At 40.0% G+C, this 72,089-nt stretch overlaps 4 gene segments (V, D, J or C); all 4 read left to right on the top strand.

Annotated features, from left to right (window-relative positions):
* Positions 1–29,202: 29,202 nt before the first annotated feature.
* Positions 29,203–30,064, top strand: LOC128587400 (T cell receptor alpha variable 2-like). The segment is given in 2 exon segments: positions 29,203–29,368; positions 29,546–30,064. Coding segments are annotated over 2 exon segments (438 nt in total).
* Positions 30,065–36,640: 6,576 nt separating this feature from the next.
* LOC128588633 (T cell receptor alpha variable 8-1-like) lies at positions 36,641–37,180 on the top strand. The segment is given in 2 exon segments: positions 36,641–36,686; positions 36,813–37,180. Coding segments are annotated over 2 exon segments (408 nt in total).
* A 12,044-nt stretch (positions 37,181–49,224) lies between these two features.
* On the top strand, positions 49,225–49,896 carry LOC128588632 (T cell receptor alpha variable 8-1-like). The segment is given in 2 exon segments: positions 49,225–49,432; positions 49,559–49,896. Coding segments are annotated over 2 exon segments (384 nt in total).
* Positions 49,897–68,666: 18,770 nt separating this feature from the next.
* LOC128587406 (T cell receptor alpha variable 4-like) lies at positions 68,667–69,559 on the top strand. The segment is given in 2 exon segments: positions 68,667–68,753; positions 69,206–69,559. Coding segments are annotated over 2 exon segments (336 nt in total).
* Positions 69,560–72,089: the final 2,530 nt, after the last annotated feature.

Raw genomic sequence — 72,089 nt, 5'->3', positions numbered from 1 at the left:
CTTTCTCAGAAAAACTGGTGTGTACCTTTAAATAATTCCTACAGAAACAATAAGACAGAGCTCAACAACTCAGCAGAAAAATGGGGGCAGGATATGAACACGATGGTGATGTGAGGATGCTGAAGCAACCACTTATATGGTGCTTATTATGTTTTATGGATTGTTTTTGACATTTATACATATGATCTTTTCTTTAATCTTCACAACAGTCCCATGAAGAATCTGAGGTACAAATTTAGAAACTAAGGTAAGAAAGTTCAAATAGTTCATAAAAAGAAATAAAAAGTTCTTCAATATGTTAAAATATATGCACCTCATAGTAAGAGAAATGAAAAACTACACTGCAATACCATTTTTCACTTAAGAGATTTACCAAGATCTAAAACTTGGATAATATACTGTTTAGGAATGTGGAAAACAAGCACTCTTCTACAGTGCTCTTGGGAATGTAAAATTTTCTGTTGCCTTTGGAGGGCAATTTGTATCAACATTATAAATGTCTGCATCTTTTGAACAAGCAATCTCATTTATAATAATTTATTCTTTAGCTATTTGCACTCAGGTAGAAAATTATGTTTATACAAGGTTATTTATGGTGGAATATTTGTGGTAGTGAAGAATTGGAAATAATCAAAATGTCAGTAAAATACTGATTAAATAGATTATAGAACGTCCATACAGAAGAACACACCAGAGCCATAAAAATGAATGAGGAGATTGGTATGCACTGATTCTGAAGATGAAAATTGTGTGCTTAAGATGCAAGAATGGGAGGGAGACTCTCCTATCCTTTTATAATGTGGGGGTTTGGAACCATGTAAATATCACCTACTTTTTAAACTATGAATTTTTATTTTATCTTTTTTTCTAGTCTGTGTGTAGGTGAAAATGAAATTGGTGTCAGATGGACACGTAATTTGAAGCAAGCAGAAAAGCAGAAATCTCAGATGTCACATAAACAAATCAGACCTGAATAATGGGGACTGCTTTTTAAAAAAATGAAGTAGAATTTTATTTTTTTAACGAATAAAGTAAGCCTAGAGGATAGGCATTTCAGGAATGGTAGACTGACTCCCAAACTCCTAGGTGTTTGTTTCATCATTTCTACGTAGAGAACCTTGTCTGATGCCCCACGTGGCTGTCAGAGTCCCAACTATGACATCTACACTAGTTTTTATAATTTCATGTTTTAATGCTATGATATGGGCAATGAATGAAGTTATAATTTAGTGTTATTTTTCTTGTTAATTTATTTTATGCATGTTCTGTATTATTATTGAAAGCTTAATGTATAATTGAAGGTTGTTTGACATTGTATAGAATAATGAGAAGTATAGGACATAAACACATAAACATCATGACAAGTGTTCTTCAAAAGTAGAACTTCATGCTTTATGGTACACAGACTATTATTGCTCATCTATTATGATAGAAATGATGATTTATTAATTAGATGCTCACAAATTTCAGGCTAATTATATGTACAGGCTATATATGACATCCGACAATTAAGTTTGCAACCTATTCTAAAAAAAGTGCTATATACCTTATTGTTGAATATCACTGCAGTTACCTTCAAAGTACTCCCTTTGGGAAGCTATGCATTGGTGCCGGCACCTAGTCTACTAAAGCAATTTTTTTTTTTTTTGTAGAGACAGAGTCTCACTGTACCGCCCTCGGGTAGAGTGCCGTGGCGTCACACGGCTCACAGCAACCTCTAACTCTTGGACTTACGCGATTCTCTTGCCTCAGCCTCTCGAGCAGCCGGGACTACAGGCACCTGCCACAACACCCAGATATTTTTTTATTGCAGTTTGGCTGGGGCTGGGTTTGAACCCGCCACCCTTGGCATATGGGGCCGGCGCCCTACTCACTGAGCCACAGGCGCCGCCCTACTAAAGCAATTTTGAAACTCTTTTTCTGGAATGACAATCAGGGCTGTTGATGTATAGCACACAAAGACACGCAACAATAATGAATGCCACTCAGAAAGACAATGCCACACATCAATACGAACACAGCTGTGAGACACTGACATACCAAGGGTATGAAAACTTACTAGTTGTTTGTATAATGTTGCCAATGTAAGCACATAGTCTATTTCTCTCATTCATAGTGAGAAATAAGAATAAAATTCTAACCCTTCCCAAGTGACTGAATGGATCCCACCGGGATCGCAGAGAAAGCTTAAAAACTGAAATCCTGGCTATAATGGGATGAGAGGTTGGGCACACCTTGTTATAGTCCCTCCCCTGCTAATTACCCTTAAACTTTCTTCTTCTTCTTCTTCTTTTATATTTTTCCAGTTTTTTGCTGGGGCCAGGTTTGAACCCGCCACCTCAGGTATATGGGGCTGGCACCCTACTCCTTGAGCCACAGGCACTGCCTCTCTTAAGCTTTCTTTTTCTTTCTTTCTTTTTTTTTTTGTAGAGACAGAGTCTCATTTTATTGCCCTTGGTAGAGTGCTGTGGCGTCACAGCCTCCAAGTCTTGGGCACCCTACTCACTGAGCCACAGGCCCCACCCTTAAGATTTCTTCTTTAAGGGTTGAACAGAGTCAGCTCTTTGGAATGACTTGCTCCATTGCTGATTTCAACCAGCTGCTTACCGCTGCTCCTCTTTTTGGAGTTTAAACATTGAAACTTACCAGCATTAATAGACATCATGACACTGACACAGTCCAGGGATGTCTAACTTTTTTTCTTTTCTGCTGCACATTGGAAGAATAAAAGTTGTCCTAAGCCACACATTAAATACACAAAACCAACAAAAGTTGATGAGAAAAAGAAAAAAAAAAAAACTCCACGCATACTTTATGCCATATCTGATACCACATATGAGCAAAACAGTCCTCTAATAATCTACATGTGGTGAGGGGCATCCTTAAAACTTGGACTCAATCTGTATGAAGCAAGCTATGTAAACAACACTAGTGTATCCCCATAATATTCTGAAATTTAAAAACAGGATGAAGTGCTGCTAAAAGGCTGCCAAAAAAGCTAGTGGTGTCTGCACTGGTATTATTCACTACAACTTCATGAAACCTTGTCAGCAGATGTCTACTGCAATTGGATGAAATGATGAGGATGCTTGTGATTAAGCAGCTGAGATTGGTCAATAGAGACAGGCTAATCCTCTTGCAAGACAACACTTAACCACATGTTGCACAAACAATGCTCAAACCACGGAAGCTGAACTTGGAAACTCTCTTTCACCCACCGTACTCACCAGATTGCATAATCTGACTACCACTTATTCCAGGCTTTGGATCACTCCTTGCAAAGAAAACTATTTAATTCTCAACAAGCTGGGGAAAACAACTTTTGTGATTTCATTGCCACTTGCTCTCCAGGCTTCTTTGCTGCTGGTATAAACAAACTACTGGTAAGATGGAAAAACTGTGTTGATAGTTTAGGAACATACTTTGATTAATAGTATTGCTTTTTCTTTGAGATATGATAAACTAAACTTTTGTTTAGAAATTGGACATTTCATACTTGATGACCTTAATGTTAGCTGTCCTGTAAGGTATTTTCCATCCCTAACATTGTGTCTTTTTATGAAGGTGAGATGCCGAGCATAGAGCGAATTCGGTACCATTCAATTTGGCTGTCTTTTAACTCAAAAGCATTACCTGAAAGTCACATGCTGATCTTTCCATTATTCCATGAAATATTATTTTTCTCTTTCAGTTGTGTTGCTGTTACCTTTCAAGTTCTACAGGCATCTTGGTAATATTCCAGGAAGGGGAAAATATATCTAGATTTTTAGCAGCCACAGCTTCCTCATCCATGACACCATGATTTTTGATACCAGCAATGCAACAGAAGTCAGGAAACAGGGCCCCATTTCCTGGGAAATTAAGCTGATTGATATATAGTAGCCAGATTTTTTCTCATGAAAACTAAAATGTCGATCAATAATACAACATCCTTCCTTGAACATTCCTTCTCAGCCATGTAAAGATTTTTGAAAACTGGCTTCTTGGCTTTTATGTGGCCAGAAAATTTTACAAGAACTAACTATGGACAGTGCATGGGGGAGTGGAGCAAGATGGCGGCTGAGTAAAAGCTTCCCTGCAACTGGGCACAGTGAGTCTGGGGAGATAAGACTCTAGGCATCTCTGGCTGGTGGGATCTGCCTATAATCATCCCCTTGAGGATACAGGGAGTCAGCAAGGGACTTCTGGACTCCAAGAGGAGGACAAAAACAGTGGAAAACTGGCAAGTGGTTGCGTGTGTTTGATCGATCTAATCCCGCCGGCAGCCATAAGTACAAGCAGCAGTGACACTGCAAACTGGAAAGGCCTTACCTGTGAACTGTTTCGGTGTTTTTGGACTTGGCACACAGTTGAACTGCTTTGGGGAGAGCTTGAGCAGGAGTGTGGAGAACTTTGGGCATTGTCTAGGGCCCCAGACTGAGCCACTGAACTGGATAGAGCTAATAATGTTTGGCTGTGGGCTGCAGGGAGCCATTGTGAGAGAAGTGCCCCGGCAAGCTCCGCCCTCAGGGTCACAGAGCAAGGATCGGGTAGGAGCTAGTAACCTAGTGACTGAGCAGCCTAAAGGCAGGGACTGAGCTGCCTTACAGCCTTAACCCTCAGGGGCAGAGTGAGACAGGTTTTGGTACACTGGAGCCTCGGGCTATTGCCCTGGGTAGAATGCTGTGGCATCATAGCTTATAGCAACCTCAAACTCCTGGGCTTGGTGCTGCCCAGACCTCCATAAGAGCTGCACCGTGACCCCCGACCTGCGACCCATGCCTGCCAGGCCTCTGCATGCCCTGACCAGGAACTGCGGGAGTCGCACAACCTTGGGTCCTCCCTCCTGTACCCTCCCTGCCTCCACACCGGCCCACTTGTCTGGCCAGGAACTCTGGTAGCTGTGTGCCCTCTGGAGCCCTCCCTGCCTCTGTGCAGAGCTCCCCTGGCCAGAGACTGCTGGAGCCTTGGGCTCTCTGTGCCAAAGTCACTGGGCGCCAGGCACTCCCAGAACCATGTGCACCACTTCCCACCCTGTTGCTAGATCCAGGTGTGTCACACTCTGGAGCTGCTTCCACAACCATAACTCCCTGGCAGGGGCAGCCCCAGAGCAACTACACAGGGTCACTCCCTACAAAGATCCAGCAAAAATAGAGTGATCTTGCTGGGGTCTAATCTTGGAGAGACACCTCCCCAAATCTGAGGATAGCCAGAGGCAATGGTTAAAAACAATCATGAGGCAAAATCAACAGAAAAACTCTGGCAATATGAATAACAAGAGTAGATCAACTTCCCCAAGGATCAATGGGGCAGACACAGCACAAGATTCCATGCACAAACAAATAGCTGAGATGTCAGAAATCAAATTCAGAATCTGGATAGCAAATAAGATTGAATTAGAATTCCAAGCAGTAACCCAGAAGATATCTCAAGAATTCAATGAATTCAAAGAGCAAATGACCAAAGATTTTGACACATTGAGACAAGAAGTTGCAGCTCTCAAAGATCTGAGAAACACAGTAGAATCCCTCAGTAACAGAATGGACCAAGCAGAAGAAAGGATTTCTGACATTGAAGACAAAGCTTTCAAACACTCCCAAAATCTCAAGGAGGAAGAGAAATGGAGGGCAAAACAGATCACTCTCTCAGAGAGCTCTGGGATAATTCAAAGAAAACCAATATTTGTCTTATAGAGATCCCCAAAAGTGACGAAGTGGCTTCACAAGGCACAGAGTCTCTTCTCCATGAGATTATGAAGGAGAACTTTCCAGACATGCCAAGAGATTCTGAAATTTGGATAGCAGACAGTTTTGGAATGCCAGCATGACTCAACCCAAATGAGACATCCCCCAGACATATCATAATAAATTTCACTAAAGTTAATATGACGAAGAAAATTCTGAAAGCAGCCAGACGAAAGAAAACCATCACCTACAAGGGCAAGAATATTAGAATAACTGCAGATCTCTCTGCTAAAACCTTTCTAGCTAAAAAAGGATGGTCATCGAATTTTAATCTCCTAAAACAAAATAACTTTCAACCCAGGATCCTGTAGCCAGCTAAACTAAGTTACATTTATGACAGAGAAATTAAATACTTCAATGACATTCACATGTTGAAGAAATTTGCCATTACTAAACCAGCTCTCCAGCATATTCTCAGACCTATCCTCCATAAAGACCAGTGTAATCCTCCACCACAAAAATAAACCCACCCAGAGGAGGGTGGAGCAAGATGGCAGCCGAGTAACAGCTTCCTTGCATCTGGGCACCGTGAGTCTGGGGATATAGGACTCCAGGCATCTCTGGCTGGTGGGATCTGCCTATCATCACCCCTGAGAGGATACAGGGAGTCAGCGAGAGACTTCTGGACCCCAAGAGGAGGACTAAAACAGTGGAAAACCGGCAAGTGGTCGCGTGTGTTCAATCCGCCTAAACCCGCCCGCAACTGTAAGTTCAGTAGCAGCGAGACTGCAAACCAGAAAGGCCTTACCTGTGAACTGTTTTGGTGTCTTTGGACTTGGCACTCAGCTGAACTGCCTTGGGGAGAGCCTGAGCGGGAGTGCGGAGAACTTTGGCCTTTGTCTAGGGCCCCAGTCTGAGCCGCTGAGCCAGACGGAGCTAATAGAGTTTGGCTCTGGGTCACAGGCAGACATTGTGAGCGATCTGCCCTGGCAAGCTCCGCCCTCAGGGTCGCAGAGCTGGAATTGGGTGGGAGCTGGTAACCCAGCGACGAAGTAGCCTAAGGGCAGGGTCTGAGCCGCCTTGCAGCCCTAACCCTCGGGGGCAGAGGGAGACCAGTTTTGACACACAGGGTAAGTGGATAGCCACTTCAGCAGTGATTCCAGCAACAAGCACTTCCCTGAGAAAGCTTCTGCTCAGTAAGTGAACAAGTTCAAAGTGCCTTTTAAGTGGGCTGAAGAGAGATTTAGGGTGTCTACCTGCTGGGGTTCGAGAAACTAGCAGCCTCCAGTCGTATCAGAACTGTGATTAACATCTCATACCCCAGAAGACCACGTGTTGCCCAGACAATATTCAATTCCATATACATACTGCTTTGTTTTTGGTTGCGTGTGTGTTTTTTTTTGTTTGTTTGTTTGGTTTTTTTTTTTTTTGGTTTGGTTGTTTTTTTTTGTTTATTTTGACGTTCTAGATTGTTGTTTTGTTTTTTAAGTTCAACCTTTTCCATACAGATCCTTTTTCTTTCTCAATTTTTCTAGTTTAATTATAATTTCCCATTGCTGCCTATTTCAATAATCAGAACTTCATTTTTGTTAGTGTTTCTACCACTATTATTTGGTTTTTCCAGCCAATTTTATCCCGTAAGGTTTTCTGTTTGCTTGTTTTGGTTTGATCTATAGCATTTTTGTCTTTCCTCTCTACTTGGTGGAGGTGGGGTACTGTGTCTGATCAGGTTAGCAAAGAGCTGCTGACCTCAAGGGAACCACCCCACTTGGCACCCCCAGAAGGTGTTTTTTTTTTTTTTAAGGTTGTATCAAAGTACCCTACTGTACACCTATATTGCTCTGTCTCCCTCTTTCTGTGCCTCTCTTCTTTTTGTCAATATTCCTTTCACCCAACCACTCTCCTTTCTCTATTTTTCTTTTTTTTCATTTTTTTTTTTTTTCTTATCACTCGGTCCTCATTTCTTTCATCGATTTTTGCTCTTAAACCTTCTCACCCTTCTGGTCCTGTAACCCTTAGTCCACAGGCACAAGAACTTAAAGAGCAAGAGGAATTGAAAGGATAATTAGGGCAAGTAAACAGATAAAAGAAATCACCCATGAGGAAGAATCAGCAGAAAACTCCAGGCAACATGAAGAACCAGTCCAGAACTACCCCGCCAAGGGACCATGAGGTAGCTACTGCAGAGGATTCCACCTATACAGAAATGTTAGGAATGACAGAAAGGGAATTTAGAATACACATGTTGAAAACAATGAAGGAAATGATGGAAACAATGAAGGAAACTGTTAATAAAGTGGAAAATAACCAAAAGGAAATTCAAAAACAGAATCAAATAAGAGATGAACGATATGAAGAATATAAAAAGGATATAGCAGAGCTGAAGGAAATGAAACAGTCAATCAGGGAACTTAAAGATGCAATGGAAAGTATCAGCAACAGGTTAGACCATGCAGAAGAAAGAATTTCAGAGGTAGAAGACAAAGTTTTTGAGATAACTCAGATAGTAAAAGAGGCAGAAAAGAAGAGAGAGAAAGCAGAACGTTCACTGTCAGAATTATGGGACTTTATGAAGCGTTCCAACATACGAGTTATAGGAATTCCAGAAGGGGAAGAAGAATGCCCCAGAGGAATGGAAGCCATACTAGAGAATATTATAAAAGAAAATTTCCCAAATATCACCAAAGATTCTGAAACACTGCTTTCAGAGGGATATCGGACCCCAGGTCGCCTCAACTCTAACCGAGCTTCTCCAAGACACATTGTGATGAACCTGTCCAAAGTCAAGACCAAAGAAAAGATTCTGCAAGCTGCCAGGAGTAAGCGCCAGTTGACCTACAGGGGCAAATCCATCAGATTGACCGCAGACTTCTCTAATGAAACTTTCCAAGCAAGAAGACAATGGTCATCTACCTTTAATCTACTTAAACAGAACAATTTTCAGCCCAGAATTCTGTACCCTGCTAAGCTAAGCTTCAAAATTGACGGAGAAATCAAATCATTTACGGATATACAAACATTGAGGAAATTCGCCACAACAAGACCAGCTCTACAGGAAATACTTCAACCTGTTCTGCACACTGACCACCACAATGGATCAGCAGCAAAGTAAGAACTCAGAAATTAAAGGACAGAACCTAACCTCCACACTGATGCAAAAGATAAAACTAAGCAATGGACTCTCACAAAATAAGACGAATAGAATACTACCACACTTGTCAATTATCTCAATAAATGTTAATGGCTTGAATTCCCCACTGAAGAGACATAGATTGGTTGACTGGATTAAAAAACACAAGCCATCCATTTGCTGTCTGCAAGAAACACACCTGGCTTCAAAAGACAAATTAAAGCTCCGAGTCAAGGGTTGGAAGACAATTTTTCAGGCAAATGGAATTCAGAAGAAAAGAGGAGTTGCAATCTTATTTTCAGACACATGTGGATTTAAAGCAACTAAAGTCAAAAAAGACAAAGATGGTCACTTTATATTGGTCAAGGGAAAAATACAACAAGAAGACATTTCAATTCTAAATATTTATGCACCCAATTTAAATGCTCCCACATTCTTGAAGCAGACCTTACTCAGTCTGAGCAATATGATATCTGATAATACCATCATAACAGGGGACTTTAACACTCCTCTTACAGAGCTGGACAGATCCTCTAAACAGAAATTAAACAAGGATATAAGAGACTTAAATGAGACTCTAGAACAACTGTGCTTGATAGACGCATATAGAACACTCCACCCCAAAGATAAAGAATATACATTCTTCTCATCACCCCATGGAACATTCTCCAAAATTGATCATATCCTGGGACACAAAACAAATATCAACAGAATCAAAAGAATTGAAATTTTACCTTGTATCTTCTCAGACCATAAGGCACTAAAGGTGGAACTCAACTCTAACAAAAATGCTCGACCCCACCCAAAGGCATGGAAACTAAACAATCTTCTGTTGAATAACAGATGGGTGCAGGAAGAAATAAAACAGGAAATCATTAACTTCCTTGAGCATAACAACAATGAAGACACAAGCTACCAAAACCTGTGGGATACTGCAAAAGCAGTTTTGAGAGGAAAATTCATTGCTTTAGATGCCTACATTCGAAAAACTGAAAGAGAGCACATCAGCAATCTCACAAGAGATCTTATGGAATTGGAAAAAGAAGAACAATCTAAGCCTAAACTCAGTAGAAGAAAAGAAATATCCAAAATCAAATCAGAGATCAATGAAATTGAAAACAAAAGAATCATTCAGAAAATTAATGAAACAAGGAGTTGGTTTTTTGAAAAAATAAATAAAATAGATAAACCATTGGCCAGACTAACGAGGAATAGAAAAGTAAAATCTCTAGTAATCTCAATCAGAAATGATAAAGGGGAAATAACAACTGATCCCACAGAGATACAAGAGATCATCTCTGAATACTACCAGAAACTCTATGCCCAGAAATTTGACAATGTGAAAGAAATGGATCAATATTTGGAATCACACCCTCTCCCTAGACTCAGCCAGGAAGAAATAGAGCTCCTGAACAGACCAATTTCAAGCACTGAGATCAAAGAAACAATAAAAAAGCTTCCAACCAAAAAATGCCCTGGTCCAGATGGCTTCACTCCAGAATTCTATCAAACCTTCAAGGAAGAGCTTATTCCTGTACTGCAGAAATTATTCCAGAAAATTGAGGAAGAAGGAATCTTCCCCAACACATTCTATGAAGCAAACATCACCCTGATACCAAAACCAGGAAAAGACCCAAACAAAAAGGAGAATTTCAGACCAATCTCACTCATGAACATAGACGCAAAAATTCTCAACAAAATCCTAGCCAATAGATTACAGCTTATCATCAAAAAAGTCATTCATCATGATCAAGTAGGCTTCATCCCAGGGATGCAAGGCTGGTTTAACATACGCAAGTCTATAAACGTTATCCACCATATTAACAGAGGCAAAAATAAAGATCACATGATCCTCTCAATAGATGCAGAAAAAGCATTTGATAAAATCCAGCATCCTTTTCTAATTAGAACTCTGAAGAGTATAGGCATAGGTGGCACATTTCTAAAACTGATTGAAGCTATCTATGACAAACCCACAGCCAATATTTTACTGAATGGAGTAAAACTGAAAGCTTTTCCTCTTAGAACTGGAACCAGACAAGGTTGTCCTCTGTCACCTTTACTATTCAACATAGTGCTGGAAGTTCTAGCCAATACAATTAGGCAAGACAAGGAAATAAAGGGAATCCAAATGGGAGCAGAGGAGGTCAAACTCTCCCTCTTTGCTGACGACGTGATCTTATACTTAGAGAACCCCAAAGACTCAACCACAAGACTCCTAGAAGTCATCAAAAAATACAGTAATGTTTCAGGATATAAAATCAATGTCCACAAGTCAGTAGCCTTTGTGTACACCAATAACAGTCAAGATGAGAAGCTAATTAAGGACACAACTCCCTTCACCATAGTCTCAAAGAAAATCAAATACCTAGGAATATACCTAACGAAGGAGGTGAAGGACCTGTATAAAGAAAACTATGAAATCCTCAGAAAGGAAATAGCAGAGGATATTAACAAATGGAAGAACATACCATGCTCATGGATGGGAAGAATCAACATTGTTAAAATGTCCATACTTCCCAAAGCAATCTACCTATTCAATGCCATTCCTATCAAAATACCAACATCATACTTTCAAGATTTGGAAAAAATGATTCTGCGTTTTGTATGGAACTGGAAAAAACCCCGTATAGCTAAGGCAGTTCTCTGTAATAAAAATAAAGCTGGGGGCATCAGCATACCAGATTTTAGTCTGTACTACAAAGCCATAGTGCTCAAGACAGCATGGTACTGGCACAAAAACAGAGACATAGACACTTGGAATCGAATGGAAAACCAAGAAATGAAACTAACATCTTACAACCACCTAATCTTTGATAAACCAAACAAGAACATACCTTGGGGGAAAGACTCCCTATTCAATAAATGGTGTTGGGAGAACTGGATGTCTACATGTAAAAGACTGAAACTGGACCCACACCTTTCCCCACTCACAAAAATTGATTCAAGATGGATAAAGGACTTAAACTTAAGGCATGAAACAATAAAAACCCTCCAAGAAAGCATAGGAAAAACACTGGAAGATATTGGCCTGGGGAAAGACTTCATGAAGAAGACTGCCATGGCAATTGCAACAACAACAAAAATAAACAAATGGGACTTCATTAAACTGAAAAGCTTCTGTACAGCTAAGGAGACAATAACCAAAGCAAAGAGACAACCTACACAATGGGAAAGGATATTTGCATATTTTCAATCAGACAAAAGCTTGATAACTAGGATCTATAGAGAACTCAAATTAATCCACATGAAAAAAGCCAACAATCCCTTATATCAATGGGCAAGAGACATGAATAGAACTTTCTCTAAAGACGACAGACGAATGGCTAACAAACACATGAAAAAATGTTCATCATCTCTATATATTAGAGAAATGCAAATCAAAACAACCCTGAGATATCATCTAACCCCAGTGAGAATGTCCCACATCACAAAATCTCAAAACTGCAGATGCTGGCGTGGATGTGGAGAGAAGGGAACACTTTTACACTGCTGGTGGGACTGCAAACTAGTACAACCTTTCTGGAAGGAAGTATGGAGAATCCTCAAAGCACTCAAGCTAGACCTCCCATTTGATCCTGCAATCCCATTACTGGGCATCTACCCAGAAGGAAAGAAATCCTTTTATCATGAGGACACTTGTACTAGACTGTTTATTGCAGCTCAATTTACAGTCGCCAAAATGTGGAAACAGCCTAAATGCCCACCAACCCAGGAATGGATTAACAAGCTGTGGTATATGTATACCATGGAATACTATTCAGCCATTAAAAAAAATGGAGACTATACATCCTTCGTATTAACCTGGATGGACGTGGAAGATATTATTCTTAGTAAAGCATCACAAGAATGGAGAAGCATGAATCCTATGTACTCAATTTTGATATGAGGACAATTAATGACAATTATGGTTATGGGGGGGGAAACAGAAAAAGGGAAGGAGGGAGGTGGGTGGGGCCTTGGTGTGTGTCACACTTTATGGGGGCAAGACATGATTGCAAGAGGGACTTTACCTAACAATTGCAATCAGTGTAACCTGGCTTATTGTACCCTCAATGAATCCCCAACAATAAAAAAAAAAAAAAAAAAAAAAAAAAATAAACCCACCCAGAAAATTTTGATCAAATTCCAACTTCCACAGTCACAAAAGGATTAAAAATGTCCACCAGACTCTTGAAAGGCTTATCAATATTCTCAATTAATGTGAATGGTTTAAATTGTCCTCTAAAGAGGCACAGGTTGGCTGACTGGATACAAAAACTCAAGCCAGATATCTGCTGCATACAAGAATCTCATCTTACATTAAAAGACAAATATAGACTGAAGGTGAAGGGATGGTCATCTATTCTCCAGGCAAATGGAAAGCAGAAAAAAGCAGGCATTGCAATCCTATTCGCAGACACAATAGGCTTTAAACCAACCAAAATAAGGAAGGATAAGGATGGACACTTCATATTTGTTAAAGGTAATACTCGATATGATGAGATTTCAATTATTAATATTTATGCACCCAACCAGAACGCACCTCAATTTATAAGAGAAACTCTAACAGACATGAGCATCTTGATTTCCTTCAGTTCCATAGTAGTTGGAGACTTTAACACCCCTCTAGCAGTTCTGGATAGATCCTCCAAAAAGAAGCTAAGCAAAGAAATTTTAGATTTAAACTTAACCATTCAACATCAGGACTTAACAGACATCTACAGAACATTTCATCCCAACAATACTGAATACACATTCTTCTCATCAGCTCACGGAACATACTCCAAAATTGACCACATCCTAGGCCACAAATCCAACCTCAGCAAATTAAAAAAAAAATAGAAATTATTCCTTGCATCTTCTCAGACCATCATGGAATAAAAGTTGAACTCAATAACAACAGGAACCTGCATACCCATATAAAACCATGGAAGCTAAACAACCTTATGCTGAAGGATAGATGGGTATAGATGAGATTAAGAAGGAAATCACCAAACTAAAGAACAATCAAGACACAAATTACCAGAACCTCTGGGATACTGCAAAGGCAGTCCTAAGAGGGAAATTTATAGCACTGCAACCCTTCCTCAAGAAAACGGAAAGAGAAGAAGTTAATAACTTAATGGGACATCTCAAGTAACTGGAGAAGGAAGAACACTCCAACCCCAAACCTAGAGGAAGAAAAGAAATAACCAAAATCAGAGCAGAATTAAATGAAATTGAAAACAAAAGAATTATACAACAGATCAATAAATCCAAATGTTGGTTTTTTGAAAAGATCAATAAAATAGATAAACCTTTGGCCAACCTAACCAGGAAAAAAAGAGTAAAATCTCTAATTTCATCAATCAGAAATGGTAATGGTGAAATAACTACAGACCCCTTAGAAATTCAAAACACCCTTAATGAATACTACAAGAAACTCTACTCTCAGAAATATGAAAATCTGAAAGAAATCGACCAATACCTGGAAGTATGCCACCTACCAAGACTTAGCCAGAATGAAGTGGAAATGTTAAACAGGCCTATATCAAGTTCTGAAATAGCATAAATCAAAATCTCCCTAAAAAGAAAAGCCCAGGATCAGATGGCTGTACATCAGAATTCTACCAAACTTTTAAAGAAGAACTAGTACCTATATTACTAAACCTTTTCCAAAATATAAAAAAAGAAGGAATATTACCCAACACATTTGATCCCCAAATGAGGAAAAGACCCAACAAGAAAAGAAAATTATAGACCAATATCACTAATGAATATTGATGCTAAAATACTCAATAAGATCCTAACAAACAGAATCCAACAACACATCAAAAAAATTATACACCATGACCAAGTGGGATTTATCCCAGTGTCTCAAGGCTGGTTCAATATACGTAAATTTATAGATTTATAGATTTACGTATATTGAATGTAATTCAATTACGTTGAATTTATGTAATTCAGCACATAAACTAAAAACAAGGACAATATGATTCTTTTTTTTTTTTTTTTGTTGGGGATTCATTGAGGGTACAATAAACCAGTTACACTGATTGCAATTGTTAGGTAAAGTCCCTCTTGCAATCATGTCTTGCCCCCATAAAGTGTGACACACACTAAGGCCCCATCCTCCTCCCTCCATCCCTCTTAAGGTTATGGGGGACAATATGATTCTTTCAATTGATGCAGAAAAAGCTTTTGATAATGTCCAGCATCCCTTCATGATCAGAACACTTAAGAAAATCAGTATAGAAGGGACATTTCTTAAACTAATAGAGGCCATCTACAGCAAACCCACAGCCAATATTGTATTGAATGGAGTTAAATTGAAATCATTTCCACTTAGATCAGGAAACAGGCAAGGTTGCCCATTGTCTCCATTGCTCTTTAACATTGTAATGGAAGTTGTAGCCATTGCAATTAGGGAAGAAAAGGTGATCAAGGGTATGCATATAGGGTCAGAAGAGATCAAACTTTCACTCTTCGCAGATGATCTGATCGTATATCTGGAAAACACTAGGGATTCTACTACAAAACTTTTAGAAGTGATCAAGGAATACAGCGATGTCTCAAGCTACAAAATCAACACCCACAAATCTGTAGCCTTTATATATACCAACCATAACCAAGCCGAAAAAACAGTCAAGGACTCTATTCCTTTCACGGTAGTGCCAAAGAAGATGAAATATTTGGGAGTATACCTAACAAAGGATGTGAAAGATCTTTACAAAGAGTACTATGAAACTTTAAGAAAAGAAATGCTGAAGATGTTAACAAATGGAAAAACATACCATACTCATGGCTGGGAAGAATCAACATTGTTAAAATGTCTACACTACCCAAAGCAATATATAATTTTAATGCAATTCCTATTAAAGCTCCATTGTCATATTTTAAAGATCTTGAAAAAATCATACTTTGTTTTATACGGAATCAGAAAAAAACCTCGAATAGCCAAAACCTTACTCAGCAATAAAAACGCAGCAGGAGGAATCATGCTACCAGACCTGAGACTGTACTATAAATCAATAGTGATCAAAACAGCATGGTACTGGCACAAAAGCAGAGAAGTAGATGTCTGGAACAGAATAGAGAACCAAGAGATGAATCCAGCTACTTACCGTTATTTGATCTTTGACAAGCCAATTAAAAACATTCAGTGGGGAAAAGATTCCCTATTTAACAAATGGTGCTGGGTGAACTGGCTGGCAACCTGTAGAAGATTGAAACTGGACCCATACCTTTCACCATTAACTAAGATAGACTCTCACTGGATAAAAGATTTAAACTTAAGACATGAAACTATAAAAATACTTGAAGTGCAGGGAAAACTCTTGAAGGAATCGGCCTGGGTGAATATTTTATGAGGAGGACTCCCAAGGCAATTGAAGCAGTATCAAAAATACACTACTGGGACCTGATCAAACTAAAAAACTTCTGCACAGCCAAAAACATAGTATGTTAAGCAAGCAGACATCCCTCAGAATGGGAGAAAATATTTGCAGGTTATACCTCTGATAAAGTCTAATAACTAGAATCCACAGAGAACTCAAACTTATTAGCAAGCAAAGAACACCTGATCCCACCTCAGACTGGGCAAGGGACTTGAAGAGAAACTTCTCTAAAGAAGACAGTCTCATGATCTACAAACACATGAAAAAAAGCTCATCATCCTTAATCATCAGAGAAATACAAATCAAAACTACTTTGAGATATCACCTAACCCCAGTAAGGGTAGCCCACATAACAAAATTCCAAAACCAGAGGTGTTGGTGTGGATGTGGAGAAAAGGGCACACTTCTACATTGCTGGTGGGAATGCACACTAATACGTTCCTTCTGGAAGGATGTTTGGAGAATACTTAGAGACCTAAAAATAGACCTGCCATTTGATCCTATAACTTCTATACTAGGTTTATACCCAGAAGACCAAAAATCACAATATAAGAAAGACATCTGTACCAGAATGTTTATTGCAGCTCATTGCTAAGTCATGGAAGAAGCCCAAGTGCCCATCGACCCATGAATAGACTAGCAAATTGTGGTATATGTATACCATGGAATATTATGCAGCCTTAAAGAAAGATGGAGATTTTACCTCTTTCATGTTTATGTAGATGGAGCTGGAACATATTCTTTTTAGCAAAGTATCTCAGGAATGGCAGAAAAAGTATCCAATGTACTCAGCCCTACTATGAAGCTAATTTATAGCTTTCAGATGAAGGCTATAACCCAACTATAGCACAAGACTATGAGGAAAGGGCCAAGGAAGGGGAAGGGAGGCAGGAGGTTAGGGTGGAGGAAGGGTAATGGGTGGGGCCACACCTACAGTGCATCTTAGAATGGGTACAGGTGAAACTTACTAAAGGCAGAATACAAATGTCTACATACAATAACTAAGAAAATGCCATGAAGGCTACGTTGAATAGTTTGATGAGAATATTTCAGATTGTATATAAAACCTGCACATTGCACCCCTTGATTGCACTAATGTACACAGCTATGATTTAACAATTAAAATAAAAAACTAACTATGGTTCTAAGAAAAGAGTTTTCTGAGTGAAGTGAAACTCCTTCTATCACTGCCTGTAGACTGAAGACAATATCCTCTGTGCAGCCCCCAGAGAACACCAGGGAGCCCCATCTGAGCTCCAGGGGTACCTGTAGAGACATGGGTATGAAGAAGGCCTGGCCCAGGAATCCACAGCTTGGACAGAGACAGCAGCCAGCAGCCCTCCTGCAGCTGTCCCCTCTGCCCTGAAGTCCCCCCTTGTCTCCTACACACAGATACCCTGCTCAGCCTGCAGAGAAATGTGCCAAATGCTGCCTCCTCCAGTAAGCCTTCCATGGATACTATAGCCAGAAGACTACAGCCTCTCCCCACCCCATTGTAGCCCTATTCTACCCTGTAATATTATTCTATTTATTAGCATATTAGGACCCCCCATTAGACTGCAAACCCTTGAGGTCAGTGATTATATCTTAGCCTTTTTGCTCCCTCCACCCCATCTATTCACCTTCTCCTTCACCTTTCCCTTTCCCTCTGACTCCCCATTCCTCTCTGCCTCTTGAACTCTATCTCTGTTTCTTTCTCTCTTACACAACACTCACGCTCACCACAGTGCTGGTCCCCAGAACTTTTGTGAAAGAGCCTGTTGAGAAGCCCAGAGAATCTCTGCTCCACTTCCCCAAGGAAGAGGACTAATCCTCTCCAGTGCTCAGGGGAGAGAAGTGAGCATCCACGTCTCTCTGAAACATAGAGCTCAAGCCATAGCAGTCCAAACTCTTGTACAGCACAAGAAAAAATTCATCCCTTTGAAGCAGTTCCTGCATTTCCCAACTCACCTTTGAAATAAAATATTTGCATTGAAAAAAAAAAAAAAGAAAACGAAAATGTCCCTTAAGAGATTTAACCTTTGCTTGGAGGGGCAGAATGGTGTCAGATTGGTGCGTATTTCTGTGCCGCAAAAAATGCAACAAGAGGAGCTCAGAGACCAGTTCACACAATGACAATCTTTGCTTCACAGTCTACAGGGAAGGCAGTAAGGCAGGACTTAGACCACAGAGGTTCAACAGATTTTAAATTGAATTTATGATCCACGTTTGCCTGTGTTCAACAGCTTTAGTAAAATGGTGCTTTAAGGTGAAATTTGAAAAATGCAAAATGTGGGAAAACAGCCCAGAAGGTAAAATTTGTGTTAAAGACAACTGGGAAAATGCACGTGGATTTCAAAGTTGGTCAGGAGAGTTTTAGAGATAATTATGTCTCATATACTCTAGGTGTTCTCCTAAATTCTTTGGGGAGAGAATTCTGAATTCTTTTGGTTAATATCTTCCCTTCTTACTGGGGGGCCTATTGCCTCTCCCACTGGAATCTTCAATTCTGTTTTCACTGAATCAATCCTCTAGGACTATAAACATGCTTAGAGCATCTCTTTAGTTAAAAAATTTTTCTCTTGGGCCTATTGCCTGATTTCATTGCTATCTTTTTCTTCTTTACTTTACCAATAAGTCATTTTCTAATACCTACCATCCACTCACTCTTTACTTCCTGCAATTGGGTTTTTACACCTACTATCTGATGGAATCTGTTCCCTTGAAAGTCACAGTTACATCACAATGGTCAGCTCAGAAAGCCTTTTCTTTTTTCCATAATGGCCTTATTAAGGTATATAGTCATGCAACAAACTCAACATATTTAAAGTGTACAATTTGATGAATTAATGATAGATGTATATGCCACCACAAAGTAACATACCTATCAGTCCCCCCAATTTTCTTGTTCCTCCTTGTGGTCCCCATTTTACCCCCTTCTTCCTCTCCCAGGCAACCACTAATGTGATTTCTGTCACTGTAGATTACTTTGAATTTTTCAGACTTTCTAGAATTTTACGTAAATGAATAATGTACTTTTAAAAAATCTGGCTACTCTTACTCAGCATGATTATTTTGAGATTCTTTTATGTCATTACTGCATCAGTGGCCCATTCTTTTTTATTCTTAAGCAGTATTCCATTGTGTGGCTAAACCACAGTTTGCTTTTCCAACTTACCAGATGTGGTTATCAAAACAAGGTGGAACATATATAATTAACTGAAAGATGTGTGAAACAACAATAACAAAAACACAGAAATAAATGCTGCTGTATCTGAGAATCTAATATCTGAGAAAAGGACAGCATAAATCAACAAAATAGGCAAATTTAAACAAATTATTTTGGAATCATTGAATAGAAAAATGGGGCAAAAAAGATTGAATTAGACCCCCTCCCTCACTTAATACGGCATGGGTAAGTAAGAAGAGCAATGACATCATTAAGATTACAGTTTACATTCAAAAATTGGTTGTGACATGATCTATTTTTAGGAAGATTATTTAGAAATGGTGTGAAGGACAGGTTAGAAATAGGAATGGCTGAATTATAGTTGCCAAAGCAAGGAGGCTGTGGGAGTATTAGGAGCTGAGTTAATAAAAGCAAGGCAATGAGATGGGAGAGGGAAGGAAAACTATTAGGGGGCTTTCAAAATTTCAAAGAAAGAAATAATAGGGCATCATATTTTCCTGACTGCGATTCAATTAAAGTAATTTCTTAACTTTTTTCCAGACTTATCTTCAAATGACAGATACTATTACAATTCCTCTTGGACAAACATTGTACTAGGAAACTAGCATTCAACCTATAGATATTGTTCAACCATAAACTTTATGATCTTATACATACAAATTGTATAACCTTCTAGAGTATTTGCTTTCTATCCTGTAAAATGAATGGGCAACAGCAGATCAACTCTAAAAATTCTTTCAAAGCTTCAAATTTCTTAGGTAATAAGAACTTATTTTTGAACTGCATCCCTAAACGGGCCTAAGACAGCAGACCAATTCAGCTGGAAATGAAAATAATAAGAGAATTGTATGGGCTCACTATCCCCGTGAAGTAGTTGAGTAGAATCTAAGCAAAAAATCCTCTCTGAACACTGTGCTTTCTCTTAATGATGAAGGAAGTTATGCACAAAGGAATAGGGTTACAGGGTACTAATTTATTCCTGTTTTGCTGGGTCAAATGGCACTCGAGAGGTTAGCTGTTTGTAATCACAAACATGAAGTTCTGGGAAGGAAGAAGCCTAGAGTTTTGTTCCCTTAAAGTTACATTCTACCTCTTAAAATGACCCAGGGGAAAATGCAACTTTTTAATTAATCTTCTGTGTTTCTCCAGCATCACAGTTAAGACCAGAGGATGCCTCTAGTGATTCATTACAACTCGTACTCTCACTGATTATATTTTGGTCTCTAAATGCTTCTCTGGAGTAAGAAGAGTTATTAACAGAGGAGGCTGAGTTCTCCAGTGGGCCTTATTAAAACTCATGATTTTGAGGTGATTAACTTATGTAAATGAATTAATATGGTCAATAAACCAAGCTATGCACACAGTGCATTTCCAGGAGGCAGAGAATCATAAAGTTTAGTCATACTCAGGAGAAAACTGTTTAGGATTCAGAGGTGAACTCTTGAAGAGAGATCAGAAAGGACCCTAAGGATTGCTGCTTTGATTTCATAAACACTATAAACAAGAATTGATTGAAGATTAGAAGATCTTTTCAGAGTTTGTACATGTTGCTTTAGAATAGATAACTGGAGCAAAAGTAAAAATGCCTTACCATTAGGGAAGGGTGGTTGCCTCAAGAGGCTGTACTAAGTTACCTTTGTACACATGGTGGCACTGTGGTCAGCAGACATTACTAACTCAACTTCCTTATACATACATGTCATTTGTTGTATTTCAGGGGCAGATTAGTCTTACTGTACTGTATAGAATAAATTGGAGGGGGAGTAAGCTAGCCTAAGATTTCAAATCCAGGTGAATGGTGGAAACAAATACAGAATTGAAAGTCAGCAGGAGAGGCAGATTTTTGTGTGGAAGGGAGAAATCAGATGTCAATGTGTTTAATAATAAGGTGTCTTGAGTAAAGAGAATTGAATTTATCTCTGGGGAGGTCATTAGTCTAATGTGCAGTCCTAACTCACTAGAAATGTCAAAGTTAGGGTCATTTTGGCATTTCAATGCAAATTACAATTAGTTGTAACATGTTTGCAATTTACTGATTTTTGTGAGATAAAGTTGCTTTATGGATCTGTGATGTGTGAATAGTTCTCCTAGGATTGGCCATGCACACCTGAATGAATATTTGTAGAACCAGGTCAGGTTGGATATTTATTTAAACATACTTTTTCCCATTAATCTATTTCCTCTAAGTTTGTCTTTGAAAAAACTGTTAAACGTGTAGGTAGCGCTGACTGAGAAAGGGCAGAAAACAAAGGCCTGAAAATGAAGTTAGGGGATTCCTATAAGAAGGGAGAAAAGTCTGGAAAGAAGAATGAAAAGAAATAGTCTGAGAAGTATCAGGATAATAAGGCTAGAACAATATCATGAAGGTTTTCAGTGTTGTTGGGCCATTATAATTGCAAATGGAAATTATTCGCTTTTGTTTTATTTTTTGGGAGTTTATAAAGGATTGGGGTTAATTCTTTAAACATTTGATATAATGCACTAGTGAAGCCACCTGATCCTGGGCTTTTCTTTGTGGGATTTTGTTTACTTATTTGATCTCTTGTTATTAGGTCTATTCAGATTTTCTATTTCTTTCTGAGTCAGTTTTGGTAGTTTTTTTTTTTTTCAGGAATTTTTCCTTTTCATCTACGTTTATATAACTATTCATAGTATTTCTGTATATATTTTTTATTTCTGTAAGGTTGGTAGGAATCTTTTAGTAATTTCAGTGTTCTCTCTTTTTGTATTGGTCAACTTAGCTAAGGCTTTGTCAATTTTCTTATTCTTTAAAAAGAACAAAATTTTGGTTTTAATTGTTTTTCTCTATTTGTTTTAGAATCTCTATTTCACTTATTTCCACTCTTTATTATTTCATTTTTGGGGGCTTGTTTCATGTTGGCACAATAGGAGAAAATAGTATAATTTCAATCTTTTAAAATTTATTGATATTTCTTGGTTCTTTTGTTGTAATTTCTATCTCTTTATACTCTATATTTGGTAAGACATATGCTTATAGTTTCTTTTGGTTCCTTATTTATTTTTTCCTTGAGTTATTTGAGTATATTTAAAATGGCTGATTTAATATCTTTGTCTAATGTTGCCAATATCTAGCCTCTTAGGGCTCTCCCTTTTTTTTTGTTTCACTCTTGCTTTATATTGATCACATCTTCTTGTTTCCTCGCATGTGTTATCCTTTTTTTGGATGGGGAGAGGGTTTGAAGACTGGACATTTTATTTATTTTATTTTTGTATTGAAACATTTTATTTATCTTTAAAATTTTGTCATTTTTGGAGATATTTTAAGTAATGTAATGTAGCAATATTGAATATAAGATTACTCACTGTCTTGGGGTTTGTTGTTGCTATATGTTGTAGTGTTTTCTGTCAGTATGTTTTGTGACTTTCCTAAATTAATTTGCAAAGAGTGTACTTTTTGTGGCATGCATGGCATAAAGTTTCTGCTTGGTTAGCTTAATGGTCATCTACTGATGAGACAGAGATTTCCTTAAATGTCTGAAAGTAGTAGGTCTCTCATTCTTTGCAAATGGGCTTTGTGTGTGTATTTTGGGCACTCCTTCAATTTTTAGGGGGGGGTGCCTTAGCCTTCACTTCTTACTTCCACAGAGCTTCAATGTCAGTTTTAGATGACAAATTAGGACCTTTTTAGATCTTTCCTAGGCTTTCAAATGGCCTTTGGCATGGGTACAGTCTTCCATATGCTTATGCACAGCCACCTATATGTTGGAATTTTTCAGAGCCCCCTATAGACATTTCATTCTTCAGCTTTTCCTTTAAGTGTTATGGTTAGCTTCTTGTTTGTCCTACTGGTATTACCTTTGCAGACAGTAGCAACATCAAACGATTGGTGTTTCTTTTTTTCGATAAACAATGAGCAAGTTCCTAGTAAGGTCAAATAAAGGCAAGTTCTACCAGGGGAGGTTATACATAGCCAATTCTCTGAGAATAATAGTTTTGGGAGTTCCAAACCAGTTTTGGACCCTCAAAAGGCTGCAAGACTGTGTTTTTTGTTTTGTTTTGTTTTGCTTTTGTTTGTTTGTTTTTAACCATTATGGCAGTGTTGTTGACTTTTAAGGCTATTAGAGAGCTGGGGAGAGGAAGACGAGAACATGGCAAATTAAATACCACAAAGTTGCTCATTGTTCTTTCCTAGATTCAATTTTTCCTTCCTTCCTTCCTTCCTTCCTTCCTTCCTTCCTTCCTTCCTTCCTTCCTTCCTTCCTTCCTTCCTTCCTTCCTTCCTTCCTTCCTTCCTTCCTTCCTTCCTTCCTTCCTTCCTCCCTCCCTCCCTCCCTCCCTCCCTCCCTCCCTCCCTCCCTCCCTTCTTCCTTCCTTTGTTTTTTTACACAAAGTCCCACTCTCTTGCCCTGGTAGAGCACTGGGGAGTCATAGCTCACAGCAATCTCAAACTCTTGGGCTCAAGTAATCCTCTTGCCTCAGCCTTCCAAGTAGCTGGGACTACAGGCACCTGACACAATACCGGCTATTTTTTTTTTTTTCTGTAGAGACAGAGTCTCACATACCACCCTCAGGTAGAGTGCCGTGGCATCACACAGCTCACAGCAACCTCTAACTCTTGGGCTTACGCGATTCTCTTGCCTCAGCCTCCCGAGCAGCTGGGACTACAGGCGCCTGCCACAACACCTGGCTATTTTTTTGTTGCAATTTGGCCGGGGCTGGGTTTGAACCCGCCACCCTCGGCATATGGGGCCGGCGCCCTACTCACTGAGCCACAGGCGCCGCCCAATACCGGCTATTTTTAAAAAAAATTTTAATAGGGGCGGCGCCTGTGGCTCAGTGAGTAGGGTGCCGGTCCCATATGCCGAAGGTGGCGGGTTCAAACCCAGCCCCGGCCAAAACTGCAACAACAACAAAAAATAGCCAGGCGTTGTGGCGGGCGCCTGTAGTCCCAGCTGCTCTGGAGGCTGAGGCAAGAGAATTGCATAAGCCCAAGAGTTAGAGGTTGCTGTGAGCCATGTGACATCATGGCACTCTACCTGAGGGCGGTACAATGAGACTCTGTCTCTACCAAAAAAAAAAAAAAAAATTTTTTTTTTAATAGAGATAGGATCTCACTCACTCAGGCTGGTCTTGAACTCCTGAGCTGAGGCGATCCACCTGCCTAAGCCTCCCAGAGTGCTAGGATTACAGGTGGGAGCTACTTTACCCAGCTCAGACAATTTTCTTAAATAAATCCTCCCTGAATTTTTGTTGGAATTCTTTTGTTAATTTTCAGAGTTCAGAAAAAGTTGATTTTGACAAATTTTCTCTGGTATTGTAATTACTTTTTAAGAGATGGCTTTCTGGAGGTCTTTACACAGCCATTTCCATTGATCTCACTCATGGTATTCTGTTGAATTTCAATCAATCTGCATCATAGAGTACAGTTGCTTCATCATTTCCCACAAAAATCCTGGTGACAAAAAGTATATATTCCACCTTTTTTATGAACAATCTTTACAGTAGAAAGTAATTATCTTTAATAGACTTTATAAAAGTCTGTTTAAAGAATTCACAGATAAAGTCCTGTTATTTGTATGTAGCTTTTTGTAACCTGGGGGATGTCACTGTTATTTACCCCCTTTTCCCTTTAGCTCCCACTCCATCCCTCATGCAACATTAAACACAATTTTTCTCTTTTGAATCCTACTTGATGTTATTTTCTTCTCTAATCACTGTCCTAAACAAATTAAGTTCTCTTAGAACTTTGGAGGAATTCAAATTAATTAGAATTTTATTTTGTTATAAATATTATATTTGAGTCTCAGACAAGTTGCATGTAGGTCATTTCCAAATGTCTGTTTGAACTATACAAAGGCATTTTGGGAAGTTACTTCCTGTGACATCAACAGCATCTTCTTTCCTCTCATATCTTGTTTCTTCTCTCCACACCAGAATTAATTTTTCTCCTTTCATAAATATGGGACCAATTTTTGTAACTTGGAGAAGGGAGGAAAAACTTTTGGCAAGTAAAGCGGCTAAGGTAGAGAGAAGAGAAGAGTGGGGGTAGAAGGCATATCATCTGTTCTCCACTGGTCTCTTTGTATAGCTTTTGGGCTCCCTGGAGAGACAGAAGTGTAGAGGGAACAGCTGACTGAAATACCTTCAAAAGGAATTTTGTGAGAGGTACAGGGAGTACACATTCTTTTCAGGCACCTTTGAAACACTCTAAAAAATTGAGCATGTGTTAGGCTACAAAAAAAAAGCCTCCATGTTGGAGATGTTGTTGCTGTACTCTTTTTACAGCAAGAAATGAGACAGAAATAGCCACTGTCTCTCCTAATGGTCCTTATATTCTTCCAGTTGTAGGTAGTTATATCTTTTAGTTCTGTATTAGGGAGTGTGTCTTCCCATTTTCTGGGAAGCAATAGAAGAGCGGTGTGTATTGGTACTGCGTATACTTGTTGCTAGTTGAGTGAATTTGTGGTGTTCAGGTGAGTAGTGTGACATTTGACTGATTAAAGCATTCCATGTGTTGTGTTTGAGCATTGATTTCGGCTGTGTAACATCAAATCTTCACTGCCTACCTCTTCTGGGGAATCTGTGAGCTACTTAATATATCATAATATATTTGTTTTCTCTTTAAACTAGCCAGAGGGGATCTTATTAAATTGCATCTGAACATTTGATTGATAAAAAGGGCATCTTGCTAAAGTTAAGATACTAAAAATAGGGGCGGTGCCTGTGGTTCAGTGGGTAGGGCGCAAGCCCCATATACCGAGGGTGGCAGGTTCAAACCTGGCCCTGGCCAAACTGCAACAAAAAATGGGCTGGCATTGTGGTGGGCACCTGTGGTCTCAGCTACTGGGGAGGCTGAGGCAAGAGAATTGCCTAGGCCCAGGAGTTGGAGGTTGCTGTGAGCTGTGATATTACGGCACTCTACCAAGAGCGATAAAGTAAGACTCTGTCTCTCTAAAAAAAAAAAAAAAAAAAGATACTAAAAATGGTATGGTAATACTGTAGAAAAAAATAACTAGATCAATATAAAACTCAGGAAATTCATAGACAACTTTATATATGATAAAGATTATACCACAAATTTGTGGGGAAAGGTGAATTATTTGGTAGATAGTGTTAAGAACACCGTCATGCTCTATGGAGAAAAGTAAAGTTGGCTCTCTTCTTACACTAGATACATATGCAACTTTTAGATAATTAAAACCTAAATGTAGAAGAAAAATCTTATAGATATATAAAATACAATGTGAGAAAATACATTTGTGGCTTTGGGATGGAGAATAATTTCTAAATCAAGATCCCTAAAACTCAGTAAAATGAAAAAAATGTGATCACTTAGCTTCTTTCAAAGTTAAGGATTTCCACTGGGGGGATAAAGGACCCCATAGACAAAGTTAACAGGCTGGGATTATCTTTATTTATTTTTAATTATTTAATTAATTTTTTGAGACAGAGTCTCATTCTATTGCTCTGGGAAGAGTGCCCTGGTATCATATCTGACAGCAACCTCAAACTTCTGGGTTTAAGTGATCCTCTGGCCTCAGCCTCCTAAGTAGCTGGGACTACAGGTGCCTGCCACAGTGCCAGGCTAGTTTTTCTATTTTAGTAGAGACAGGGTTCACTCTTGTTCAAGTTGGTCTTGAGCTCCTGAGCTGAAGCAATCTATGGCCTCAGCCTCTCAAAGTGCTGGGATTATAGATATGAGGTTTCACACCCACCCAGACTGGGACTATCTTGGAAAAAGATATTTGGAATTTTGAACACATCAAGGAATCAATATATGAGGAACTCTTGTGATTTAGCGAGAAAAAACTAGAGACTTAATTTAGAAACAGGCAAATCACTTGTGTAGACAATATAGGAAAGGAAAATGCAAGTGGCTCAATTTCACTAATAGTCAGCAAGAGTAAGGCAAATTAAAGTGGGACACCAAGTTCAATATATTTGTAAAATTTGATAGTTTTATAATACTAAATATTGTAGGAGATATGGAGAGACTGGAATGCTCATGTACTGCTGGTGGAAGTCTAAATGTCTATAGATACTTGCAATCATTGAAAGTATTGAAATTAAGTATATGTAAATACTATGAGGGAATGGTCCTTGCTAGGTACACATCCCTAAGAAATTTCAACATAGTTATTAGAGGAAACATAAAAATATGTTCATAGTTGTGTTTGCTGGAGTTAGAGGCAGCCTATGAGTCCATAATTAAGGGATTGATTGTATAATAAATGTGGTGGATGTACATGCTGAAATACTGCACAATATTGAGATACTTTGAGCCAGATAACATAATCAGTAATATAAAAAGAGTTTTAAGCTATTTATATACTACTTGGCTTTAGTAAGAAGCTTCTTGAACACTTAATTAGCTTACTTATATAATTACATTCCTTTTGAGTTTCCTATTTTATTTTTTTGAAACAGAGTCTCACTATGTTGCCCTGGGTAGAGTGCCGTGGTGTCACACCTCACAGCAACCTCAGACTCTTGGGCTAAAGCGATTCTCTTGCCTCAGCTTCCCAAGTAGCTGGGGCTATAGGTACCTGCCACAATGCCCCGCTATTTTTTGTTGCAGTTGTACTTGTTTTTTAGCTAGCCTGGATCTGTTTCAAACCTACCAACCTTGGTGTTTGTGGCTGGCGCCGTAATCACTGTGCTATGGGCGCCCAGCCTCTCTTTATATTTTAGTTGTCAGAAATTTCAAAGCTCAAAGTAATCATAGTAGCTATATTATTTCTTCTATTAAATGTATCTGTGCCCACTTTCCTTTGGTTTTCCTAGCATAATTTTACAGCTATATAGGAATTATGTATTTTATTGGGAAGATTTTTGGAGTTGTAAATTTAAATAAAAGGTCTCTGTTGGACCTAAACAATCATCTTATTGTTATTAAAGGATCTCTCAGTAAGATAAGAGAAAGTCTAGGAAAGGAACTAATTTTCTCTGACCTGGGAGACTATTTTTGTTTTTTTTTTAAAAAGAAAGAGAATGCATTAAGCAACCATCTTATAAGATGGGAAAGAAATTTGTGTTACTCTGTGGAAGTATGTGTTTAATATCCTTTCATCAGAAAGAAAGTGTAGCCAGAAAGCTTCTTAAGAAGAAAGTTAGTTTCCTCTGTACAGTTTCCATATTCCTATAGAAATTAAACTAGAATAGGCATTTGAGCAAAACCAAAGGACATGAAATCTCTTGAAGATATGAGAAGCTGTGAAGACTTATCTTAGAGGCAAATTGGCTTTCATTAGTTCTCATTTAGTCCACTAGGTGGTGAGAGTTCTAGAAAAACTCTAATGTACAAACATTGAATTGCGGCCCACTGTGTTTTTCTTCTTTTTCAAATAAAATTCCAAGAAAATCTGTACAAAATAATGAAAGCCAAAGGGAGAACTTTGTAGTGTATCTTAGATTCATACCAAGGGTACAGTCTCAGGATGTAAAATGAGAATAGATACCATCCAAAAGAGATTATCTCTAAATGCAGCTTTTGTTTCTTTTGGTTACAGAAAAGGATAACTGAGTTTTTTTCCCCAGAGATCACTTTGGATGCAGGGAGTCAAATTTTGATTAATATATTTACATTGTACCTCACTTTTGTGCTTAAAAAACCCCATATCTCATCTACTGCAGTTACTAAGATTTCATGCTCATTATTTTTAACGCTCTAGCATGTCATCATATCACATGTGATAAGACTTAGGAAACATTTTGTTTATATCACTTCAATTTGAGCAATGAAGCAGTGCCATATCAAGTATGTAACTCCTAATTCCCTTAGAGGAAAGAAACTTCTTGAATACTAAATTTACACAATCACGGTGACCTCTGAAAGGTACATTCCCTTTTAAGAATAACTTTTCAGAACAAAGCATAGTTGGAGTCTTTATTAGGCAGCCTTGCAACTGTAGTCACTTCCTAAAGTCTGCAGATTCTGGCCGATGATGTCACTGACACAAAGATGAAAGTGCAAAACAGGTAGCCTTAAATCAGCTTCCTGGCAAGAACAGCTGCATGTTGGACATGGCTTTGCAGAGTACTCTGGAAGCAGCATGTCTGGGGCTTCTCATCAGCTCTCTCTGGAAAGGTAAGTAGGCTCCTTTGCCAGTTCATCTTTGGAAAATGTATGCAATTGTTTTAAAATTTGGACTTTTTAAAAATTTAGAGGTAAAAAGCCAGATTTATTAACAACTCACTGTATCTAGGGAGTGATCAGCAAGCTGAACAGCAGCGTGAAAGTGACAACTTCCTTTGTTTCTTGCAGTTGCAGAGAGCAAGGACCAAGTGTTTCAGCCTTCCACAGTGTCATCTTTGGAGGGAGCTGTCGCGGAAATCTCCTGTAACCACTCTGTGTCCAATGCTTACAGCTTCTTCTGGTACCTTCGATTCCCAGGAGGTGCCCCAAGACTTCTTGTTAAGGGCTCAAAGCCTTCTCGGCAGGGACGATACAACATGACGTATGAACGGTTCTCTTCATCACTGCTCATACACCAGGTGCAGGAGGCAGATGCGGCTGTTTACTACTGTGCTGTGGAGGACACAGAGGCAGGGAACCCATCTAGGGCTGAACAGAAACCGCCAGCCTTCGCAGGAGGCAGAAAGGAGAAGAGCAATATCTCTCCCATCTAGTTTGATGTTCTCTAAGACTTTTCATTTCACTGCTCTCAGAAAAAAAAAATTGAGTCCAGACAGTCTATCTATTAGCAAATGTCTATAAGAAAATATGCTTTTAAGGAGTAATTCATTGTCAATAGCAATGCTGTAAAGTCATATTTCAAATGGTCTTCTATTCATGCCTTCAACTCATAGTTTTGAACTTTGAACTTAGATTACTTTGTCTTTCCCTTATAAAACGGCTATTAATGAATTTGTGATAGGAATAAGAGGAATGTCAACTCTTCTATTTTGTTATTGCTTTCTGCACCTGCATTTTGAATATTTTCTGTTAGCTTCAGTGTCTTTGCAGGAATATTTTCAAGCCATGTGTCTGTTTTGTTCAGGGTGGTTTAGTTACCATTGGATAATATAGTAAGAAGGAGAAAGGGAATGAGTAAGTGGTTGCTACTAGTAGCCCTGCATTAGAAACCTCAGTCCTTGCTTTAGGACATTTTGATTATAATCTGACTACAGACCCGTTCAGGATGCCATTTAGTCAATATGTGAAATAATGGTAAAACGGAATTTATTTTTTATTTGTTTATTTTTTTATTGTTGGGGATTCATTGAGGGTAGATAGAAGCAGGTTACATTGATTGCTTTTGTAAAACGGAATCTTTTTCCTAATTTTAAAACTAAAATACAAAGGAAAGTATTTGTACTTATTATAATATATCCTTCCCATACTCCTGTTAATTATCTTGCTCCTCCCACCTCAGATGTGTCCCTTTCTCTTTGGAGACCAAAGACCTAGGGTAGACTGCTTGTTCTTAAGTCTTTTTATCTTCTGAGATCAGGAGTTTTATAAAAATTAGATTTTTTTTTGCTCTATTTTAGATCAGTTAAACCAGGGTTTGCAGGGGTAGGGCCCAGAAGTCTATATTTTCTACAAAGGTCTTGCTGGTGATTCTTCTGCTCGGCCTCATTTGATCTGGGAAATTCAGATCCTAGAGCACAGATCTACAGGCTTTAGCCACTATCTCCGCTTCTTTTCACTTAGAATTTTATTTTATTTTATTTTTTTATTAATTTTTTTATTGTTAAATCATAGCTGTGTACATTAACGCAATCAAGGGGTACAATGTGCGGGCTTCGTATACAATCTGAAATATTCTCATCAAACTGTTCAACATAGCCTTCATGGCATTTTCTTAGTTACTGTATGTAGGCATTTGTATTCTGCATTTAGTAAGTTTCGCCTGTACCCATTCTAAGATGCACCGTAGATGTGGCCCCACCCATTACCCTCCCTCCACCAAAACCTCCCGCCTCCCTTCCCCTTCCTTGGCCCTTTCCCCATAGTCTTGTGCTATAGTTGGGTTATAGCTTTCATGTGAAAGCTATAATTTAGCTTCATAGCAGATCTGAGTTCATAGGATACTTTTTCTTCCATTCCTGAGATACTTTGCTAAGAAGAATATGTTCCAGCTCCATCCATGTAAACATGAAAGAGGTAAAGTCTCCATCTTTCTTTAATGCTTCATAATATTCCATGGTATACATGTACCACAATTTGCTAGTCCATTCGTGGGTCGATGGACACTTGGGCTTCTTCCATGACTTAGCTATTATGAATTGGGCTGCAATAAACATTCTGGTAAGATGTCTTTGTTATATTGTGACTTTTGGTCTTTGGGGTATAAACCTAGTAAAGGAATTATAGGATCGAATGGCAGGTTCACTTAGAATTTTAGTAATAGAGAAGGGTTTTAGAAAGTGAGCCCTAACGTGCTTGAGCTTGCCTACATAGCAGATGTTTACATTTGGAATAAAAGTGAAGGGCAGGGGCTGCTCCTGTGGCTCAGTGGGTAGGGCACCAGCCCCATATACTAAGGTTGGCAGGTTTGAACCTGGCCCTGGCCAAACAGCAACAAAAAATAGCTGGGTGTTGTGGTGGGCACCTGTAGTCCCAGTTACTTGGGAGGCTGAGGCAAGAGAATTGCCTAAGTCCAGGAGTCGGAGGTTGCTGTGAGCTGTGATGCCACAGCACTCTACCAAGGGTGAAAAAGCGAGACTCTGTCTCAAAAAAAGAAAAATAAAGTGAAGGGCAGATTTGCTGACAACAGAAGAAAAGAGCATTTTAATAAGCTCAAATGTCATAAAGCTTTACCAAGATGTCTTAAGTAGACTGGTTGTTAACTCAAATTTTTAGCATCCAGTTATCGCCGTTGGATATACCCATATTTTGTCATGTGCGATACATACTTTTTGCCCAAAGTTTTGAGGGAAAAGTAAGGATGCACATTGTACATGGGTAGTACTAATTCCATATCTATATAACTGTTTTTAATTCTTTTATTTATGCTTATTTATTAAAAGTGTAACTCTAGAAAGCAATAATATCTGTTTTTTTTTTTCACAGTTTTTGGCCAGGGCTGGGCTTAAACCCGCCACCTCCAGCATATGGGGCCGGTGCCCTACTCCTTTGAGCCACAGGCACCGCCCAAGCAATAATATCTGTATGCAGAATAATACCCTGGAATATAGTAGTTGGTTTTGTTGAGCTTGTGACTAACTTGCAACAAAAGCATTTTCGGCCAACAAAGAGTGACATATTTCTCTTTGTACATTTTAGCTAGGAGCTAGAAATCTAGCTGTTATTTTTTTGTTGCATAAAATTTGTTGTATCATAATATGTTAAAAAATAAATGCTAAAATTCCTTTATATTATAAAACACAAATACCTAAATAACATCAAATAAAACTTTGAATTAAAACAAAAGTCTTTTTCCCTGAAAATCTGGGCCAAAAACTTGGGTGTCTATTTTACACAATAAAATACGGTAACTATAAATTGGTATGTTTATACCAGTTCTTTAAGCATGTTCTATTTTGGATTGTTGCTTTTGCTTAAAAGTGTGTTACTCTTCTTCTCATTTTTTAAATCAACTGAAATTCGAGAAGAGGACCCATGTGTTTTCCTTTAAAATTGTCCTACACAGCACTGTGTATACTGTAGTGGCTCAATAGTGAATCCGAGTGTGGCCCTCTCATTCCTCTGGCAAGCAGGACCAGAGACCTTTGGTCATAATAGGAAATTGTTTAGAGTTCACAGAGGAGTATGTGCCTGTGGTATATTGGACACCCTACTTTCTATTTTTACGCTGGTATTTTGATTCTATAGTTTGAATTGTCAACAGTCTTTCTACCATATATTTTTCAGCTCACAAGAAGAACACTAAAGGCATTATTGTCTAAAGAGGAAAGTAGAAATAGAGTGTTAAAAAAAGAGAAAAATGTAGTTGAGGCTTTTTCTTACAAAGAAGAGAGTGGCAGTGAAATTTCAGTCTACAGGTATAACTTTATGAAACTCCCAATTTAATGGTGACGTGGAGAGAAACATTCATAGGAGAGTAAAATTTCCCATACCTGCAAGTCCTGGGAATTTGTATACATATCAAGATTGCCATTTAAAAAATTTCCTATAAAAAGCAAAGCTAAATAAAAAAAATTCCTAGGTGAAAAAACTATTGTAGGAATCCTGAGATTAAATACAGGGCAGAAGTTGAGAGCTTACCAAAGCTTCTGAATTGATCTGCTCTGACAGCTGTTTGTTGTGTCTGCATTGATGGTAAAGTTTTCTTGGGGGCAGCATTTAGGCTTAACTGAACTCTTTAACTGCCTGAGAACCTCCTCATAGGGGAATCTGTGTCTGCCTTTGGTTCCATGAGAGATCTGAGACTCCCAATTCACTCTCTGGGTAGTGTTTGTCTTGCCTTGTTCCTATGGCCTTTGCTTCTGACTTTGCTGCTAATTTTTTATTTTTCTGATGAGGTCACAGAAACCACTTAGGGTACTCGCTCTAAGGATCAGGGACCTGCAGAGAATGCATGGAATTTGGGATGCTGTGTTGCTTTCATTTTTTTTCCCAAGGGTTAGTGTTCTGGGTACAATCATGTTCTATCTTCTCACCCCCCCAAATAATATATTGAAATTCTACCCTCCAGTACTGAACATGCACTGCATATATGTGTCAGTATAGTAGGCTTAATTCCTTAAGTTGGCCACCTCCATGTATTGACCTGCTTGTTGCAGTCCTGTGGGTGGTCAGCTTATAGAGGTTCTACTGTATGTCTATCCTTCTAGTAAATTTTCCATTCATTTCTTGAATCATTTTTCTGGTTTCTCTGAGTTGGTTTTCCATTTTCTTTTGGATTTTATTGAGCTTCCTTATAATATATATTTGGAATTCTTTATCTGTCATTTTGATATTTTCATTTTGGTCGAGATCCACTGCTAGAGAACAGGCATTCCTCTTTGGAGATGTCCTTTTGCTTGGATCTTTTTATACTTCTGGAGTTCTGCACTGATTCCTTCTCATCTGGAGAAGCTGTCAATCCTTGTTTTTTTGATTTTCTTTTGTTTACTTAGGGATCCTTCCACCCACTCTAAGGGTGTATCTGTGGCATGTTGGGTAAGAAAATTGTGCCTTGCTTGGGGTTCTAGCTTCTGGATGGATGTGTTGGTTATAGACATCCTTACTGTGGTGTTTTTCTCAGGTGCCAGAATTTTTGTAGGCTGTGGGAGTGCTGAGGTGTGTGGGCAGATTTCCTATCTCTTGTTAGCCAGGAAGGATGGAGGTCTTTGAAATCCTTTCCTTTTCCCCAGCCCTGGGTTTTCTTAATGGTGTGGATTATATTGGCAAGCCCAGTTTAATTTCTGAGACAGTAGGTGGTGCTCGTGTATATGAATCAGCCACACCCTGCATGATTAGATCAGTAAATGCTGTCATAGGCTGTAAAAATTGACCTCTCTGACGATAGGTCGTGCTTACCAAAAAAGTCAGCTACAGGGTTGTTTTGGGGACCTGTGACTGGCTTTGGCCTCTCAGGAGAAGTACTTGAATGTCCCAGATGATGGGTGGGGACTTTGAGCTTCGAGTCCTTATTCTCTACCACAGCAGAAGCAGGTGAATGAGAGTGGCTGGGTGGGCCTAGGTCAAGTGAGCCTGCCTTCAGGCTCTGCAAAACCAAGTCAGGTAGCTGTCTTTGGAGGGGTTGAAGGTCTCTACCATGTTGCTTGGGAAAGCCAATAGGGAAGATTTTCTATTTTTTAGGAGTGTTTTGACCAAATTATCCAATTTTCTTAAACTCTAGTGTCTTCATCTTGAAAATGGGGAATGTTAGGAGGAATAAATGTGACAAGGAATACAAAAACATTTGATGAATAATTCCCTCATTAATTTTAGAAGTTAAAGCTCAAAAGCAGAATAGCTATAAAGGCTTGTTGTTCAATTTTGAAAGCTCAGTCTATGCCCTATGAATTTTTTGGGTGCTGCTGGTGACTTTATGTGTAGGACAGTATGTGGAGGTCCCAGAATCCTTCTCTACTTTGGATCCTCCACATCTGATGCTCACTGTCACAAAGTCATCCAAAGTTCAGCCTAGAAAAGTTGATCTGATTGTTTCTATGGAAAGACTCTGCTGCTTTTACACAAAGGTGAACATGGACTCCAGTATCTGATAGATTGATTGTATGATCATTTTCTTTGTAAGGTAAATTCTTCCTCTATTTTACAGTCCTCGTTTTTTCAATTGCTTCTAGGATTCATGTAACATACTAGAAAGGGTGACATAGAACAGATTAAGGAATAAAGAAACATGTTCATGGGAAATTTTCTATACATCAAGGGATCTAAAACTAGACCTGCCATTTGATCCTACAATTCCTCTAGTAGGTATATATCCAGAAGACCAAAACCCACATTATAACAAAGATATTTGTACCAGAATGTTTATTGCAGCCCAATTCATAATTGCTAAGTCATGGAAGAAGCCCAAGTGCCCATTGACCCATGAATGGATAAATAAATTGTGGTATATGTACATCATGGAATATTATGCAGCCTTAAAGAAAGATGGAGACTTTACCTCTTTCATGTTTACATGGATGGAGCTGGAACATATTCTTCTTAGCAAAGTATCTCAAGAGTGGAAGAAACAGTATCCAATGTGCTCAGCCCTACTATGAAACCAATTGATAGCTTTCACATGAAAGCTATAACCCAATTATGGTCCATGAAGAAGGGCAAAGGGGAGAGGAAGGGGAGGGGAGGGGAGAGGATGAGTGGAGGGAGGGTAATTGGGGGGACCACACCTACGGTGCATCTTACAAGGGTACATATGAAATTTACTAAGTGTAGAATATAAATGTCTTAACACAATAGTAAGAAAATGCTTAACACAATAATAAGAAAATGCTGTGAGGGCTATGTTAACCAGTTTGATGAAAATATTTCAAATTGTATATAAAACCAGCACATTGTACCCCATGATTGCATTAATGTACACATTAAATAAAAGAAAGAAAAAAAAAACAAAACAGAAGGAAAGCACATAACAGCTTCCTGTGGGGAATCTGTGTTCTCTGTCCTGCATCTGACCTCCAGAGGGTGATGTTTCACAAACTAGAGATCTCCATTTCCATTTCTGATCAACACTTTTTCTGATCAGCCTCTCTTTCCCGCAGCTGGCTGACTGAAGCTCCCTCCCTGAGTTCTTTGAAGACAAGAGGAGTGAAGAGACTCAGAAGTCAGAAAGCACCCAAGATCATCTCAGAAGGTTTTATATTTTTACAGAAAGGAGGGACTTGACTAGCCCAACCTTACTCACACTTCCTGTTTCCAAGAACTGGGTTTCATAGCCATTTTCCTGATTTCCCAAGAGAAGAATTTCCGCAAAGACACCTGTAGCATCTTCCCTGCTCAGTCATGCTCCTGTTGCTTCTGGCAGTACTGGGGATGATTTTGAGTGAGTAACGTTCCATTATGGTACCAAGTTCTACAGAAGTTAACTGTTTTTCGTTCAAATCCTACTAGAAATGCTTTTCATAGACAAGCCTGCACTGCTTTAACTGATACAACATTGATTTTTCAGGAGATGCCAGAGCTCAGTCTGTGACTCAGCAAGTCGGCCCTGTCACCGTTGCAGAAGGAGACTTTCTAGAGTTTGGATGCAACTATTCATACAGGGGAACTGTTTCTCTCTACTGGTATGTCCAGTACCCTGGCCAAGGCCTCCAGCTTCTCCTCAGATATTACTCTGGGGACCCCATTGTTAAAGGGATCAAAGGCTTTGAGGCTGAATTTAGGAAGAGTGAATCTTCCTTCAACTTGAGGAAACACCCCACGCATTGGAGTGACTCAGCTGCGTACTTCTGTGCTGTGAGTGCCACAGTGCCTGGGACTTCAGGGCGAGCTGAACACAAACTTTGTGAGATGCTAGGGAGGGTGACTGAATTCTGACAAAGCAGAAGCCATGGTGTTCTTACCTCACAGTATAAAAGGTCTTGGAGACTTGCTGTCCTATGGAGCTAGCATGAGGTAGATACACTATAATGGTTGGATATGGGTATTGTGACTAGACACAGGAAATTTTGCTTTCCATTCATCATTTTATTCTTCAGTGATCCAAAATAAACATGAGCCATATTTTTATTATTTTTTAAATTTTATTTATTTATTTATTATTAAATCATAGTTGTGTACATTAATGCAATCATGGGGCACCATACACTGGTTTTATAGACTGTTTGAGACATTTTCATCACACTGGTTAACATAGCCTTCCTGGCATTTTCTTAGTTATTGTGTTAAGACATTTATATTCTGGGCGGCGCCTGTGGCTCAGTGAGTAGGGCGCCGGCCCCATATGCCGAGGGTGGCGGGTTCAAACCCGGCCCCGGCCAAACTGCAGCAACAACAACAACAACAAAAAAAAAATAGCCAGGCGTTGTGGCGGGCGCCTGTAGTCCCAGCTCCTCGGGAGGCTGAGGCAAGAGAATCGCTAAGCCCAAGAGTTAGAGGTTGCTGTGAGCCGTGTGACGCCACGGCACTCTACCAAGGGCGGTACAGTGAGACTCTGTCTCTAAAAAAAAAAAAAAAAAAAAAAAAAAAAAAAAAAGACATTTATATTCTACATTTACCAAGTTTCACATGTACCCTTGTAAGATGCACCGCAGGTGTAATCCCACCAATCACTCTTCCTCCACCCATCCTCACCCCTCCCTCCCCTCCCTCTTTCCCTTCCCCCTATTTAGATTATAACTGAATTATAGCTTTCATGTGAAAGCCATAAATTAGTTTCATAGTAGGGTTGAGTACATTGGATACTTTTTCTTCCATTCTTGAGATACTTTACTAAGAAGAATATGCTCCTGATCTATCCATATAAACACAAAAGAGGTAAAGTCTCCATCTTTCTTTAAGGCTGAATAATATTCCATGGTGTACATATACCACAATTTATTAATCCATTCGTGGGTCGATTTTATTTATTTATTTATTTATTATTAAATCATAGTTGTGTACATTAATGTGATCATGGGGCACCATGGGCTTCTTCCATGACTTAGCAATTATGAACTGGGCAGCAATAAACATTCTGGTACAAATATCTTTGTTATAATGTGATTTTTGGTCTTTTGGGTGTATACCTAGTAGGGAATTATAGGATTGAACGGTCTATTTTTAGATCTCTAAGTGTTCTCCAAATATCTTTCCAAAAGGAATGTATTAATTTGCATTTCCACCAGCAGTGTAGAAGTGTTCCCTTTTCTCCAAATCCACACCAACATCTCTGGTTTTGGGATTTTGTGATATGGGCTAATCTTACTGGAGTTAGATGATATCTCAAAGTAGGTTTGATTTGCATTTCTCTGATGATTAAGGATGATGAGGGCGGCGCCTGTGGCTCAGTGAGCGGGGTGCTGGCCCCATGTACCGAGGGTGGCGGGTTCAAGCCCAGCCCTGGCCAAACTGCAACAAAAAAATAGCCGGGCGTTGTGGCGGGCGCCTGTAGTCTCAGCTACTCGGGAGGCTGAGGCAGGAGAATCGCCTAAACCCAGGAGTTGGAGGTTGCTGTGAGCTGTGTGACACCACGGCACTCTACAGAGAGCAATAAAGTGAAACTCTGTCTCTACAAAAAAAAAAAAAAAAAAGGATGATGAGCATTTTTTTCATATGTCTGTAGGTTGTGTGCCTGTCTTTTTCAGAGAAGTTTCTCTTCAAGTCCCTTCCTAGCCTGAGGTGGGATCACTTGTTCTTTTCTTTCTTTTTTTTTTTTTTAGTGTTGGGGATTCATTGAGGGTACAATAAGCCAGGTTACACTGATTGCAATTGTTAGGTAAAGTCCCTCTTGCAATCATGTCTTGCCCCCATAAAGTGTGACACACACCAAGGCCTCACCCCCTCCCTCCATCCCTCTTTCTGCTTCCCCCCCCATAACCTTAATTGTCATTAATTGTCCTCATATCAAAATTGAGTACATAGAATTCATGCTTCTCCATTCTTGTGATGCTTTACTAAGAATAATGTCTTCCACTTCCATCCAGGTTAATACGAAGGACGTAAAGTCTCCATTTTTTTTAATGGCTGAATAGTATTCCATGGTATACATATACCACAGCTTGTTAATCCATTCCTGGGTTGGTGGGCATTTAGGCTGTTTCCACATTTTGGCGATTGTAAATTGAGCTGCAAGAAACAGTCTAGTACAAGTGTCCTTATGATAAAAGGATTTTTTTCCTTCTGGGTAGATGCCCAGTAATGGAATTGCAGGATCAAATGGGAGGTCTAGCTTGAGTGCTTTGAGGTTTCTCCATACTTCCTTCCAGAAAGGTTGTACCAGTTTGCAGTCCCACCAGCAGTGTAAAAGTGTTCCCTTCTCTCCACATGCACGCTAGCATCTGCAGTTTTGAGATTTTGTGATGTGGGCCATTCTCACTGGGGTTAGATGATATCTCAGGGTTGTTTTGATTTGCATTTCTCTAATATATAGAGATGATGAACATTTTTTCATGTGTTTGTTAGCCATTCGTCTGTCATCTTTAGAGAAAGTTCTATTCATGTCTCTTGCCCATTGATATATGGGATTGTTGGCTTTTTTCATGTGGATTAATTTGAGTTCTCTATAGATCCTAGTTATCAAGCTTTTGTCTGATTGAAAATATGCAAATATCCTTTCCCATTGTGTAGGTTGTCTCTTTGCTTTGGTTATTGTCTCCTTAGCTGTACAGAAGCTTTTCAGTTTAATGAAGTCCCATTTGTTTATTTTTGTTGTTGTTGCAATTGCCATGGCAGTCTTCTTCATGAAGTCTTTCCCCAGGCCAATATCTTCCAGTGTTTTTCCTATGCTTTCTTTGAGGATTTTTATTGTTTCATGCCTTAAATTTAAGTCCTTTATCCACACTTGTTCTTTTCTTGCTCATACGTTTGAGTTCTTTGTGGATTCTGGTTATTAAACCTTTGTCAGAGACATAACCTGCAAATATCTTCTCCCATTCTGAGGGCTGTCTGCTTGCTTTACTTACTGTGTTCTTGGCTGTGCAGAAGCTTTTTAGTTTGATCGCATCCCAGTAGGTATTTTTGAAGCTGCTTCAATTGGCTGGGGGGTCCTCCTCATAAAATATTCACCAAGACTGAGTTCTTCGAGAGCTTTCCCTGCACTGTCTTCCAGTATTTTTATAGTTCCATGTCTTAAGTTTAAATCTTTAATCCAGTGAGAGTCTATCTTAGATAATGATGAAAGGTGTGGGTCTAGTTTCAGTCTTCTACAGGTCACCAGCCAGTTCACTCAGCACCATTTGTTAAATAGGGAATCTTTTCCCCACTGAAGGTTTTTAATTGGCTTGTCAAAGATCAAAAAATGGTAAGTAGCTAGGTTCATCTCTTGGTTCTCTATTCTGTTCCATACATCTACCTCTCTGTTTTTGTGCCAGGACCATGCTGTTTTGATCACTATCGATTTATAGTATAGTCTGAGGTCTTCTGCTTTGTTTTTATTTCTGAGTAATGTCTTGGCTATTTGAGTTTTTTTCTGATTGCATATAAAACAAAGTATTATTTTTTTAAACATCTTTAAAGTATGACAGTGGAGCTTTAATAGGGATTGCATTAAAATTGTATATTGCTTTGGATAGTATGGACATTTTAATAATGTTGATTCTTCTCAGCCATGAGCATGGTATGTTTTTCCATTTGTTAACATTTTCAGCTATTTCTTTTCTTAGAGTTTCATAGTTCTCTTTATCGAAATCTTTCATGTCCTTTGTTAGATAAACTCCCAAACAGTTCATCTTCTTGGCACTACTGTGAACGGAATAGAGTCCTTGACTGTTTTTACAGCTTGACTATTGTTGGTATATGTAAAGGCTATTGATTTATGGATGTTGATTTTGTAACCTGAGACGCTGCTGTATTCCTTGATCACTTCTAAGAGTTTTGTAGTAGAATCTCTGGCGTTTTCCAGATTTACATTCATATCATCTGTGAAGAGTGAAAGTGTGATCTCTTCTGACCCTATATGGATACACTTGATTGCCTTTTCTTCCCTAACTGCCATAGCTAAAACTTCCATTACAATGTTAAAGAGCAGTGGAGACAATGGGCAACCTTGTCTGTTTCCTAATATGAGTGGAAATGATTTCAATTTAACTCCATTCAATACGATATTGGTCGTGGGTCTGCTGTAGATGGCCTCTGTCATCTACAAAATTGGTAAGAAATGTCCCTTCTATACCAACTTTCTTATCATGAAGGGATGCTGGATATTATTAAAAGCTTTTTTCTGCATCAATTGAGAGAATCATATGGTCTTTGTTTTTTAATTTGTTTATGTGCTGAATTGTATTTATAGATTTATGTATACTGAACTAGCCTTGACACCCTGGGATAAAACCGACTTGGTCATGAGGTACTATTTGATTGTTGTGTTACTGGATTCTGTTTGATTTCCCTCTTAGGGCTGCCTTTGCAGTATCCCAGAGGTTCTGATAATTCATGTCTTCATTGTCATTTTGTTCCAAAAATTTGTTAATTTCCTTCTTAATCTAATCTCTGACCCAGCTATCATTCAGCATAAGGTTATTTAACTTCCATGTTTTTGTATGAGTATGCAGATTCCTGTTGTTACTGAGTTCAACTTTTTTTTTTTTTTCTGAGTTCCACTTTTATTCCATGGTGGTCTGAGAAGATGCAAGGAATAATTTCTATTTCTTTAAATTTACTGAGGTTAGACTTGTGACCCTAGATGTGATCAATTTTGGAGTATGTTGCGTGGGCTGATGAGAAGTATTTGTATTCAGTTTTGTTGGGATGGAATGTTCTGTAGATGTAGTTAAATCCAAATGTTGGATGGTTAGGTTTAAATCTAAAATGTCTTTGCTTAGCTTCTTATTGGAGGATAGCTCCAACACTGCCAAAGGAGTGTTGAAATCTCCGACTATTATGGAGCTGGAGGAAATCAAGTTGCTCATGTCTGTTACAGTTTGTCTTATATATTGAGGCACATTTTGGTTGGGGGTATAAATATTAATAATTGAAATCTTATCATATTGCTTTTGCTCTCCATTTCTCTTCCTCTTTGAGAGTTTGGGAGTATTACCCTTAACAAATATGAAGTGACCATTCTCATCCTTTCTTACTTTTGTTGGTTTAAAGCCTATTGTATCTGCAAATAGAATTGCAACACCTGCTTTTTTCTGATTTCTATTGCCTGAAATATGGACGACCATCCTTTCACCCTGAGTCTATATTTCTCTTTTAAGGTAAGGTGAGATTCTTGTATGCAGCAGATATCTGGCCTGAGTTTTTGTATCCAGTGAGCCAGCTTGTGCCTCTTTAGAGTGCAGTTTAAGCCATTCACATTAATGGAGAATATTATAAGTCTGGTAAAACTTTGGGTATCATGTTTTTCAAAAGTCCAGTGGACATTTTTAATCCTTTCACCACTGTGGAAGTTGGAGTTTGATCAAAAGTTTCTGAGTGAGTTTACTTTTGTGGTAGAAGATTGGGCTGGTCATTATGGAGGATAGGTCTGAGAATATCCTGAAGAGCTGGTTTCGTTATGGCAAGTTTCTTCAACATATGAATGTCATTAAAGTATTTAATTTCTCCATCCTAAACGTAACTCAGTTTAGCTGGATACAGGATCCTGGGTTGAAAGTTATTTTGTTTTAGGAGATTAAAAGTCGATGACTATCCTCTTCTGGCTTGAAAGTTTTCAGCAGAGACATCTGCAGTCATTCTAATATTCTTCCCTTTGTAGGTTATGTTTTTTTTTATGTCTGTATGCTTTCAGAATTTTCTTCTTCATATTAACTTTAGTGACGTTAATTATGATGTGCCTGGGGGATATCTTATTTTGGTTGAGTCGTGCTGGGGTTCTGAAATTGTCTGGTATCTGAATTTCAGAATCTCTTGGCATGTCTGGAAAATTCTCTTTCATAATTTCATGGAGAAGATTCTCTGTGCCTTGTGAAGCCACAGATATTAGCCTTCTTCAAATTATCCCAGAGCTCTCTGAGAGAATGATCTGTTTTTGCTCTCCATTTCTCTTCCTCTTTGAGAGTTTGGGAGTGTTCAAAGGCTTTGTCTTCAATGTCAGAAATCCTTTCTTCTGCTTGCTTCACTCTGTTACTTCGGGATTATACTGTATCTTTCAGATCTTTGAGGGCTACAAATTCTTGCCTCAATGTATCAAAATCTTTCGTGATCTTGTCCTAAATTCATTGAATTCTTGAGACGAGTTTTTTATTTCTCCTCGAATTTCCAATTCCCTCTTTTCCTCCATTCTATTAAGCTTGTTTTCAATCCAAACTCTGAACTCGATTTCTGACATCTCGGCCATCTGTTTATGAATGGGATCTTCAGTTACATGTGCCATATCTTTCCTTGGGGGGAGGGGTGTTGATCTAGTCTGGTTATTCATGTTACCAGAGTTTTCCCGCTGATTTCACCCCATGATTATTTTACACCATTTGACTAGATGAGTGGATAAAGAAAAGTTGGGTTTGGGGCTCCAGGAGTCGTTATTAACTAGCCCTTTGCCCAAAAGCTGGGACTGATGTCTGTACTTTCCCCCCTGGAGCTTTGCCAAGGATCCATACAGTGCTGCTACAGCCTGAGAAAGTGGGGACCTGCTTTGTGTGGTGGGGCTAAGTGGCTCTGTTTTGTTTTCAGCTGGTCTCTGTCCAACCCTAGTGAATCAGTTACTCTGGGTTGAAGTCTCAGCTGTGAAGAAATACTAGCAATTAAGTCACCCCGTCCCCCACAGGCAACAATTAGAAAAGGAAAATCAAACGTTCTACAACCACACACCCAGGGTACCACTTGGATATTCCTCGGGTGATTGGCCCAGTTCAAGAGGTCCAAATCAATTGTCTTAATTAGCACCTGTCTCATGTGGGAGAGCTTAAAAGGTCTCTGGCAACTAGATCACAGGGTTCTGCTGACATCTCAACTCAAATACAACTTGCTCTGGTGCTCTGTGAGGTCAGGAGGACCCACCTAGCAAATAGATTAGTCTGGGAAGGTTGATGCCTCCTTCCCCACCTTGCAGCTCTGTCACACCCAGTCACTCATAACCCTGCAGGGTTGTGACCCAGTTCCCTCCAATGAGCAGATACTCCAGGGGTTTGCAGCTGCCTGAATCATAGGGAGATCTATGTCTCCTCAGTCAGGCCCCTGGTCTCTGCCACTATCCGACAGGGGGAAGTGAGGCCTGACAACCTTGGGCACTTGATGGAGGCTGGGGCTATTCACTCAGTTCCAGCCCTGCCCCTGACTGATGTTACTGACAGAACAGAACAACTTTGCAGAGTTTGTTTATGTTCTGGCTAAATTCCCCTGCAGAACAGAAGCTGTTTTTAGTTCACAGAACCTGTGCCTCAGGCCCTGTCTTTGCTGCTGCCTGGTAGTTTTTATTCGTAGCATGGTTAGCTGTCAGTTCTAGCGTCCTGCCCTCCTTTGTCTAGGCTGGTAATCCCCTGAGGCTGGGTATGTCTTAGGCTCAGTAAAGTGGTCCTCTGGGTCAGCCCTGCCCTGGGAATCTGCCAGCTCTGCAGTGCATTTTTTAGTCTCCATACTCCACCCAGGCCGGTACTGCCTCAGGCAAATTGTTTACTCATGGGGCCTGCATTTCCATCCCAGATCTTTTCTGCCACTGGCTGCCACTGGAGATGATGCCTGGCCTCCTCTGGTTGCCCAGAGTGACAGGGGGTGTGACTCCAGAATATCCAGGGGTGAACCCTGTTGTTGCCAAAAACAGCTGCTGCTCTGCGCCTTGGAGCACCGCCACTCTGGTGTGGTTCCCTCTCAGCCAACTGTTCTCTCCTCACTCCCATGCCACAGAATCAGCACTGGCCAGCAGCTGTCTGCATCATGCCCTGTCTGCACCTCTTGAGATAATACCCAAGAATCTGGACTACTGAGGGACAGGCCTGCAGACCTCAGAGTGAGAGTAGAGGGGAGTGCTGGGAGCTCAGAATTACAGGTAGAGAATATACACAGTTTTATACAGTCTTATGCCTGGCAAGAGAGTGCCATGGCACCCTAGTAGGGGAAGTAGGTCCAGTTTTTAGAGGGTCTGTCCCGTGGGATATAATGGGAGGACTTTTTAACTCTGCTTGTTTGTTTATGGGGTTCTTTGAGCCATTCTCATGGGGGAGGGTACTCCCATCCACTTAGTGATGGATTTTTTACCTTTTTTTGGTATCCTTGGGGTGTCAGCTGGTCTCAGCAGGGTTGATGTGTGTTCTTCAACCTTCTCTCTTGGCGCCGCTCTAATCCGCCAGGTTATTTGCTAAATTTCTGTCCTTTAATGTTCCTTCTGGGTGGAAGCCTGTGTGGAAAGCTGGCTTCAGTCAGCCATCTTGTCTCTGCCCCCCATAAATGTTAATTATTGAAATCTCTTCATGTTGGGTGTTTCCATTGACAAATATGTAGAGGCCTTTCTTATCTTCCTTTATCTTTGTTGGTTTAAAGCCAATTGTATCTGCTACTAAATTTGCAACCCCTGCTTTTGTCTGGTTTCCATTTGCCTGTATTGTACATCTCCATCCCTTCACACTAAGTCTATTTTTATCCTTTTAGGTAAGGTGTGATTCTTGTATACAGCAGATATCTAGTCTGAGTTTATGCATCCAGTCAGCCAGACTGTTCCTCTTTAGAGGACAATTTAAACCATTCACATTAATTGAGAGAATTGATAAGCCTGGTTGTGTTTTGGGTGTCATGATTTTCGGATGTCCAGTGGACATTTTTAATCCTTTCACCACTGTGGAAGTTGTGTTTTGTTCAAAAATTTTTCAGTGAGTTTACTCTGGAGGTAGAGCATTGCGCTGGTCATTGTGGAGGATGGGTCTGAGAATATCCTGGAGAGCTGGTTTAGTTATGGCAAATTTCTTCAACATGTCTATGTCATTAAAGTATTTGATTTCTCCATCACAAATGAAACTCAGTTTAGCTGGATAGAGGATCCTGGACTTGAAGTTGTTTTGTTTTAGGAGACTGAAGGTTGATGGCCATCTTTTTCTGGCTTGAAACATTTCGGCTGAGAGATTTGCAGTCATTCTGGTACTTCTTTCTTTGTAGGTGATGCTTTTCTTAGGTCTGACTGCTTGCAGAATTTTCTCCTTCATCTATTTATTTATTTTTATTAAATCATTTCTTTGTACATTAATGCAATCATGGGGTACCATGTGCTGGCTTTATATAGAATTTGAAATACTTTCATCATATTGGTTAACATAGCCTTTCTCGTCCTTTCTTAGTTACTGTGTTAAAACATTTATATTCCACATTTAGCAAGTCTCACATTTACCCTTGCAAGATGCACTGTAGGTGTTGTCCCATCAAGTACCCTCCCTCCACCCAGCCTCTCCCCTTCCCTCCCTCTCCTTTGTCTTAACTTTGGCAAAGTTAATCACAATGTGTCTAGGAGATGCTTTATTTAAATTGAGTCTTGCTGGGGTTCTGAAACTGTCTGCTATCTGAAGTTCTGTATTTCTTACAATGCTTGGGAAATTCTCCTCCAAAATCTGTTGGAGTGGAGCATCTGTACTGTTAAGGTCATCCTCTTCTCCTTCAGTCATTCCTATAAGATGAATGTTTGATCTTTTGGGGTGATCCCACAACTCTCTCAGGGAATGATTGGTTTTTGCTCTCCATTTGTCTGCTTCTTTGAGTGTTTGGGAACGTTCAAAGGCTTTGTCTTCAGTTTCAGAGATCCTTTCTTCTGCCTGTATTACTGAGGGATTCTACTGTATTTTTGCATTCCTCATCTAACTTTTTCGTTTCCTTGAGCTCTGCTATCTCTGTTCTCATTATGTCCATATCCTTGATGACTTGGGCTTTGAATTCATTAATTTCTTGAGACAACTTTAGAACTACTCTTTGGAATTCAATTTCTATCTCTTCTTCCATTCTATTTATCTTATTTGCCATCCATATTTTGAATTTGCCTTCTGACATTGTTGCCATTTGTCTATGCATGGCATCTTCAGTTGTATCTCCTTTGTCATTTCTTGGTGGGGGGGTTGGTCTACTTTGGTTATTCATGTTGCTAGAGTTCTTCTGTTGGGTCCACACCATGTTTATTTTCCACCATTTGGTTATTAGAACTGGAAGGGTGAGATTGAATTGAGGTTCCCAGGTAGTAGAGATAGCCCCTTACCAAAGCGCTAGGCTTTGTAATTGTGGCTTATCTCCTACAACCTTATAAAGGCCCCTTTCAGAGTTTCGGGTGGAGACTCTGAGGACCTACTTGGTGAGATAGCACAAGCTAGCTCTGTTTTGATATCAGCCAACCTCTTCCCTATCCTAAGAAGCCACAGTATTAGGTTTAAATCTCGACTATGAATATATACAAAAGGGTGTGGTGCCCAGCCTCCCCTCTTCAGTTCTTTTCCTCTACAGAACTTTGAAGGTCAACTTCAGAATGTCCCTGAGTAGACAGCCCCAGACACAGGTTCCAATTAAATTGTCTCAGGCAGTGCAAACCCTGCTCAACAGAGAGGGGTTCAAGGGTCTCCAACAGCATAATTGGAGGCAGGAATCCACACTCCCGCCCACCAGACTCAGTCCACACTGTTGTCTGTTTCTCTGATCACAGGCCAAGTTGGAGCCAGGTGCCATTCCCCCACCCACTGGTCTTAGCCCACACCCAGCTAGCCTCTGCTTGCCAGACCAGTTGGTTGCCAGTTGGTTGCCACTGCCTGGCAAGCCTCTGTTCACAGGCTCTGTTAGAGTCAGGGCACTGCACTCTGATGGAAGGTCTCAGTCCTCACCCAGTAAGCCTCTGCTCACTGGCCCTGCCAAAGACAGTGGACCATGCCCTAGTCCTCGGTTATTGGTTCACACCCAGCAAGCCACTGCTTGAGGGTTCTGTTGTAATCAGCGGAGCATGTCCTTGCTCTTAGGTCTCAGTTCATGCCTAGCAAGCCTCTGCTTTTAGCCCCAGCAGGGGCCGGGGACCAGCCCTGTTTGCTGAACTCAGTCCACACGGGGCAACCACTCTCCTGCTGTGGGTGCTGTCAGAGCTGGGGGTTCTGCACCCCGTCCTGCCAGACACAGCCCAAACAGAGGGTCAACACCACCACTGGGCAGGCATAGTCATAACTAGGGGACTGCTCCTCCTCCCATCGAGTGTCCCTTTCTTCCCACACCCTCTTTCTTCCTCCCAACCCCCGTGATCCACACTATGCCCAGATCTCTCAGGACAAGACCAAACACTCTGTGCTCTGCAGGGGGCAGAATTGCAGACTGCCAAGGGAGGGGGAATGGTGGACTGAGAGTTTGGCTTGTGGAGGAAACTGTCTGTTCAATTTTATGCCTGGCAGGGTGGAGTCTAGGTTCATAAGTGGGACCTCCCTGGAGAAAGAGACCTGGAATTTAGTGGCTCTCTCCAGCAAGGTAAAATGAGAGGTCATTTTTTCCCTGCTCATTTGCAGACAACCTGTGGCAGGCCTCTTGCTTGGGGGAGGGGTCTCCAGTACTCTAGTTGACAGGCTTTGTACCTGAAATTTGTTTTCTTGAATGCTCTTCCTTGGAGTTACAACTTACTGAACTTCTTTCATGGTTCAGTTCCCCAACTTTGGCTTTCATAGAGTCTGATTCTGTCCAGTTTTTCTTCCTCTGCTCAGGACCCTCTGCTGAGGGTTGCTACCAGTTGGCCATCTTAAGTCCTCAGTTCTCATTTTTTTCATTGCTGCTAGGATTCATGTAATATACTAGAGAAGGTGACATAGTACAGCCTAGGGAATAAAGAAATATATTCAGGGGAAGTTTTCTATACATTTCAAAACAGAAGGAAAGCACATAACAGCTTCCTGTGTTCTCTGTCCTCCACCTGATCCCCAGAGGGCGATGTTTCACAAACTAGAGATCCCCATTTCCATTCATGAGCAACACTTTCTTCTAATCAGCCCCTCCTTCCTGCAGCTGGCTGACTGAAACACCCTCTCTGAGTTCTTTGAAGACATGATGAGTGAGGAGAATCAGAGGTCAGAAAGCACCCCAGATCATCTCAGCAGTTTTTGTCTTTTTACAGAAAGGAGGGACTTGACTAGCCCAACCTTACTCACACCTCCTGTTTCCAAGAACTGCGTTCCACAGTCACTTTCCCAAGAGAAGCATTTCCAGAGAGACACCTGCAGCATCTCCCCTGTTCAGTCATGCTCCTGTTGCTCCTGGCAGTACTGGGGATGATTTTTGGCCTGAGTGAGTAACGTTCCATTATGGTCCCAAGTTCTATAGAAGTTAACTGTTTTCTGTTCAAATCCTAGTAGAAATGCTTTTCATAGTCAAGCCTGCACTGCTTTCACTGATACAACATTTATTTTTCAGGAGATGCCAGAGCCCAGACTGTGACCCAGAAGGATAGCCCTGTCACTGTTTCTGAAGGAGATGTTCTGGAGCTGGGATGCAACTATTCATACAGTGCAACTGTTTATCTCTACTGGTATGTCCAGTACCCTGGCCAAGGCCTCCAGTTTCTCCTCAGATACTTCTCAGGGGACCCCATTGTTAAAGGCATCAATGGCTTTGAGGCTGAATTTAGGAAGAGTGAATCTTCCTTCAACTTGAGGAAATACCCTGTGCATTGGAGTGACTCAGCTGTGTACTTCTGTGCCGTGAGTGCCACAGTGCCTGGGACTGCAGGGGGAGCTGAACACAAACTGTGAGATGCTAGGGAGGGTGAGTGTCTGAAAGATTTTGAATTCTGACAAAGCAGAAGCCATGGTGTTCTTACTTCACAGTATGGAGGGTCTCGGAGACGTGCTATGCTAGCATGAGGTGGATACACTATAATGGATATGGGTATTGTGACAGGGCTCAGGAGAATTTTGCCTTTCATTCATCACTTTGCCTTTCATTCATCATATGCCTACAACAGGTGACTCACTCTTGCTGTGGAGAGTGAGTCACCTGTTGTAGGCATATGTTCTTGGATACTTAACTGCTTCCCCAACTAGTTCATTTCAGGGTAGTTTTCTTAGAGTCTTTTTCCTGCCTCCTCTCAATATAATAGCATGCTATGTACATTTTAACAATTTGTTGGGTATATTTTTTTTTTTAAATAATAAATAAACTATTTATTTATTTACTTTTGGAGAGAGAGTCTCACTTTATTGCCCTCAGTAGAGTGCCCTAGTGTCACAGCTCACAGCAACCTCCAACCCTTAGACTCAAATGATCCTCTTGCTTCAGCCCTCCGAGTTGCTGGGACCACAGGTGCCCACCACAATGCCCAGCTTTTTTTCTAGAGGTGGGGTCTCACTCTTGCTCAGGCTGGTCTCGAATCTGTGAGCTCAGGGCAATCCACCAGCCTTGGCCTCTTGTTGGGAATATTGAAGAAAGAGTGAATAACTCAGATTCTTCAGTATTTGTTAAAGGACTATTAAGGAGAGAAGAGATGCCAAATTTAGATGCCAAGTTCCATTTATTTTACAGTAAAGTTTATTTTTTTTATTCTTTTGCTTTTTCCTTTTATTTGATTCTTGTTCTTTTGCTATCTTAAATTCTGCAAATCCACTTTAGGTATTTTCATAACTAGTGGGATAGTAACTTTTGCCAATGCTGCTTTTGTTTTCTTTTTTTATCATGATTGTACTTTCAGATGATTTAACAGTTGGGATATTAGTAATTGATTCTCATCTGTTTAAAATTGCTGTAATTATGGACATGAAAAGTTTTAACAGTGTCTGATCCCTGGTAGGCACTGGTTAAGTATTGCAATAAGAATTAAAAGGTCAGAAGACATGTGATAGATGTATCTCTTTCCTTTGGCTGCAGGAAAAGAACAATCAGTCTTTGTATTCTTTTTTTTTTTTCAATGAGTTACTTCATTTTTAACCTACCAAGATGACACATGACTATAAGGAAAGAGAAACAAAGTCTCTGCCCACAAAGTGTAATAATGCCTGTTTTCCCCTCTTTCCTCAGCAACAGCCTAGTGATGGAAATGCAGCTTTTTAAATTCCTTTGGAAAAAAACTGGTAAAATGATTATGAACAGTACTGGCCCGTTCCGGAGGTAGACTTTTACAATGGGAGTGCCTTAAGCCAAGTATAGAAAGGTAGACTCTTAAGCATTAGTGATCTGGGAGGGACTACATGTTTCCAGGATTAGGAATTTTCACTGCTATTTGGCCCTGGTCCTTTTCTAAAATTTGAGCAAAATAGTGTGTTAAATTCTAGGCTAGTGATTTGAGCAAATTGTCCAACTTTCTTGAAGTCTAGTGTCTTTATGTCCGAAATGGGAGCACACATAGAGTTCATAGGGCATAGAATGAACTTTCTTTTCTTTCCTTTTTTTTTTTTATTAAATCATAGCTGTGTACATTGATATGATCATGGGGTATTACACACTAGCTTCATAAACCGTTTGACACACTTTCATCACACTGGTTGACATAGCCTTCCTGGTGTTTTTCAGTTATTGGGCTAAGACACTTACATTCTACATTTACTAAGTTTCACATATATCCTTGTAAGATGCACTGCAGGTGTGATCCCACCAGTCCCCCTCCCTCTACCCGCATCCCCCCTCCCTCCCCTCCCTTTCCCCCTTCCCCCTATTCTTAGGTTGTAACTGGGTTATAGCTTTCATGTGAGAGCCCTAAATTAGTTTCATAGTAGGGGTGAGTATATTGGGTACTTTTATTTCCATTCTTGAGATACTTTACTAAGAAGAATATTTTCCAGTTCCATCCATGTAAACATAAAAGAGGTAAAGTCTCCATCTTTCTTTAAGGCTGCATAATATTCCATGGTGTACATATACCACAATTTATTAATCCATTCGTGGATCGATGGGCACTTGGGCTTTTTCCATGACTTAGCAATTATGAATTGGGCTGCAATAAACATTCTGATACAAATATCTTTGTTATGATGTGATTTTGGTCTTCTGGGTATATGCCCAGTAGAGGAATTACAGGACTGAATGGCAGTTCTATTTATAAATCTCTAAGTGTTCTCCATATATCTTTCCAAAATGAATGTAATAATTTGCATTCCCATCAGCAGTGCAAAAGTGTTCCCTTTTCTCCACATCCATGCCAATCTCTGGTCTTGGGATTTTGTGATATAGGCTAGTCTCACTGGAGTTAGATGATATCTCAAAGTAGTTTTGATTTGCATTTCTCTGATGATTAAAGATGATGAGCATCTCTTCATATGTCTGAAGGCCGCTCGCCTGTCTTCTTCAGAGAAGTTTCTCTTCAAGTCCTTTGCCCAGCCTGCAATGGGATCCCTTGTTCTTTTCTTGCTAATGTGTTTGAGTTCTCTGTGGATTCTGGTTATTAAACCTTTGTCAGAGACATAACCTGCAAATATCTTCTCCCATTCCGAGGGCTGTTTGCTTGCTTTACTTACTGTGTTCTTCGCTGTGCAGAAGCTTTTTAGTTTGATCAAGTCCCAGTAGTGTATTTTTGAAGCTGCTTCAATTGCCCAGGGAGGTCCTCCTCATAAAATACTCCTCATAAAATGCAGGTTTCCCCTGCACTCTCCTTTAGTATTTTTATAGTTTCATGTCTTAGGTTTAAATCTTTAATCCAGTGAGAGTCTATCTTAGTTAATGGTGAGAGGCGTGGGTCCAGTTTTAGTCTTCTGCAGGTTGCCAGCCAGTTCATCCAGCACCATTTGTTAAATAGGGAATCTTTTCCCCACTGAAGGTTTTTAATTGGCTTGTCAAAAATTAAATAACGGTAAGTAGCTGGATTCATCTCTTGATTCTCTATTCTGTTCCAGACATCTACTTCTCTATTTTTGTGCCAATACCACGCTGTTTTGATCACTATCGATTTGTAGTATAGTCTGAGGTCTGGTAGCGTCATTCCTCCTGCTTTGTTTTTATTTCTGAGTAATGTCTTGGCTATCCGAGTTTTTTTCTGATTCCATATAAAACTAAGTATTGTTTTCTCGAGAAAATTAAAGTATGACAGTGGAGTTTTAATGGGGATTGCGTTGAAATTATATATTGCTTTGGGTAGTATGGACATTTTAACAATGTTGATTCTTCCCAGCCATGAGCATGGTATATTTTTCCATTCGTTAACATTTTCAGCTATTTCTTTTCTTAGAGTTTCATAGTTCTCTTTATAGAGATCTTTCACGTCCTTTGTTAGATAAATTCCCAAATATTTCGTCTTCTTTGGCACTACTGTGAATGGGATAGAGTCCTTAACTGTTTTTTCAACTTGACTATTGTTGGTATATATAAAGGCTACCGATTTATGAATGTTGATTTTGTAACCTGAGATGCTGCTGTATTCCTTGATCACTTCTAAGAGTTTTGTAGTAGAGTCCCTAGTGTTTTCCAGATATACAATCATATCATCTGCGAAGAGCGAAAGTTTGATCTCTTCTGACCCTATATGGATACCCTTGATCGCCTTTTCTTCCCTAATTGCGGTGGCTAAAACTTCCATTACAATGTTAAAAAGCAATGGAGACAATGGGCGGCCTTGTCTGGTTCCAGATCTGAGTGGAAATGATTCCAATTTAACTCCATTCAATATGATGTTGGCTGTGGGTTTGCTGTAGATGGCATCTATCAGATTGAGAAATGTCCCTTCTATACCAATTTTCTTTAGTGTTCTGATCATGAAGGGATGCTGGATATTATCGAAGGCTTTTTCTGCATCGATTGAGAGAATCATATGGTCTTTGTTTTTTAATTTGTTTATGTGCTGAATTACATTTATAGATTTACGTATATTGAACTAGCCTTGAGACCCTGGGATAAAACCGACTTGGTCATGACGTATAATTTGTTTGATGTGTTGCTGGATTCTGTTTGTTAGGATCTTGTTGAATATTTTTGCATCTATATTCATTAGTGATATAGGTCTATAATTTTCTTTTCTTGTTGGGTCTTTTCCTGGTTTGGGGATCAGGGTGATGTTTGCTTCATAGAACGTGTTGGGTAGTCTTCCTTCTTTTTCTACCTTTTGGAACAGGTTGAGTAACATAGGTACTAATTCCTCTTTAAAGGTTTGGTAGAATTCTGACGTGAAACCATCTGGTCCTGGGCTTTTCTTTTTAGGGAGGTTTTGTATGGTTGATGCTATTTCCGAACTTGATATGGGCCTGTTCAACATTTCCACTTGATTCTGGCTAAGTCTTGGAAGGTGATGTGCTTCTAATTATCGGTCAATTTCCTTCAGATTTTCATATTTCTGAGAATAAAGTTTCCTGTAATAGTCATTAAGGATTTTTTGGATTTCTGAGGTGTCTGTTGTTATTTCACCTTTGTTGTTTCTGATTGATGAGATTAGAGATTTTACTCTTTTTTTTCCTGATTAGGTTGGCCAAAGGTTTATCTATTTTATTGACCTTTTCAAAAAACCAGCTTTTTAATTTATTGATCTGTTGTATTATTCTTTTGTTTTCAATTTCATTTAATTCTGCTCTAATTTTGGTTATTTCTTTTCTTCTCCTGGGTTTGGGGTTGGAATGTTCTTCCTTTTCTAGTTGCTTGAGATATCCCATTAAGTTGTTAACTTTCTCTTTCCGTAGTCTTGAGGAAGGCTTGCAGTGCTATAAATTTCCCTCTTAGAACTGCCTTTGCAGTGTCCCAGAGGTTCTGATAGTTCGTGTCTTCATTGTCATTTTGTTCCAAAAAATTGGCAATTTCTTTCTTAATCTCATCTCTGACCCAGCTATCATTCAGCATAAGATTATTTAACTTCTATGTTTTTGTATGAGTTTGCAGATTCCTGTTGTTACTCAGCTCAAGTTTTATTCCATGGTGGTCCGAGAAGATGCATGGAATAATTTCTATTCCTTTAAATTTACTGAGGTTAGACTTGTGACCTAAGATGTGATCAATTTTGGAGTAAGTTCCGTGGGGTGATGAGAAGTATGTGTATTCAGTTTTGTTGGGATGAAATGTTCTGTAGATATCTGCTAAATCCAAAAGTTGGATGGTTAGGTTTAAATCTAAGATTTCTTTGCTCAGCTTCTTGTTGGAAGATCGATCCAACACTGCCAAAGGGGTGTTGAAATCTCCGACTATTATGGAGCTGGAGGAAATCAAGTTGCTCATGTCTGTTAGAGTTTCTCTTATAAATTGAGGTGCATTCTGGTTGGGTGCATAGATATTAATGATTGAAATCTCATCATTTTGAGTATTACCCTTAACAAATATGTAGTGACCATTCTTGTCCTTCTTTACTTTTGTTGGTTTAAAGCCTATTGTATCTGCAAATAAGATTGCAACACCTGCTTTTTTCTGATTACCATTTGCCTGAAATATGGATGACCATCCTTTCACCCTGAGTCTGTATTTGTCTTTTAAGTTAAGATATGACTCTTGTATACAGCAAATATCTGGCCTGAGTTTTTGTATCCAGTCAGCTAGCCTATGCCTCTTTAGAGGACAGTTTAAGTCGTTCACATTAATGGAGAATATTGATAAGTCTGGTGAAGTTTTGGGTATCGAGTTTTTCAAAAGTCCAGTGGTCATTTTGAATCCGTTCACTAGTATGGAAGTTGGAGTTTGATCAGTAGTTTCTGAGTGAGTTCACTTTTGTGGTATAGGATTGGGTTGGTCTTTATGGAGGATAGGTCTGAGAATATCCTGAAGAGCTGGTTTGGTTATGGCAAATTTCTTCAACATATGAATGTCATTAAAGTATTTTATTTCTCCATCATAGATGAAACTCAGTTTAGCTGGATACAAGATCCGGGGTTGGAAGTTATTTTGCTTTAGGAGATTAAAAGTCGATGACCACCCTCTTCTGTCTTGAAAAGTTTCAGCAGAGAGGTCTGCAGTCATTCTAATATTCTTGCCTTTGTATGTAATAACTTTCTTTCGCCTGGCAGCTTTGAGAACTTTCTCCTTCATATTAACTTTAGTGAAGCTAATTATGATATGCCTGGGGGATGTCTTATTCGGATTGAGTCATGCTGAGGTTCTGAAGCTGTCTGCTATCTGTATTTCAGAATCTCTAGGCATGTCTGGAAAATTCTCTTTCATAATTTCATGTAGAAGGGCCTCTGTGCCCAGCGAGGCCACTTCATCGTTTTCAGGAATTCCAATGATTCGGATATTGACCCTCTTCAAATTATCCCAGAGCTCTCTGAGAGAATGATATGTTTTTGCTCTCCATTCCTCTTCCTCTTTGAGAATTTGAGAGCGTTCATAGGCTTTATCTTCAATGTCAGAAATACTTTCTTCTGCTTGCTCCATTCTGATGCTGAGGGAGTCTACCGTATTTTTCAGATCTTTGAGGGCTGCAAATTCTTGCTTCAGTGTGTCTAAGTCTTTTGTAGTTTTGTCTTTAAATTCGTTAAATTCTTGAGACAGCTTTTGAATTTCTCCTTGAATTCCTAGTTCCATTTTGTTAATCTTGTTTGCCATCCAAATTCTGAATTCAATTTCTGACATCTCAGCCAGTTGTTTATGAATGGGATCTTCAATTTCATCTGCCATATCTTTCCTTGGGGGGGTTGATCTATTCTGGTTATTCATGTTACCAGAATTTTTCTGCTGATTCTGCCCCATGATTGTTTTACTCCCTTTGATTTCTCCCCTGGTGCTTTGTCGAGGACTCGTACAGCGCTGTGGCCTGAGAAACTGGGGTCCTATTTGGTGTAGAGGGGCTAAGTGATTCTGCCTTGTTTTCAGCTGGTTTCTATTTGACCCAAGTGAAACAGTTACTCTGGGTTGAAGTCTCAGCTGCGGAGAAATACCAGCAATTAAGTCACCCCACCCACCACAGGCAACAAATGGAAAAGGAAAATCAAACCTTCCTACAATCACACACCCAGGGCACCACCTGGATAGTCCCCAGGTTAGTGGCTCAGTTCAAAAGGTCCAAATCAATTATCTCAGTCAGCAGCTGTCTCGGGTGGGAGAGTTCAAGAGGTCCCTGGGAACTGGATCACAGGGGTCTGGTGACTGCTCTACTATGGCTTGCTCCAGTGCTGCATGGGGTCAGGAGGAGCCACCCAGTAAATAGATCAGTCTGGGAAGGTTGATGCCTCCTTCCCCACCTTGCAGCTCTGTCACACCCAGTCGCTGCTAGCCCCACAGGGCTGTTACCTAGTCAGTTGTCTGCAGTAAGCAGATACTCCAGAGGTTTGCACCTGCCTATGTCACAGGGTGGTCTGTGTCTGCTCATCTAGGCCACTGCTCTCTGTCTTTATCCAGCAGGGGGGGTGTGGCCTGTCGACCTCGGGCACTTGATGGAGGCTGGAGGTGTTCACTCAGTTCCAGTCCCACCCTTAGTTTATGTTACTGGGTGAACGGAACAACCCTGTGGGGTTGTTTCTGACCTTGCTAGATTCCTCAGCAGAGGAGAGGCTGATTTGAGTTCCCAGAACCTGTGCCTCAGGCCCTGTCTTTACTCCTGTGGGTTTGTATTTGCATCATGATTAGTTGTCAGCTGTAGCCTCTTGGCCTCCTTTGTCTGTAGGCTGGTGATCCCCTGAGGGCCAGGTGCGTCTTTGGCTCAGTAGAGCAGTCCTCTGGAGCCCCACCCTGGGAGTTTCCTGGCTCTGTGGGTGTGTTTTCTAGTCCCCGTGTTCCACCCAGGTCAGTGCCGCCTCAGGCAAACCCTTTACTCACGGGGCCTGTGTTTCAGTCCAGGTCTGTTCCGTGGTGGTTGCCATCTGAGAAGATGCTTGGCCTCATCTGGTTGCCCAGGGAGACAGGAGGAGAGGCTATGGGATATCTGGGAGTGGGCCTTGTTATTGCTGCAGACGGCTGTTGCTCTTTACCTTGGGGCACCACTGCTCCAGTGTGATTCCCTCTTAGCCGACTGTCGTCTTCTCACTCCTGAGCTGCAGAATCAGCACTGGCCAGCTGCAGTCCAGGTTCTGTCTACACCTCTAGAGAGTTCACCCAAGAATCTGGACTCCTGGGGGGGCAGGTTTTCAGATCATGGAGTGAGAGTGGAGGGGAGTGCTGGGAGCTCAGAGTTGCGTAACACCAAGCTGAAGCATCACTTTGTACTGCTCCTCTGGCTTCTGGGCCATGCACATATTACATCCCATGGTGCTGGTGGGCGAGGGAAGGAAGGCGGGAACAGGAATATGTTTTTCACTGGCCATTGCACATGACCTGGGCAGAATGAACTTTCAAAATTGAACAACGTGGCCTTAATAGCTATTCTGCTTATGAGCCTGAATTTATGAAATTATTGAGATAGTTATTCATCAAATTCATTTGTATTCCTTGTCACATTTATCCATGGTTGCTTGTAATTCTAATCATGGTATAAATTCAGAGGAAAACTTTCCCCTTTTTTAGCTGAACATGTTTAATTAATAAGTATGGTGTGTTCATGCCGTAATCATGTTTTGAGGGGAACTACTAAACAGTCTCTCATTTCTACCACAAAATTAAAAGTATCAACTTCCTAAAGATTTAGTTCACTTGTGGCTCTTGAGATTAATTGTTAAATGGCCGAAGACCAATAATACCTGAGTCACTAGCACTACGTAGTCATAATCCTGTGTGTTGCATCTGTAGAGAACAGGGAAAATAGAGATTGGAAAATTAATGAAAGCACTGAAGTCCACTCTGAATTGCTTTAATCTAACTTATTTGTCTTTTTATAGTCATCAAAATGGAGTCTATATATGCCCATACATGCATTTGGGATACACATAGACCTTTGCTTGAGTTGCAGGGAACAGTAAACCTCTCTGTGTGTGAGGGAGGCTGGACAGTCTCAGTTTTCCTCTCCAGGTCTGCTCTTCTCACTGCTCCATGCCTCAGGATGACTTCTACGCCCTGCATGGCCTGGTTTCACTTGTCTTTTGCTTCTGGTTGGGTTTAGCCCCGTGGGAGGCATGAACAGGAGAAAGTGGTCAATATATTGCATTCCAATTTCCTTTGTTTCCTTTAGTGAAGTCCTCAGGTCCTGTTGTGTGGTACTCTCTCCCTCAGTTACAGGTCTCCCCAGACTAGGGAAATTTCTTCTTCCCTTGTAGCTTTGGGTTGGGAGTGGTGAAATCTTCTGACTGTTGTTAAGCCAGGAGTTCTTCATCTTCTTATGTAAATCCTCCCTTTTTCTGCCCATACATTTAAGTGTTTCTTTTTATAAGCTTTTCTCAATTATCCCTTTGAGATGATTGCCAGGACCCTCAATAATATAAAACTAACACTTATTTTATCCTTGAGGCAGAAAGAGAAGAAATTTATTTTACTTTCTATTCATCACTGGCCTCTTTGGGACTTGAAGATTATTGTTTAAAGATAACTAATCAATTGCAGTGAAAGGCACTATGATATGGCTAAAGTTTCAAATACTAAAGTATGTAATCCTTAGGAAAACCTTCATAAAGAACTGTATTGCATCGTTCTTCTGATTCAAGCCAGACAGATCCTTCATCCTTGCCTCAAATTGTAAGGTGGACGCTATTGGACACTATTTAAAGAAAAAAGAAGGCAAATCAGAGGAACAACTTCTTTAAATTGATACTCACTTTATTCTTTTAAATTTGAGTCTATCAAATAATTACTCTAAAATGCTACTGCGGCACTTTTTCATAGAAAATTTTAGCCTATCTTCCCCTTCAAATGAGCCCTTCATCACCATAATAATACCTCAACTTTAGTTAACTATACATTTTTACTGAATATCCAGTTCCTTTGATGTCTGTTTTAAGTAGACTCTGCATGTGGAAAATGTCTATTTTTCAACGCCTTCACAATGGTTTTCTTTGCTTTTCATCTACTGTTTAATAGAACAAATCTGCCATGAGGTGTTCAAAATACGTACTGTTCCTTTTCTCTCTCAGAAAACTTGTTCATAGAGAAGCTTGAATGTTCTTTTCATATGAATCTTTAACTAGAGATCATATGGGATGAGCTCCCTATGAACAACTTAGCAACAAGTTGTTCTGAGTTACTGTTTGGTGAAAGAGGTTTACATAGACACCAACTCTAAATTACTTCCAAAGAGAAGAACAAGATTCCCATTTTTTTCCTTGTCATTTCTCTTCTCTTGCCTTACTTTTTCTCCTATTTTGCCTTTTCTTATCTCTTATTTCTATTTTTCTCTCCCTCTTCTGCAAAGCCACCCTTTCTCTTCATTTTCATATTTATTTCCTGAAATACTATTGGGAATATGGCGTGTACCTGTAGTCCCAGCTACCTGGGAGGCTGAAGCAAGAAGATCATTTGAGACCATGAGTTAGAGCGATCCTGATTGCAGTCTGAGCAAGAGTGAGACTATATAAAAACAAACAAATTTCCTTTCTTTCTGTCTCTACATTATCTTAAGAGAACATAAATCATTTAAAGCTTGAGCTACTCAGCATGTACAGAGTTGTTTCTTTTCTTTTGAACACCAAATTCTTCCCTTAAGTCTCTCATGGCAAATGTAAACGTCCATTGGTTGGTTCAGTGAAGGGACTAAAAAGCACTTGCTACTTAACAGTCAAGTCACCCCCCTGTGTGGTCTCTAGGGGGCAGTGCAGTGTAAGGTTTATCCCAGTACAAGGCAGCTGCAGGCTTGCTCACCACAGAGTTCTGAGGAGTTTGACCAGGACTGCACTCAACAGAGAGAAAATACAGGTGCCAGGAATTACTAGGTTTCCTGAAAAACCCTGTGTTGATACAGGGGATGCTGATCCCTCTCTAGAGCACACTCTCTGAGGTGGGTTTGTATCCCCAGGCAAGGAGGTCTGGGAAGGAGTCCTCAGCAAGCTCAGCTGGAGCCATGGCTTCCACATGCATCTCGACACTTGTGCTTCTCTTCCTGTTGAGTGAGTAAGCTCTCAGTCCATATCCACTCATATAGCCCACTTACATTCTCTTCATCGGCTTCACTAACATGCAATATGAATTAATTTGCAGGTGGACTGAGAGCTCAGTCAGTGACTCAGCCGGATGCTCAGGTTACTGTCTCTGAAGGGAATCCTCTGACTGTGAAATGCACCTATTCAGTTTCTTGGAGCCCTTATCTCTTTTGGTATGTCCAGTATCCCAAGGAAGGCCTCCAGTTTCTTCTAAAATACATCATAGGAGACAACCTGGTTAAAGGCAACTATGGTTTTGAGGCTGAATTTAATAAGAGCGAAACCTCTTTTCACCTGAAGAAACCATCTGCCCTTGGGAGCGACTCTGCTGTGTACTTCTGTGCTGTGAGTGACACACTGGTGAAACTTCAAGGGAAGCTGAACACAAACACTTGAGTACAGCCAAACCCATTTTCTGAGGTCTTTATGTCCCCCCCAAGGGCGTGGAATGGCTGTGAAACTACAGGTTAAAACCCAGATGTTGCTTATTCTGTAGGTGTTATTAAGTCCTTATGTGCCTGGTACTGTGCTAAGCATGCGTCATAAAAAGTAAAAGAACTTTAAAAACAACTAGAATAAATCACAGGAGAAAGCTTTATGACATGAGTCTGGGCAAAGAGTTTTTGGATATGAGCACAAAGGCACAGTCAGGAAAGCAAAAATAGACAAATACTATTATATTAAACTAAAAACTTCTGTACAGCAAAGGAACAATCAGTAGAGTGAAAAAACAATCTATGGAATTTGGAGAAAACATTTGTAAACTACACATCTGATAAGGGGGTAGAATTGAAAGTCATTAAGGGAGTCACACAACTAAATATCCAATAAACCCCAATAATCTGGTTAAAAAATGGGCAAAGACATTTCTCAGATGAAGACATACAAATGGCCAAGAGATATGTTAAAAATGTTCTAATATCGGGTGGAGCTTTGGTGTGTCTCACACTTTATGGGGGCAAGACATGATTGCAAGAGGGACATTGCCTAACAATTGCAATCAATGTAACCTGGCTTATCGTACCCTCGATGAATCCCCAACAATAAAAAAAAAAAAAAAGTTCTAATATCACTAGTCATCAGAAACATGCAAATTCAAACCAGAATGAAAGATCACCTTCCACTTGGTAGGATGGCTGTTGTAAAAGGGAACTGGTGAGAGTGAGAAGTAATAAGGTCATACTTGAGTCAGTGCTCACGCAAGTATAGGTGGGAAGCAAGATATACCATATATTCCTTGGAACAATCAAGGGTTGATACATATGGAAAGAACAGCATTGCAGATCACTTGCCTGTTCCAATAGCTGCACCCTCTTGTCACTATACACTCTGTAAGTCTAGACACATTAAAAAAATAATTATAGCTCCTTCTGGGAGGATGGTTCTTAAAAGACTCATGCATATCTTAACAGTGCTTTGAGGACATTTGTGAAGGGAATTCTGGAATCCTGGATACCCAGAGCATGGCCTAGAAAGGGTATTTAGACTCCAGAGTGCCATGTCCCCTTGTGGACTTCTTGTAGGTAGAAGGGTAGAAACAGCTGAATGATGGCTGGGGTGGGGACATGACTTGCTCAGGTCTAAGGGTAGCCCTGTCCCGTGCTGTTAATTGCCCCAATACATTTGTGTTCATGAAGCCATAGTTCCTGTTGCAGATTTAAATACACAGTTACCACACCTCTAGGTCTGACCTCAACTTGTCCCACCCCTGTTTCGTTCATGCCCAGAAGGATATTCTCAGTACATCATCCCATTGACCTTTGATACTTTTCAGTAAGTTTTATGAAAGTTCTGGAGAGGAAAAAGTCATTTTATACAGTTTTGACTCTTTGATTCATTTAGCCACCCACTCATTCACTCAACGATTGTTCACAGAGTCCCATTATGTACCAGGCATTGTTGTCACCACTGGAGATTTGATGGTGACCCAAAGCTTCCCTTTAGTTATTCCCCAGACTGCCAAAGTGGTCAGACCATTTCCCTACCCAAATGTAACTATTTCTTATTCAAAGAGACATGGCTCTCAAGAATATTTCTTTCCCAGGAAGATTTCCCAAGGTCAGACTGGCTGTAAGAGATTGACCTTTTGTCATACGGTGGTGAATGGTGGTAGCTATGGGAGGGAAGTCATGTAGGGAAATGGGAATTAATATTTTCCCCGTTTTTGAAGTGGTCAGGAAGAAGCAACTGTGTGACTCCTTGGAAGTTCTGTTTTGACTTTAAATAGTTAACTTAGTAGTCTATTTTCCTGTTTGTTGGAAAATACTCCTTGTAACCAGGCAGCTTTCAGGCAAAACTACAAATTCCATAGAATTTACCTTCATAATATTCATTTTTTTTGTCCGCCTTTTATTTTACTTTAAGAACTCTGTGGAAGAAAGACTTGAGTTAAGAATTAGGAAGCATAAGTTGTTTTTGATTCTTCCTCTAAGTAACTATGTGACATTGGACATGCCATTTATAATCTTTGTGCCTCATTTCCTAATAATGAAAGTGAGATACTAGTAAAGATTGTTAATGTTTGTAAAAATATGTTTTGGACCGCAAATAAAAGTGGCTGCTGAGGGTGGGATAACAACCAGAATGGGAGGCCCCTGATAGTGTAGAATGTGTGTCTGCCCTGAACTGATGATATTTGGACTGTAACAGGGGAAAAAATACTGTTCTACCTTCTTTAAACTACTTTACTTCGGCTTTTGTTGGCTTTTGTTGCTTCAGCTGGATCTGTATTATAATTCCAACTTCTATGTCCAAAAACCTGCTTTTAGCAAATAAACTAAATTTTCTATTTACATAGTAACGAAGTTTCATTTAAGTAACAACTTAAAAACTTGTTTTTAGAGTCATGGTTTTTTTCTCTGAAATACAATTTTAATCTTTTTAGAGAAGATAGGTCTAGAAAAACATGTTTGTGGCAGAAAAGTTGCCCTGATTTTCCTGAGAACACTATGTACACAGTCATCTTCTCCATGTGAAAACTTGCCCCTGCCTGGACACCAGGGGACACCTCTGCCCCCAGAATCATCTTGTGCTACATTCATTCCTCCCTTGTCTGACCTTTTCCTGATTGTGTGGTGAGTTTTGTGGGTTCTCTGTAAAAATCTTTGATGTCCACTCTAATTTTGAAAAGTTGTTCCTGTGTGTTGTGTAGGAGTTGGGGGTTCATTATAATGTAATACCGTGGATTTCAGGAGGGGCCACAGGTAGGCTGTTGTCACTTACTGTGATCACAGTGAAGAGATACCATGTGAATCCCACAAAATATTTCCTTCAACAGTGTCAATAATGAATGAGTTTTAAATAAAAGGATATTCCATTTATTAATAATTATTAAATTAGCAATTATATAGACCATGATATTATCCAGGAGTAGCAAAGCGTAGATGGCCATTCAAGTACCATTGGGTGGCCTAAACTCTTCTGATGCTATGAGAGGCCATCAGACAGATGTCTCTGTTTCTCTTTTTATTTACCTTTCTCCCCACTGAAATGTGGTTTTAACTTCTACTACTGCCCCAAATTATTCTTGCCAAGTTTACCAAAAACTTTCTTGGGCTAAACGACTGATTGATTATTCTTTCTTTGAAATCTTGCCTTCTCTTGGCTGCTGGGATACTGCTCTCTTTTTGATTTCATGATTAACCTGCCCTGTCCTTTCTTGTGAGCTTGCGACCTTCTGTCCACTCTCTAATATTGGTGCTCCTTAGCGTTCTCCCCTTGACCTGGTTATTTTCTCAGTCAAGGAAATCTCCCAGGGTAATTTTATCTATGCTCAAACTTCAGCTATTTTCCGGTAATTACAGTCAGATCAGATATCTCTTCTAAGCTTCAGTTCTATATTTCAGACTGGGTTTTGATCTATGTGGATTTTCTTTCTTTCTTTCTTTTATTTTTTTGACAGAGGCTCACTTTTTTGCCCTTGTAGAGTTCTGTAGCATTATAGCTCACAGCAACCTCATACTCCTGGGCTTAAGTGATTCTCTTGTCTCAGCCTCCCGAGTAGCTGGGAATACAGGTGCCCGCCACAATGCCCGCCTAATTTTTTTTTTGAGACAAGGTCTCACTCTGGTTCAGGCTGATCTTGAACCTGTGAGGTCAGGCAATCCATCTGCCTCGGCCTCCCAACTGCTGGGATTACAGGTGTGAGCCATCATTCCAGGTCGATCTACATGGATTTTCCAGAAGCACTTCAAATTACATAGTGCAAAGAAGAGCTCTTTATCTTCCTCCATTCTTCAAACAAAATAGAATAACACAAAACAAGATACATTTACTCATTCATTTGAGTTTTTTATATCAGACATTTGTACCACGATCTACCCAAGTGCCATTCACCCTCTTGGTCCAAGTCTGTCTGTGTTTGCAGCCCTCTCAGTTTGGCCCCGTCTTTGTCAGGCTCATTTTCCCTTTGTCCTAAGGTTTTAGTTGAGGTTTCAGCTAAACCTGGGGCTGGGAAGCCTTCCTAGAACCCCACAAGTAAAACAATTTCACTTCCCGTGTGCTCCTATAGTACTCTGTTCTTTCCCTGTCAGAGCCCTGACCGGGGACTACCATTTCTCTCTAAACTCTCTTCCTTCTTCCTAGACCATGGGGTCTTTCACAGAAGATGGATGTCCAAGTTCAAGGAGATAGAGAGCAAATTTGCTCTTCCTCTGCCTTTTTGCTCTATTTAGGTCTTCAACAAATTAGGCAATGTCCACTTATATTGATTAGGGAAGTCTTTACTCAGTCTGCTGATACAAAAGCTGATCTCTTCAAAACCCACCCTCACAGACACTCCTCAAAATAACGTTTTACCTGCCTTCTGCATATCCCTTCGCCCAATCAAGTTGACATATACAATTAATCAATATGACATATATAATATGTAACATAATTATTAGCACCATGAATTAGTTTGCTATGGCTGCCATAACAAAGTACCACAAACTAGGTGGCTTAAACAACAGATTTTTTGGTGTGTGTCTCACAGTTATGGAGGAAGCAAGTCCAACATTGGGGTGTTAGCAGGTTTGGTTCCTTCTGATGACAGTGATGGAAGAATCTGTTTTGGGCCTGGTTCAAATTTCCCCTCGATTCATGTTGCCTCAGTGTCCCATTTCCCCCTTTTATAAAGGATAACAGTCATATCGGATTTGGGCCCACCTAGATAACCTCATTTTAACTTGATTATCTCAAGATAGTACAGAAACTATCTCCAAATAAGGTCACTTTCTGAGGTACTAGAGGTTTGGATTCCAACATAGCTTTTTGGGGGATAGGAGGGGACACAATTCAACTCATAACATACCAACACCATCAGTGACTACCTAGTTTCCTTCTATATCTGAAGCACTGACAATCTCCTAGTGTTTCTTCCTCTATTTACTTGGTGAGATAACAGGTGGCAACACAGAAAGATCAAGTTGTATATGTTGGCTTAAAAATGCAAGATCATTGGTTTGGGGCTATTTCCTGACTCAACCATAGTTTCTCTTTTACAGAATAGTCTACAGAGAATGTACTTCTGCTCTGTGAATGATCCTTACAATGTCTCTTCCAAGAGGTCAAGAAATTGTGCCTCTCAAAGGGTAAGTGATTTGTATAAATTGGCTTGGCTGTCAAGTCCGGAGAATGGTTTACAATTCAGATTGTCCAACTCTTCATTCAGTGTTTTGTTGTATAACATAAAATAAATCCCACAGTCCATGCCAAGCTACCTGTCACTGTGTTAATAAATATATATAGTAAGACCCATAACTTGTCTGGGTCTGAGACTTACTATGACATATTTCTGCTATTTGAATATCTACCACATGAGGTTGCCTTTGCTTTGAGTTATGTCAAAAGTGTACCCACGTATTTTCACATTTGTACAAGGTATCAATATTTTCAGTTCCCTCATAAAATATTCCTTTCCCCTCCACTTGATACTGAGTGAAATCTGGTTATTTACCTCATGAATGGTGATATCTACTCTGTCAAATATTACTAGAAGTCATTAGTACTTAGTGATTTTTTTTTTGTTTGTTTTTTGCTATGGGAAATAGAAACATTGTTCACTCAGAATGCTTTGGGGAATTCTAGACATACAAGAGGCACTTCCTGAATATTGTCAGTGATTTTTCCATGTCCATATTATATTAGAAAAGCACAAACATACTGTCTTTTCCACTTTAATGTGAGTATCTAACATTTTTTTTTAATAGCATTTGGCTGATTCAATTCACATTACAGCATCTTTGGATATGACTCTTTTCTGGAATGGCTGTTACTGTTATAGAGTTTATACTGAATGTTTTTTGAAGAAAAGATGCCTGCTAGTTTTTTAAAAATCACATATATAATCCTATACAACTGTTTTCTACTAGCCATGGTACTTTGCACATGAGTCAAATGAGAAAGGAAGGAATTATGCACAATTTAGGTTAAGAGTTAAGTTACTTTTCCCTAAACTCTCGCCATGTGGCCTAATCGGCTGTCGCCTAGTGATAGAGAGAAAGGATAATCTCCACGCTGTAGCCCCAGAGGGGCACATAGCTGGGATGTAGAAGAATCTATTTCTCTAAAATTTGTAAATCCAAACAACGTTACCAATGTATATTTTAAACCCTAGAAATATTTGTTTCCTTGCTTTCACAACTTCATAAAAATGAAAAAACAAAACCAAACCAAAAGAAAAACCCAAAAAACCAAAAACCAACCCACAGAACCTGACCTTGTACTAGATTTTTGATGAAGTTGTATGTGGAGAGGCCAGGAAATTCCTAGGAATTCTTTATGGAAGATCATTTGGAATAGAATTCTGCAAACGTAAATCAGCGTCCAACCGTGCCATTGTAGGAAACCCACCTGGGTTTCCAGACACGTAGTCCAAAGGCTGAGATTCCAAACTTTGTTCACTCCTTCTGACAGCATGCTATAGGCTGACCCCGAAATAAATATTATTGTTCCCATTTTGCAGATGAAGAAACTGAGGTGCAGAGGAGTAGGTTGCCCGAGGTCTTCAGTTAGCAGAGCTGAGATTTGGATTTAGATCTGTCTGACTCTGAACTTGTGCCTTTTCTCTTTCATTTCACTCTCTCCCTGGTTATGTGATGATTCTTCATGAAATGTCCTATCCTAGTAGGTGAATATGGACTAGCAAGGGGTTTGTTTCCCTGTTTGACACCTTTAAACAGGACTTGAGAAGCAGATTTTCAATGTGGACGTAGTGGGAACAGAAAAAGTAGCAGGGTGCCAGGAGATGGAAGGTCTAGTTCAGATCACCTCATTTGCTCCTTTTTGGAATAGGATTAGGATTCTTTGTTTCATGTTGGTGAAATAGGGATCAGTGGAGTATTTTAGGGCAGAAAGTACCAAGTCAAGATGCTGAAAGCCATGATGTGCATGAGTCCATGAGCATAGACTGACCACAATAGATGGCCACCCTCTGGGGTTTTGGAAGTGTAATGTGGAACAAGGAGCTTGATGGAACCTGCCTCCTCATAGGTTTGCCTCATTCAGATCTTGAAGGCATTAGACTTCAGCAAAGATCGAAGATGAAATTCAGGCTGCTATGCTCTGCTGCCAGTAGTTTTAGGTCTCTACTCATTTGGGAGTTCAGTCAACCTTTGAGGGAGCCCTGCCCTGAGGAGCTGCTGCCCTGCTATTGGCTGCTCTTGGGGAGGCAGCCCAGGTGAGAGCTGTTGGTATCAGCCCTGGCAGTTGCTCAGACAAAGCAAAAGAGCCTAGAACCTGGGTCTTAGTTTTCGCATGGAATATGAAGCAGGTGGCAGGAGTGATCGTGCTCCTGATCCTGGGTGAGTTATTTTGGTATAAAGAATCGGATCTGGGCCTGAGGGTGTTGGATAGGAATCTGCAGTGTTACCTGCTAGTTATGTCCTTGATACTGAGGGAGAGCTTTGGGGTCCCAATTCCTCCAGGCAGCTCTTAAGGCATAATATGTGGTGGTGTCTAAAGGCAGTAAAGGTAGTCTGGGTTTCTTAATTACCATCCATGGTGGGGGTGGTGGCACAGAGAAATTAGACCTCCTGTTTTCGTTCATATTTTCCTGGCCTCCCTAGAATGCATATAAAGAATATTTTTGCCCCAAACACAAATGAAAAGTAAATTATATGGTATGTGTAGGTAGTGGAAAAGCAAGGGTGGAGGTGGATTTGATTGTGGGCAAGAACCATGGAGGTGCTGGGAGGGATGATGCAATTCACCTCAGTTTTGGGATAAGAGCCGCTATTGTGCTTTACTCTCATAGGTACTTTGAGCCTCGCTAAGACCACCCAGCCCATCTCCATGGACTCACATGAAGGAGAAGAAGTGAACTTACCTTGTAGTCACACAACTATTGGTACAGGCGATTATATCTTCTGGTACCGACAGCTCCCCACCGGGGGACCACGATTTATTATTCAAGGATTTAAGACAAACGTGACAAATGAAGTGGCATCTCTATTTATCCTTGCTGACAGAAAGTCCAGCACCCTGAGCCTGCCCCGGGTGGCTGTGAGTGACAGCGCTGTGTACTACTGCATCATGGGTGACACACAGTGAGACAGATAGGTCTGCACCTGCACAGTATCCCTCTGTGGGGTGGGAGACACAGTCTGTGCACAAGCCCCAAAGTTATGTTTTCTATTTTTTTTTATCTTCAGAAGGTATTACCAAATTTATGTATTTTGTAGTCATTAAAAAAGATCATATTTATTAAGTAGCGATTTTGTTTACATGACGTACAATTTAAAAAGCATAAAAGGTATTCAGTGTAGTGTCCTCATTCCATTATTGTTCCTGGCTAAGTTTATCTAAGTTACTGCAGTTGCTTAGCCCACTGGTGCTGCTCAGTTTGTGTGTTTAGATAGACACAGACGCACACGTACACATGCTCTGCACACAGCACACGTACTTTATGTCCACATCGTACATAGTCAACTTGGGAAAGATGTTTCTCAACTTTGGAAACGTTTAGCCTAAGAGTCAGTTTGTTATTTATTATTAAGAAATTTTGAACATTTTAATGACCACTGTTAGGTATCCACACGCTGGTTTCCTTGTGTCTCTGAATTCAAGTCTTCATTCCTCTGGTGCCGTCTTTGTCTTCTCTTTTGTCCCAGGACCTTGCTGTGGATGGTATGGCATGAGAATGGAGATGATGGGAGAGGAGGGGAGAGGAGCATTTTTTGTTTCTGCTTGGCTTTCTAGATTATTTTTGCGGTACGGCATGAGAATGGAGATGATGGGAGAGAAAGGGAGGGGAGCATTTTTTGTTTCTGCTTGGCTTTCTAGATTATTTTTGCGGTACGGCATGAGAATGGAGATGATGGGAGAGAAGGGGAGGGGAGCATTTTTTGTTTCTGTTTGGGTTTCTAGATTATTTTTGCAATACCTGAAACAGGAACATAGGGTCATTATCCCTTTTTAGAGCTGGATTCTTTGGAGACCCAAGGGAGACAGGAAAAATAGCAAAGTTGCTGGGCATCTCGCTAGTGCTCCTGTGGCTTGTCAGGCCTATGAGGTGCTTTTTACTTTTTGTTGTTGGTGGGGGGGAGTTGTAGGATTCCGATCAGAGGGAAAGCATATGTGATATTTTCTATTGCAAGGAAAGGACTGGGCCTGGGATGGGAATATGTTTTTATGTAGCTAATCTTAGGGCTTGGTAGGGTAGTTGTATTGTGGAACACAAACAAATAATTATACAGTATTAGAGCCGGTAAGCTCATTTTCTTTGGCTGACATCTCTCCAGGCAGGAGTGAGAAGCCTGCAGAAGTAGAACAGAGGCCCAGTCACCAGATTGCTGGGATATAGCAAGATCTTTCTTCACTTGCATTTAACAAGATCGTTATTTCATGTGGTATAGACGTTATCACTGAGAAATCCTAAGGATTCTGATTCCGACGCTCTCAAATTGACAAAATTGGGAAGGAACAGTTATAGCTCATTTGAATAAAACCCTTTGTATGGCACAGATTCAAAGGTGGGAGATTCTGCCATCAGCATCTTCACAGCGAGCTCAGAGTGATCCCCAAGTTTCTGGACAGCTTCTGCCTTAACCAGTGGTGGAGGGTCCAGCTGAACTCCTGTCATCATCAGTGGAGAGGGTGGGAAAGAAGAGAATCTCTGTCAGGTTTCTACTTATTAATGAAAATAAATTACCCATATCAGGGCCGTGTGGCCTTATCTAGGGAGGATATTAGTCTATTCTGTAGCTAATTAACCCACAAATGAAAATTGAATTTGGAATATTGACCTGGAAAAGTTTTAAAATGTTTTCTGTCCACATTGGAGTTTCAGGCTACTCCTGCTCATTGGATCTTGGTTGGATGCTGCCCTGGGTGTCGTCTGGATGAAAAGAGCTGTGCCATGGAGATGGGAGCCATAGTTATAGTCCAGGTTCTTTCAACGAGTTCACTAAGTAGGAGGAAACAATGCGATTAGGTTTCATTTTATAATCTACGTTTACGAGTAAGAATGTATATGTTAATAACATCAGAAAAAGAAATTAATAGCTATGGAGTGATAGTGGAATAGTTACTATTCCACGAATAGTGGATTCGTGGGAGTAAGCTTTAATTCCAGTGGTTCTTCCCCTTGCCACATTCTCTGGCAGCAGCACAGACTGGAAAAATAATCAGCTTTGGAGCCAAGCATTCAAAGCTGTGTGGAGGATGACATAAAAATCTGTGTTTACAATAACTAAGAAAATGCCAGGAAGGCTATGTTAACCAGTGTGATGAAAATATGTCTAATGGTCTATAAATCCAGTGTATGGTGCCCCATGATCGCATTAATGTACACAGCTACGATTTAATAATAATAATAAAAAAAATCTGTGTTTAGACTCTTCATGAACTGAAAAAACAAATATAAGATATTCTTTTATTTGGGGGGAGATAAAACTCTTGGTCTTGTTTCTGTGACCAAAAGATGAATGAATTGATCAGCTGTTTCACTATAGAAAAAATGTATGACTTTTTGGCCAAATGATCCCTAGGGCAAGGCTCTCAAAGTAGAGAAATAATTTTCATGGAATCACCGGTGATTCTTGGCTCCTAGGTATGAAGTAACTGTGTGCCTTGGGCTGGACAGTTTATGTGAAGAAATGACTACAAAATGAAATGAGCTTTATATAATTACACAGACC

The sequence above is a fragment of the Nycticebus coucang genome, chromosome 6 (assembly GCF_027406575.1).
Source record: "Nycticebus coucang isolate mNycCou1 chromosome 6, mNycCou1.pri, whole genome shotgun sequence".
Classification (NCBI taxonomy): domain Eukaryota; kingdom Metazoa; phylum Chordata; class Mammalia; order Primates; family Lorisidae; genus Nycticebus; species Nycticebus coucang.
The sequence above is the reverse complement of the archived record's forward strand: the minus strand, read 5'-3'. Positions and strand labels throughout refer to the sequence as shown.